The sequence below is a fragment of the Euphorbia lathyris genome, chromosome 2 (genome assembly GCF_963576675.1).
Source record: "Euphorbia lathyris chromosome 2, ddEupLath1.1, whole genome shotgun sequence".
Lineage (NCBI taxonomy): Eukaryota > Viridiplantae > Streptophyta > Magnoliopsida > Malpighiales > Euphorbiaceae > Euphorbia > Euphorbia lathyris.
The window spans coordinates 112,396,944-112,469,032 of NC_088911.1; the positions used below are offsets into that span (position 1 = coordinate 112,396,944).

Consider the following 72,089-nt stretch of genomic DNA (forward strand, 5'->3'; position numbering starts at 1 on the left):
CATATGCTACAGTAAGTTCACCGATCCCAAAATATTCAAAATTTAGCATAATCAATTAGGCCATTCCGGTTTAATAATGATGCATAGAATTATTGAGAATTCATAAGGACATCCATGGAAGAACATGAAGATTCTTTAGGTAGTTTACTCGTTAGAGGTAGTTTACTCTTCAAAGATTTTTCATGTGATGCTTAGTCTCAAGGTAAATTAATTATTAGACCGTCACTAGCTAAAATTTGAATTGAATCTCTTATGTTTTTAGAATATGTTCAAGGTGATATTTGTGGGTCTATTTATCCACGTGGACCATTTGAATATTTTATGGGATTAATTGACACATCTACAAGATGGTCACATATGTATTTATTATCAATTTATAACGTGATGTTTGAGAGATTGCTTGCTCAAATATTCGTTAAGAACACAACTTCTAGATTATAATCAAGTCATTTTTTCTTGATAATGCTCATGAATTTATATGTCATGATTTTAATGATTATTGCATGTGAATTGGAAAAATAATTGTAAGGCATGATGCAAGCATTTATTCTCCGCACCGCTCCATTTACATCCCTACGTAACGGCAAGAACACATTAAAATACCATTCTCATTTGAGAAGTGGGTTTCAAGGGAATAAATGCTTGCTCCCCTATATATATCATTTTTCTATAATAGAAGCTCAATGTAAGCCATATAATCCTTCATGCTCATTTTATTGATAAAACTTCATCAGTTTTATACATTTCATGCATTGTAAAGGGTCTTATATTTAGGCCAACCAATTTGTAAACTCTCATCATTAATACTTATATGTGATAATATAAGGAACTTTCCAACTTTGGCTAAGTTTTTATCTCCCTAAAAGAGATTGAAGAGTTACTATATCTTGAAGAACAATATCTCCTACATGGATTTATCGAGCATGAACTAATTTATTATAATATTGTGCTATTTTTTGCTTGAAGGCAGTCATAGTTATCAACTCTTGCAGACTAGTTTCCTCCTAACGATCATTGGCATCTTTTAAAGCATCTATGTTTGCATTTTCCATGTATAATACCACTCGAAGAGACTTCAGGATGAATTTTGAAGGAGGCATGGACTCAACAACATCAGCTACAAAAAAAAAATGGTGTTTTCCCGTAGTTGAATGTGGTCTTATTTGATAGGATCATAATACGGAGTTAAAACGTTCAACCTATGCACAGTCAACATCTTGCAAACACTTTTGAATCCCCCTAATGGTTTTATCAGGCAATTTGTTTGTAGATGGGCCACCAACATGAACGTTATTGAATTCCCCACTCAACATATAATTTTCTAAAATGAACACAATCAAATTGCCACCCATTATCAGTTAAAAGAGTAAGGGGAACACATATCGAGTAATGATATAGTTCTGTAAAAAGGAAATGGCTTTGGCTACCGTTATGTTGCAATTGCTTCATCTTCTACCCATTTTATAAAATGATCAATGACCTCGATAACAAACCTTCTTTGACCTTAAGCTCAAAAGGTTGGGCTAAGGCTCGCAAACTCCCACAAAGAAAATGTCCATGGAGAGATAATCCCCCTCTAAATTTGTTGGGGGCACATTATATAAGTTAGCATGAAACTGGTATTCCCCCAAATTATTATTAATGGTTGTTGAGATGTCTAAGGCCTCATTTTGTGGAGTTGTGAGTGATGTTATATAGAGAAGGTCTCACCCTTTTCTCCATTTGCCTTTTTATTCGAGAAAGAACTAGACTAATAATAGATTCCTTGACGAATGACATTTATCATGCATTGATATCTTGATCATCTAGAATCATCTACTTGAGGTTCGCGATTCCTCGATTTGTGATGCGTGTCTTCACGCTGCATTGACCCATATCTTGGCATTAGCCTTAGCTAAGAAGGCGTTCAACTTCCCTATTAAAATGGTTGTTGATATGAATTAAATTGTAGTTTACCGTTTTAGGCTTTGTTGTTGCGTTTTTGCTATTTTGTCTGTTTTTGAGTTTGTTAGATGAGAGAGAAGGTAGAGACACGTATCCTGTAGTCACGCACTTGTGCAACGGATATATTGCCTGTATTCCTTATTGTTGCGGTTATGAATGAATATACAGAACTCTTTTCTCCCTCTATCAGATTCTTCTTCTCTTGAATCTTAGTGATATCATTTGGTATCAGAGCAACATTCCTTCCCTGTGGTACACCCGCCATATCCAAACCTTTTTCCATGACTGAGACTCGAGCATAGGAGTTTAAGAAGATGGAAGAAAGTCTCAAAAACATGGTGAAATCCATGCTTGCCGAGAATAACAAGATGTTGGAGGAAAACAGTAAAAGGCAGCAACAGATCTTCACTGAGCATGTAGCAAGGCAGCAAACCACCATGTTTGAAGAACTCAAAGGGCTGATTGCTAATTTGAAAGTCACTGATGATCAACATCATCCTAACAAAACATTGAATCTGTCTGGATCTAACTCCGATGGGATTCCTTACCATTTGGCCACAAGATTCACCAAAGTTGAGTTTCCAAAGTTCGATGGTTCAGACCTGGAGGGGTGGCTCTTTCGCTGTGAGCGTTTCTTCCAGATTGATCTTACTCCGCCGGAATCACAAGTCAAACTTGCTTCTCTACACCTCACCAACCGTGCCTTAGAATGGCATCAGTCCTTCCTAAAAAACAGAGGACGAACAAGGGAACCTCCTTGGGCTGAATATGTGGTTGCAATCAAGGGGCGATTTGGAGAAAGAGCCTACGAAGATCCCATGGCTGATCTTAAGTGTCTGGTTCAAACCGGGACACTGATGGAATACATAAAGGCATTTGATGTGTGCTCTCACAGAGTTTCACTAACTGAAGATTATATGCTGAGTTGTTTTTTGAGTGGTTTGAAGGATGAACTCAGCCTTCAGTTGCAGATGCTTAGACCTAAATCGCTTCAACAGGCTTATGCCTTGGCTCGACTACAGGAGGAATATTTGAATGCTTCTAGACCAACCAGATCTATCACCAACACCAACAAATCCATAATCACCTATCCTGCTACTAGCTCAACCACTACCAATTTCAAACCCCCACCCTTATTACCCACACCAACTGCACCAAAACTCCTCACCAACTATGCTACCAACCACATTCAGAAAACCACCACACAAATGCCATCTGCAAAAACAAATAACCCACCCAAAGCCAGACGATTGACAGAGGCTGAACTTGCAGATAAGAGGTCCAAGAACCTATGTTTTTGGTGTGATGAGAAGTACACTCCCGGGCACCAGTGCAAAAAGAAATTCATGCACATGATCATGGTGCAAGAATGCCCCGAAGAAGAGGAGGAAGGAGGCTTAGAAACAATGGAAGGGGACCCAGAGATTCCTACAATATCACTATGTGCTATGGGAGGACTTCAGGAACATTCTCCACAGACAATGAGGCTTGTTGGAAGCCACAAAAAGCAATTGCTCCATATCCTTGTGGATTCAGGTAGCACCCACAGTTTTATTGATTTGAATGTAGCCAGGAGAATGGGATGCACCTTAAGAACAATTAAGCCAGTCATTATAGTGGTTGCTAATGGTGAAAGTATGATGTGCACATATGAATGTGAGAATTTCAGTTGGGTCATGCAGGAACAGGAGTTCATTTCGAATTTCATGGTTATGTCACTAGGAGGGTGTGAAATGGTCCTTGGGGTGCAATGGCTAGCTACCTTAGGCAATATCACATGGAATTTTAACTCATTGAGCATGTCATTCCATATAGGACATACAACATATCTTCTACAGGGCCTCACACATACAACAGTTAAAGTTGTATCTGAGCAGAATATGATGAAGATGTTTAACCGTGGGCATCCAACCTTTTTAGCCCAAATAAACCAAATTACTACCACCCCTGAACCACCCAAAGAATGCCCTATTGAACTAGAACCCCTTCTTGAGGAGTTCAGTTCTCTCTTCCACAAAATTACATCTCTGCCTCCACATAGGTCACATGATCATCAAATTCCCTTAGCAGCGGGATCTTCTCCTATGAATATAAGGCCTTACAAACACTCTCCCTTACAGAAGGATGTCATAGAGAAGATGGTTCAAGAGCTTTTGGACAATGGAACTATCCGGCACAGTGTGAGCCCCTACTCATCTCCAGTTGTGTTGGTGAAGAAAAAAGATAACACATGGAGAATGTGTATAGATTATAGGGAGCTCAATAGCAAAACCATTAAGGATAGGTTCCCTATTCCGGTAATTGAGGAATTGCTTGATGAATTGCACTCAGCAACTATTTTCACCAAAATAGATCTTACTTCAGGGTATTGGCAGATAAGAATGCATCCAACAGACATTCACAAGACTGCATTTAGAACCCATGAGGGCCACTATGAGTTTGTGGTAATGCCCTTTGGACTGACAAATGCTCCATCTACCTTTCAAAGCTTAATGAACAACATCTTCAAACCATATCTACGCAAGTTTGTATTAGTTTTCTTTGATGACATTTTGGTGTATAGCCAGGATATGGAATCTCACATTCAACATCTTAGATTGGTTTTTCAGAAGTTGCAGGAACACCAGCTATTGGCCAAGCGGAGCAAATGCACCTTTGGAAGCAATTCTGTGGACTATTTGGGCCATATTATCCAAGGGGGGCAGTAGGTATAGATCCTATGAAGATTGAAGCAGTGTCAAGATGGCCTATTCCAATAAACACCAGGCAACTTCGAGGGTTCTTGGGCCTGGCTGGCTATTACAGGCGGTTTATTAGGAGGTATGGGGTGATTAGTAAACCTCTTACTAACCTATTGAAGAAGGATGGGTTCCACTGGAATGAACGGGCGACTCTAGCATTTGAAGAGTTGAAATTGGCTTTAACCACTGCACCGGTTTTAGCACTACCTTCACCTCACAAACAGTTTATTATCGAAACAGATGCATGTGATGTAGGTATTGGGGCAGTGTTGATGCAGGAATCTCATCCTATAGCTTACATTAGCAGGGCATTGGCAGTCAAGCATCAAGGGCTTTCAGTGTACGAAAAAGAGTTGTTGGCAGTTGTATATGCTGTTAAAAGATGGGACCATTACATTGCTCACAGGAAGTTTTTGATCAAGACTGATCACAAGAGTTTGAAGTTTCTCCTGGAGCAGAGGATTACAACAAAAGTACATAGCTAAGTTATTTGGCTATGACTTTGAGATCAGTTATAAGAAGGGGAAAGAAAACATTGTTGCAGATGCCCTATCTAGGCTGCCTGCCGCTGAATTTATAGCTTTGACTGTGTCTACCCCAATTGGAAGTCTCTTGCCTGAGATTGAGTCCTCTTGGACTATGGATCCGCATTTACAGGTTGTCATTAAGGAGTTACAAGAAGGGACCACAAGGGATGGACCTTATACATGGCAGAATAATTTGTTGCGAAGGAAAGGGAGACTGGTAGTAGGAAATAATGCTGAGTTAAGGACTAAATTACTCCAACTCATGCATGACTCTGCTGTTGGAGGCCATTCTGGAGCCCAGGCAACTTACAAAAGATTGCAACTTTTGTTCTATTGGAAAGGGATGGAAAGGGATGTAAGAAATTATGTACGAAGTTGTGCCGTTTGTCAAGTGTGCAAGTATGAAACGGTGGGAACTCCAGGTTTGTTGCAACCCTTACCTATTCCTGAGGGAATTTGGATGGGAATCAGCATGGATTTTATTGAAGGTCTGCCTAAATCTAATGGAAAAGAAGTAATTTTGGTGGTGGTAGATAGGCTCAGTAAGTATGCCCATTTCTTAAGCTTGAGTCATCCCTATACTGCTACAACTGTGGCTCATCTCTTCCTAAATCATGTATACAAATTGCATGGAATGCCTGCTACTATCGTTAGTGATCGAGATCCGGTCTTCCTTAGCTCTTTTTGGACTGAATTATTCAAATTACAAGGGGTTTCTTTACTCAAGTCTTCATCCTATCACCCCCAAACCGATGGGCAGACGGAGGTAGTTAACAGATGCCTTGAAACCTACCTTAGGTGTATGACAAATGGGAATCCAAAGAAATGGGAGAGCTGGCTTCCACTGGCTGAGTGGTGGTACAACACCAATTTTCATACCTCTACTCAACTGACACCATTCGAGATAGTTTATGGAACCCCACCTCCTTTACATATCCCTTACTTTCCTGGAGATTCTAAGATTGCTTCTGTAGAGCAACTGATGCAAGACAGAGAGATGGCTCTCCAGGTTATGAAGTACCAATTACAGAGAGCCCAACACAGAATGAAGCAACATGCTGATGGACATAGAACTGACAAAACTTTTGACATTGGAGATATGGTTTTTGTCAAATTGCAACCATATAGGCAGCAGAGTGTGGTGCAGCGTTCAAGCCAGAAGTTGTCACCATTATACTATGGACCTTACATGGTGGAAGATAAGATTGGGTCAGTAGCCTATAGACTCAGGCTTCCCCCAGGATCCACTATTCATCCTGTCTTCCATGTGTCCCAATTAAAGAAGAAGATCAGTGAACAACAGGTCATTTCTGCACAATTACCAGTGATGAATGATCAACCCCCAATCCCAATGGCAATTCTTGATCGCAAGATAGTCAAACGTGGTAATCAAGCTGCAACCAAAATCTTAGTTCAATGGTCAGGGCAGACTCCAGAAGAGGCCACATGGGAGTTCTCATTCGACATCCAAAAACGCTTCCCTGCATTTAATTTAGAACCTTGAGGACAAGGTTGTTTTTAAGGGGAGGGAACTGATATGAGTTAAATTGTAGTTTACCGTTTTAGGCTTTGTTGTTGCGTTTTTGCTATTTTGTCTGTTTTTGAGTTTGTTAGATGAGAGAGAAGGTAGAGACATGCATCCTGTAGTCACGCACTTGTGCAACGGATATATTGCCTGTATTCCTTATTGCTGCGGTTATGAATGAATATACAGAACTCTTTTCTCCCTCTATCAGATTCTTCTTCTCTTGAATCTTAGTGATATCAGTTGCATTCTTATATCAAGTGTTCATGTTTCTTATGAAATTTTCAAAATTTCTCCTTAACGTGCTCGACCACTTCTCGTGATTGTCTTGTATTTCTCTGTTCAGAATTTGCTCTTTGCCCACCACTTTGAATTGTCAAAGCTCGAACCTCTGTATAATAGGAGTATTTAGATAAATATAATGCTTTCACTTTAAACATGTCTAGTTTTCGTTCTTCTCTTCCAAAAGGACGCTAATTATTTCTCTACTTCCAATTTGAGTTATGGATATCATGTCTCCGTCCGTAGAATTTCCCTTTAACATCGATTTATTTCCTTTATCATACGTCTTAGAAGCATCTCTATTATGCTTCAATATAATTAGTAAGACGTTTACTATCATCATAACAAACAAAGCTTTGACCCATAACCATCAACTCCTCGAAAGTTCGAGGTGGTAGCATTTCTGACTCAAAGGCTCATAATCGTCCCTTTTGCTTAGGCATCAATAGCCACCTCTATATTAAGAGATTTGACAAAGGAATCCATTTGGTTAAAATGTGTGAGATAATCACGAAGTGGTTTTTTACTCCACTGATGAAGATCAATGCTATTCTCCAAGCTTTTACTGCTCCCACAAATGGAGATGCAAATAGATCTTTCAAATGTCGAAACGAAGCTATTGACCACACAACTAATTCTCTATACCATTCTTGTACCACTCCAAGTGGTAGGAAATATTTTTCACATCATAACATCCTTTTGAGTTTACAGGTTCATCATACTTATAAATGTTGCTCAATTTTTGTTTGGATCTTCCACACCTATATAATGGGGCAGATGAGGAGTTTTCCAATATGGTGCAAATGGAGTGTCAATGATTCATTGTGAAAGATGAGTATAGGAAGGTATCTGATAGCCTACCATCCGATCGATGACTCCCTTACCCATAAAACATTGGAAGAAGACCTCCCAAGATTCCCCAATGGAAGCTTTTTCGGCATTGTCTTGAGGACTAGCATGATTCGAGACTTTTTTTTGTCTTTTCTCTTTCGAACACCTTATTTATTATGTTGGGTGGCACTAATGGCATCCTGGACATGAATTTTAGGCTTATCTTTTGGTCATGCTTTCACATGATCGAGAGAATGTATTATGTCTTTGGTTAAATATGTCTATAATTGCTAGTTCTCTTACTATTATTGTATTTGAGTTTCTTGCAATTTATGTGGTGTGGCAAGGAGTATGACATTAGGATCTACTGTGGAGTTTTGAGTTGTATCAATTTTTTTCCATTACATTGTCCTCAAGATTCTGAATTTCGATATCATGCTCGATGTTGTGTGAGATTCTTTCTTTCCCTCTCCACTTTTTGTGTGTACAGAATGTTGTGATAAAAAAGAGTGTTTTTGCTAATAAAATTATCTAGGAGTCAGGAATTTATTTGGAGCTCTAACAATATAAGCCTTTTTTTTACTAGTCCTTGAGAAAAATTCCATCCATGTTGATGGAAAAGTGTTTTGAGCTGGAAAATCATAATGAAAAGGTCTCGAAGTATGATCCACGCTTATCGCACTAAATATTTTGTTTGATATGAGTTCAGTATAAACTTTGCCACTTATACTGAGGTGAGCCCATAGGTACATCCCAATGTCAAAGCTAGTATCCAATCGGTATGAAAAAATGAAAGTATATCATACTGATGAAAGAAAAAGTAACGATTACTTATTTATAAACGTATCGCCATATGAAAATATTATTCCAATCGTAATGTTGGCATTGGGATTTCTATTCTGACCTCTCTTCCATTAATAGACATTTGAAAGTAAAAGTAGCTTTCATTTAGGTTTACTCCCAAACACATGGTTTTTTCGAAACATTTGATGGCTTAATACACTTTTAGCCCTCTGTATTTTGAAAAAATTATATTAACCCTTTAAACATGATTGACTCTTTAAAAGGTATCTATTAGCACCCTGAACTTTCTTAAAGTGATCTGATTGTCCTCTAAACTTTCTTAAAGTTACAATTTTCAATTTTTCCAAAATTTCTCCTTACTCCATCATATCGATTCAGAAGGTTAATATGACATTTTAATAAAGTTCAAATGGTAAATTGAATATTTTAAAAGTACTAAGGTGCAATTGATTTTATTTTATTTTTTTATAAATATAAGGGGTAAGAATGTATTGAAGTAACATTTGATGTTTAATTTATTCTGACATGAAATCCTTATTGAATAGAGTTAATATCTGGAGTTGTAAATGTGGAGATTGACATGCCGGTCCTTTAAGAAGTCAATATCTAAAAAATCAGGGACCTAATTGTTGGAAAATTCACAAGTAAAATCTGTAAAATATGGGTAAGGTCACTATCCAAGGAGGACTTTATGGCTATTGCTACATAATCATAAACGATAACTTACAGACGCCAAAAAGACAAGCCATGTGACCAAATGTGTGATGTACCTCACGACTCTGCATACTCCATGTTTAAATATTTATGTATAAAATTTTCTTATCATCAATAAAAAATACTAATTATATCTACGAATAAAAATATTTCGGGATTAAGACTTTGTTTTGTTGTATATCTAAGAATAAGAATAGTGGCTTAGTCTAGTAATTAAGAACTTATCTATGATTAGAAAGGTTATAGATTCGAATTAGATGAAATGGGTGCAGATTTTTCTTTGCTATTTTATTTTATAGTTTTAAGTTTTTTTTTAAATTACCATTTTGAAAATATTATCTCTCTAAATTGTCAGTAATTAAAAAATTATAGTTGTTTAGAATATAATTTCCACCAAAATTACCTCTTATTGTAGTGTTCAGTAAAGTCAAAATTAAGTGGCATTGAATGTAATTTACCACTTTTATTTATGTTGAATAATAAATTCATTCATGAAGAAAATTGTCACTATTAGATATGTAGAGCATTCTCTTCACAAAAAAAAAAAAAAAAAAAAAAAAAAAAAAAAAAAGATATGTAGAGCAAAAACAAGACTAGAAAAAAGTGAGGGATGGACTAAAAAATATAAAGAACAATTGGCAAAGGCAACCTCACCGAAAGGAAAATGCAGCAAATCAGTGACCATAAAGGCTACTTGTCTAGTATTTTGCAAGCAAATGACTTAAAAATTGAAAACATGCTTTAAAAAAGTCAATTACTTTTAGTCAAGGCAGAAAGCATTATTATGAGACCTCTATCATTCCGATTCTGGTGGACCGGACTCTTAATCTTTTATTTAACGTATTAAATCATGATGTAATTCAGTTAAAAACATTATTCGTTTTATTTGTGTTTAAAATTATAACTTTTTTGTAGTTTGAAAAAATTCAATATTTTATAGCCATTCATATAAAAAAAATATTACTTTTAAATTATTAAAAATTCAAATTTTAAAAGCAGATAAAATGAATAACATTGTGTGTTAATAGACTTTTATGTTCAAAGTTTTTTTTTTATTTGAACAAAGTTAAAAAGATTAATGATTGATACGTTGAAATAAAAACCAAGTTAGAAAATGATTAAAGACATCAAGATGGTTTTTATTTTAGTCAACAATGCAACTTTTTTTAGTAAATTTCATTGACAAATTTAGCTCATTATAATATCATACAATCAAGGTAGATAATATGTATTTGGCTTCCTAAACTAAAATAAAGTTTTAAAGTCAATTAAGACCTTAAACTATTAAAATCATTAATCAGGTCCCTGAACTAATAAAAAAAATCATCAATTTAAACAAATATAATCAATTGAGGCTTTGTCGAAAACCATTCGGTTGAACAATTCAGGTCCTCTTCTGCAAATCCATTTTGAACCAACACAGATTACTACAATCTATATAAAATAGTCAAAGTTTCTGATTTTAGGATAAGATTATGACTCAATTGATGATTTTTGTTTAATTCAGGGACATGATTGATGATTTTGATAGTTTATAGTCTTAATTGACTTTGAAGCTTTAGTTTGGAGATCCAAATGGATGTAATGCCTACAATCAATGATGAGTGAATAAATTAGGGTTAAGTTATTAAAATACCCTCAAGGTTTGTTTAGAAAGAGCTAGTTTAAACGGCATGTATAAAACACTATTATTTTTAATCCTAACATTTATCTAATGGTGAAATTAAAGGTTTCATTAACAAAAATTGGCACATAAAATAATTGTTGTTAACCTTTGTACACCTAGACGTCACGATATGCTTCCACTCTAATTATGAATCAGGAATTGAATAAATCTGTTGTTGATGGGAGGAAAGACTCAAGATTGTTTGGTGATAAACATCATGTACGAACTCGGATTTCTAGTGCAAGCCAAAGTCTGAGGGTTAATGATACAATTATATGATGTGTTAATTTCTGTTAATGAAGTTTTAATTGCATCATTTGATAAACGTTGGATTGAAATCAAAGTACTTTCTCCCAAAAACCTTTTGTTACTTTATCCCTAAATATTAATAATCCAGCCGAGACTTTTCCTTTCTTCCTAGTAGCAGTTTGTAGAATAGATGAGTGAATGAGCATAAGATATATTATAGCAAATGGGTAACAAGGATAGTGAGAGAGAGAGAGAGAGATTGTGTTGCTTTAGAAGGAGAGAAGTTAACAACTTTCTGAAAAGCATAAAAGTGATGAGTTAACAGACAAGCAGTCTGAGTAAACTTAGGCATAGAAAAAGGGCCAAAAGTGAACTCAATTACTTTGATTAAATCATTCATTCTTTGACATCCAATATCCAATCACAAACACTAACTGATTCAATCTCTTTTCACCTTTGTAAAAAGAACAAAAAAATTGATACCTTCCCCTTCCCAATGAACAATTTAGACCCCACCTCCCTCTACATATATTTCTCCACCAAAAATTCTCTTTTACTTTGGATACAATTTGGAAAATTCATACAAGAATCCACCTCATTAACCCATGCCTTCTTTTCAGATTCACATCTTCATCTTCCCTCTCACATATCTGCACATACCAACACATTCCAACCACATTTCAGCATTACAAAACATACCCTTTATACATAACTAACCCCTAGATATCCCGTTAGCCTCTGAACTTGCTTAAAATGTCTACTTAACCCCTGAAGTTCACACTCAAGAATGTTAATAAGTCACTTTAAGCAAGTTTAAAGAGCTTATGGTTCATTGTAAGCAAGTTCACACAAGAGTAATGAAACATCTACGGAGGCTAATCGGATAATCTGAATAAGTATATATGATATGATGTATTAAGAGAAGAACATTTAAAAGGCAAAAGAAAGATGAGGTCCAATCTGATTAGCATACCATCATGTTTCTTCATCAAACCTCTTGCAAAGAGCAAGCAAATAATCAAGAATCCAACTCCAGCTGCACCTCCTAATATAATAGCCACTGTCTTACCTGTATTCTGCCCTGTCCCTACATCACACCAAATTTAATTCCATATTAATTGCACATTACTTACACAAACAATAGAAAAATGATTACCCTTTTTTTATATTCAATTTGGCCAATCAATCTCAATTGACAAAAGAAAGTGGCCCACAGATTTAATTCAATTTCCCAATAAAACTTGCCAGTCATCAAACAAATCAACAAAAGGTTAACTATGGAAAAGGAAAAACAACTCCTTCAAGATTTACCTGAAGAAGAAGATGAATGAGAAGATGATGAGGAAGATGATGATGATCTTCTAGGGACCCCATTTGGATAATAATTGTAACTAATAAAGCACTTATGCAGATAGATTTGGCCAGAAATAGAGTTACCACATTCAACCTGAGCTCTTTGCACAGCACTTTTAACACATTCACCACAATCTGAATCCCCAACATCACCTTCACACTGCCCCAAAACATACACAGCTTGATAGCTAGTGGTGAAGAATCCATGCCCACTAACGACACCGTTTTGCAACACAGAGAAAGAAGTATCCCTTCTCTCCTCAAACCCACTTCCTGCTATATTGGTAGCTCCACAAGTCTTGAACAACATTTCCATACCTGAAACTTGAGTAAACCCAGCAACCTCATACAAAATGTAACACCCATAAAGCTGGATTCTTGCAGCAATAGTACTCCCACAAAGTTTATCAGTCAGGACTGGCAGTCCACTCACACATTTATAACACTCACCAACACTTAGGTCTCCTCTACATTGATAGAGGCCTGTAATTGTGGTTTGGCCAGTACCAGTTGTGGTTTTAAAGAACTTAGCTTTAGTAGACTGTTGAACAAGAGAACCAAAGAGAGCTGAGAGAGCTTGTGGGTAAACACCAGTTGGATCTTGAAAACTCTGTTTTGCACAACCCTTGTAGACCAAACTGCTGTAATCAGTGCCGGATTGGCCGAGATTGGGGCAGAGGAGAAGACAGAGACAGAGGAGGAGAGGGAAGGGGGAAAACCCCATTTAGGTGAAAATGTAGATAGATAGATAGAGAGATAGATCAAATCATTGCAGATTTGGAAGATTGTTGAAGGATTTGAGATGTGGGTTTTGGTTAAAATTGAAAAAGTAAGAAGCTTGAAACGTTGATTTGCGCAAAAGAAAATGGTTTTTGTTTTGGGTTTGTTTCTGTGGAACTGGAAGTGGATGGCCTACCTCAACATCTGTAGATGTGCACCGAGTGTTAGAGATGAGATGAAAAAGGAGGCATCTTTTTGCTCTTTTTCTCTAACAAGACTACAAAATCCAATTGGCAAAGTGATAATGGAGCAGTAAAAGAATATTTTACTTTTTTTTGGTTAGGATGAATTGTTTAATATTTGAAGAGAATGAGAACAAAAATGGGTGAAATAAAATAATTGTGGAAAGGGAAATGGAGATTAGGGGTATGAATGTAAACGAATCTCATCTGGGTATTTGTGGGAACTAAATGTATCAACTTTGACCAAAGTACACCATACTTAAGCTAACTTTGAACTTTCAATTCAAATTATTTGATTTTAATTTTCATGGAATTAGACACAACAAGATTAGAAGCCATTCTTAAGGAGAAATTTATGCCATGGAGGAAACCCACGTGATTAAATCTACAAATCACATTATATACATGTTCATATCACACCATTTTTTATATGAATACGTGTATACTTTCGTCCTCAAATGTAACTGTCGGAATCACAAATGCATCTATTGTAACTGATATTGATCCCCTCATTAAATGAATGTTATATTACCATCTATTTACATTGTATTTAAAATGTTTTTAATACCTATATTAATTAAGTCGTTTTGATTTGAAACATGAAAAACATTTTTCTATTTATTAAATAACCATTTTGATATAAATTATAAAAATAATAAGTGATGTAATTTATAATAACCAAGTGGTAGATTAAATGTAGATAGGGACAACAAAAATCTTTTTTTTAGTTTATCCAATTTCTCGGTTGGAGAATCGTCAGATATTTTTTAAATAGATCCCCTCCCAATTAAAGCTTTATGTGTAAGTTAGAACTCGAAGTTGATAAACTTTTAATATAAATGTTTCAATTCTTAATTTGAAAAAACTCATAAAACTGATTTTTTTTTTCAAAAGAGCGGTTTTAGTCTAATTCGTTTTCTCAAACCGTTTTTCACCAAATATCATTATTATATGTTTTAACTAGTCAAACTTCTAAAAGTGATTATAACATATCTATTATTAGTTGTTACTAATAATTAATAAAACTTAACTTATTTTTCTTCTTAAACTATTTCACAATCCTAATCAAATACTTCGAATCATTAAATGTTGCAATTAATTAATTCCAGTTTCATTAAGCATTCTTTAATTAATTAAAAATTTATTGTTGGTCTTTCTACATAAATATTATAATTAACTATTAAATTATAATTAAATCATATATCAAACTTAATTCTCAATATATTACTATTTATTATATATCGTTAATAAAGTATGTTTTTATATTCTAATTTAAAAATTCTAGATCCCAATTCATAAATCCTAAACACTGAAAAATATATCCTAGACCCATAATTATAGACTCATAAACCCCAAAGATAACAGGTATTGATTTGCATGAGAATGAAGAAGGGCCTTCACTCTCAATTTAACAGCAACTGTAATTGGGCTTGCTTTTATTCTGTTCCGATTTGGGCCTAACTCAACTTCATCCACTAGGTACAACTAAAGAAAGACCCGTAGAAAGAATAAGGGTTAACTACTCGCAAAACTTCTATTTCGCCACCATATACTCCATGAGTCGCATAGTTGAACCGTCCATGTAAACACAAATATTTTATTTCTTATCCTCAACCAGTTGTTCTAAACAAATTCATATTTGAGATTTAATAATAAAATTAGAGATTAATATTTATAGATATGGTGAAATATTTGAATTTTTTTGTCAAACTCCAACAAAAGACGATATATTTTTTAAATTTTTTTAATGTCTATCATACGTTTGTAATCTGTTATTAATGAGTGATAAAATGATGCACATGTAAAATTGTTCTTGGTTGCCACGTTATACAATTTTAGACGGTTTGATGAATTATTTCTTAAAATTGACCCAACTTGTCAATATTATGAGTAAAATTGTTCTTGGTTTCCACGTTATAGGTAAAATATACAATTTTAGACGTTAATGGTAAAATTGCTCCTGACTGTAAATATTATGAGTATGTTTACATCGGGATAAGGTGCAAAAATACGCCTAACATTTTTAGCAAAGAACGATTTTACCCATAATGTCTAAAGTGATGCAATTTTACCTCTAACATTAGCCGCCAAGACCAAGTTTACTCATAAAATTGGCAAATTGGATCAATTTCAGCCATCTTATAAAACACAAATACTTTTTTCTTATTATGCACCAATTGGCAATGAGATATAAGTTGGTTCTAAAAATACATATGTTTAGGGTTAATTACACCCATGGCCATTGAACTTTGCCAATTTTCATGATATGACCACTAAACTTGAAAATGTAACATAAAAGCTATTCAACTTTATATTTTGTTACACATATGGCCACTAAACTTCAATCAATGCCTCAAAATGACTGTTGATTGCCATAAAATAAAAAATTCTAATAATTATTGATATTCTAAGTAATATTAATTTTTGAAAATTTTCGTTTTCAAGCCATTTAGGTGTTTTTAGAAAATAAAAAATGTGGTTTCTGGTAAATATCATTCTGAAAAACTTTAAAGTATGGAACAATGGTCAATGGTCATTTTGATTACTTAGTTAAAACTTAGTGGTCACGGGTGTAACAAATTGTAAAGTTCAGTAGTTTTTGTGTTATATTTTAAAGTTCAGTGGCAATAAATGTAATTAACTCTATTTTTTTGTGATTTAACAATAGAATTTGATATTAATATTTTTAATTAGGCGAAATATTTGAATTTTTTTTGTCCAACTTGTACAAAATACAACATATTTTTTTTAATTTTTTTTACGTCTAATATATGTTTATGGTCTGTTACTAATTAGTGATAGAATAAAGCAAATGTGAAGTGTAGATGACAAGATTCATGACAAAAAAGACATTTTAACGAATTATATTTCTCCAATTGACTCAACTTTTCAATTTTAAAAATAAAATTAGTATTAACTGCCAACATTAAGGATACAATTACATCAACTTTATCCTTTTTACGCCTTATTGTTTGATTTTAATTAGGTTTTTCTAATATTTTCCAATGACTTCCATTAACAAGAGAAATATTAGCGGTGCTGATAAATTAAATTTTAGGAAAATTTACCAAACTAGCTTAATGAGGAGGCTCATTGACATTTTTTAATCCATTTAGATATATACTATTAAACTAGACTCGTCCATTGTATATTTTCTAAAACTACTATTAATAGATATATAAAACAAACAACATAACATATAATCTCCATTTACAAATCACTTTCAAACTTCATCTCCAAATCATTTTCAAGACTCACTTCAAACTCTTGCTGATTTCCAACATCATGTAAGTAATTGTTGATTTAAAATACATAATAATCAATTGCAATGTTAGGTTAGTTATAGCAGTTAATACTTCACCCAGAGTTTGAGTGTTTGCAAATTGCCTTTTGCTAACCAAATTGCTAAAAGGCGAACAATATTTTATCATTTGCATTTAGTATAAAGTGCGATAAAAAGTGCGAACGAACTATCTGTATATCGATGGCAAGCTACAAAATGTAAACTAAGTCTTGTAAAATGTATTCTAATAAAAAAAAGTGATACAGAACATAAAATGAATTCGCATCTCCTCCAATGCGAATTGACATACTAAATGTGAAACTAATTTTCACTCAATTTCACTCAGTTTAGAACTACATTTTCTACATCTATGTTAATGATATGGTTCTTATTGGATTTTGACAATGAATTTTGCTCATTTCAGTAGAAGTATGTCTACATAGATTGTTATTTGTTTGATCTCGTGGAATGGCCAATAAAAAAAAGTTGCAAGTACCATGGCATACGTGGGTTGTGAATCAAATTTGCTCCGGGTTTAAAAAAAATCAAGTTGGAGAGGTTAAAAGAGAGAATTTACACTTCTGTAGGTGTTTATTCAACATCATTTGACATGCAAATGTCCATGCATGTAAAAGACGATCCGAACAAAGTATCTATTGTAGACCACAATGATGTGCGATTCTTCCTAAAATATTGCTCGATGAATCTAACCTATGTGATGCCAATTTATGTTGAATTGATACCACAAATAATAAATGCACAAATTCCATAAGGTTACAAGGAAGAGAATGTTGAGATGAGTAACCCACCACAATGCAATGCACATCCAAATCATATGTCGGATCAATCAACTAGTGATCCAATTATTAATCAAATGACACATGAAGATATATTAGGTACTTATAACGTCGAGCATGATGATACATGAGATATATGGGGTGCTTATAACACCGAGCATGATGATTCTAGAGATACATTTGTACCTGAGACACAACCAATCGATAAAGTTATTCCTAAAAGAAGTGCATGAGCTAACCATGTCCCGTCAAGTATCTATGAGACAGATGACGAAGATAGCAAATGAAGGAGGATTGATCCATTTCGGTGGCTTCTAGAGGTCCATGATGCACCTGTGATTCTTATTATATCTAAAGCATCAATATGGGTGATTGGTTTAAAGGTGCATGATATATTCTTAAACAAACGAGAGTTGCAAGATGTACTTGGGAGACACGCAATTCAAGAGAAACATGAATGGAAAGTCTACAAATCCAACAAGTCTTTGCTTGATGTTAAATGTAGGCATGGTGATATGTGTAAGTGGCGGGTTAAAGCTATCGTGATACAGAATTCCGAGATGTTCAGGATTCGAAAAATGGATAGGATGGACTAACACACTTGTCTTAGAGATGAAATTCTAGCACATCACATGCAAGAGAGGAAACGTGTTGCAGGCACACTTATAGCAAATAAGTTTGATCGTGATGATACAGTTTATCGGCCTAAGGACATTATTTTTTATTTTGGAAAAGAACACACAATTAACCTCTCTTACATGAAAACTTGGAGAGAAATAAGTTGAGCATTAGAAGCTCAATGTGGTACACTGGAAGAGTCATAATGTCGGACTATTGTGAGACATTGAAGAGTAATAATCCAGGTACAGTTATTCATATTGAAACTGATGATCATCATCAATTTAAGTACTTCTACATGTTTACAGGTCCTTCACTTAGAGCTTTTAAAGAACATATTCGACATGTTATATATGTTGATGGAGCATTCTTAAAAGGTAAACATTCGGTACCTTACGGTTTGCAAAGATGAATAATCAAATTTATCCTATTGCTTTTGGGATTGGACCAAACGAATCAAATGAAGCATGGAACTGGTTTATGACCAGACTAAGAATTTATTGGTGATGTTGACCATTTTGTAGTAATATCAGACAGACACAAGAGCATTGATAATTCCATGAATTTGGTGTTTCGAAATGCGATATATGGATGTTGTTGTCAACGTTGGAAAATGAATGTAAAGACTGAATTTCGGTCTATTAAGAAGATATCAAAGCAATATTGGCAAGCTGCTAAAACTTATCGCATCTCCGATTTTGAAGAGGCATTCTCGAAACTCAGTGAAATACATGCCCCATCCACTGCATATTTAGAGAAAGCTGGAATCCAAAAATGGTCATGTGCACACTTTTCTACTCGTCGGCACAAAATCATGAGTACAAATATAGCCAAATCATTCAACGCAATCAAGGTTGATGGTAGATGTTTACATATCATAATGTTGGTGGAGTATATAAGAGCAACCCTTTAAAAATGGTTTTATGAAAGACGCAACACAACAAGTTGTAAATATAACCATGTCTATACTATTTCTTCAATTTAACCTCGTGTTTTAACATAATGTATTTCTTTTTTAGGAGAACGTGCATCCGACTTGATAGAATGGGCTGAAGTAAAGAGGATAAGGCACGTGCACAAAGTCATTATTTGTTCATTTTGGGGAATCGACAATCACAGATTTGATATTCGCGATTGGAATAAGGGGGGAATTGTCAATTTAGAAGCAAAAACATGCACATGTAGGAAATGGCAACTATCCGGGTTTCCATGTAGACAGGTATGTAGAGTTGCTTCTAAGTTTTGGTTAACTAATATATATCAGTGGGTAGATAGTTATTACAAAAACGATATACTAAAATTGGCTTACAGTAAGTCTATATATCCACTTGGCCATCAATATGAATAGAAGACCTATGATAACCCTGTGAAAGTACTCCCTCTTGTAACTAGAAGATTATACGTTGATTGATCGAAAAGTCAAAATAGAAGACCATCTCAAGGTGAAGATATAGTTTCCAAAAGATGCAGTAAGTACGGTCTTTCTGGACATAATCATTTGAATTGTCATTGCCATGTACTGAATACATCATGACCTCCAAGTGAAATCCCAAGTTCTGCAAACTATAGGGAATCAGGTCATTGATTAAATGTATAAGTAATATGAATTAAATGTAATATGGATTAAAACTATAATTTCATTCAATTTCACTCAGTTTCATTGAATTTTAATTCAATTTCATTCATTTTCATAGTTTGAATGCGAATATAATAGGTTCCATTGCGTCACATTTACAAAAAATGTGATACGTAATATAAAATGTGATTCGTAATACATCAAATGTGAATTAATTGATAAAATACGATACAGAACATAAAATGTGAATCACATTTCTCTCTAATGCCAATTATCTCTGACAAAATGCGAAGAATGTGCGGAATTTCATGCAATTTCTCTCCATTTCACTTAGTTTCACTCAATTTCACTCAAATTCAATCAATTTCACAACATATAGCACTCTAATTTGTCACGATGTAAGAAAATCAATAATTCCAATTTCACTCAATTTCACAATGTAATAAATGGATTTAATGTATAAAACACAATGTAAAATCATAATATTATATATATCATAATAAATAAAAATGTACATATAATGTCAATAATCCAAAAGGGTCCCATGAATTAACTTTATAGTTATACGATTCCTAAAGTAAATACCATCGGCTCCAATAAAGTCTAACTCATGGCCTTCGAACAAATACTGTGCAAAAATACATCTAAAGCCGTATATTAGCGGCAATGAAGTCAAACTCATGAACTTCAGACAAACAAGGTGCAAAGTACATGTAAAGCCGGATATTTCCCTTTTATTTAGATTTTTTATCCTCTTTTTCATCTCCTCAAAACCACCAAATCACAAGCCAGATATTAGCATGTACTCCCAATCACCAAATCTCAATTCAACTCCTCTAATAGAAAACCGCATCTCTCTAGGGAGAGATACAACATGCTCAATCTCTCTAGTTAACAACGTATGAACAATGGCATTGAATAAGACGATATTATCTGATGCGCATAAAATGCATGCATGCTTAGCAAGTGCACCTATTGTATCAAGCAATACATTGTACTTCAATACAAAAAAATCGATCCCAAAAAGATTCTGTAAAAATCATTAGGTATTTAACATATTTTTAAAGTCTATACGAATTGGTTTAAAAGGATTTGGTTGTGTTTTAGACTAAAACATTGTTGTTTTGGGAAGATTAATGAAAATACTAGAGATTCAAGTTCACTTCCTAAATTTGAGCTAAGTGATATTACTTAAGTTAAACATAGTAAAAGTAATTGCAACTAAAGATGGTAATTTCTTCGAATGAAACTCGATGCCAAGATTTTGATTCATCTGATGCTATTTCTTCACTCGTATATATCTAATCGAGCCAATGATTAGATAAATATGACAAGAAAGCTAAACTTCAATGAGAAATCCTAGCAATAGAGCGCTAGAAACCACACTGATTGGCTATTGATTTTAAGAATGTAAATATTTGTTAATCACTTATTACTATGGTGAGTAAGAAGTAATTAACTGAAATATAAATTTAAGCGTTACATTCTTAGTTATTTAACACAAATTCTTTTGGATGTTTAACTTAACTAAAACTCTAACTCAGCTCAAGATTCATTAGAAAGATTCCTCGCATCCCTAGTTGGGAAAATTAGTTCATAGTCATTGGAGAATACTCAACTGAAATAAAATGACTGAAATTCATAGAAAGTGGAAGATGGAAATGGAAAATGAAAACCCTTTACTTCAAAATGAGAATTTCAACTTACAAACTTAAACCAAAGTAATGGAAATAAACTTAAAAGCTGGAAAATAATGTTGAGAACAAGAAACTGTAAAAATTAACTCAAACAAAGACAAGTAGAAATTGCACAAAGCTAGGGTATAATGGATGTCTTTCTCCTACAAACTACTTCTATTTATAGGCAAGAAATTGCATAAATCTAGACATAGAATGCTAGAATTAATTATTAGTAGCCTCCAAAATGATTAATTTGTGCATTAAATGGTCATGGCTGCCCAATTGTGGAGAAGCATAGGCATTTCTTGAAGTGAGGAGCCGCCTATTTTCAACACAGAATTGCACAGGTATCATCGAGACCTGTGTTGGAATTTCCTTTTTTGTGCGATTTTTAGAGGCCTCGCCGAGACCTTCTTCTAAAGTTTAATTTTTCTTTTTTTCTTCGTTTCTTCTCTTTTTTTCTTGTGATGTGATATCTCTTTTTTGTGACTTTTTTTTTTTTAATGTTTGTCTGCACTTTGTCATGTAGCTCAATATGCAACAATTTTGTCAATTTGTGAGGGTGTGAAAAAGTGTAAGTAATTGACTAAAACTTATAAAAGTATGTGAAAGTATGTGATCATGAGTGAAATTGTAAATTAAAAGGAAATTTAATGAAATTTAAATTAAAATAGTAAGAAAATAGATAAAACTAAACGGAAAATACATCTAAGAAACGCGGTGAAAATAGACAAAAACATTATCCAAATCCATAAAGATTATCCAAAATATCTACTTTTAAAATCCTTTGTTTGTGGAAGTATCAATTTACTCTGCAAGTCAATTATCATTTCAATGTCACCCCTTACAGTTATTGTGCCTTTTAAACTCAATATCCAAGGATACTTGAATTTTAAATCACTATCCGCTTTTTCCTTGACAACTAGACTCTGTACAAATGAAAACAGTTTTTGCGTTTCAGACAATAAAATTAAATTTCAGACAAAACAAAAACTATCCATATCTACCTTATGACGTCGCATTTATCTAATTACGAAAACACACTATTCGCATTTACCTCAAAATGCAAATAAAAAACTAAATGTGAATCGAATTTGATGTTTTGGGTTTCGTATTTGGCTATACAAATAGACTCTGTACAAATGAAAACAGTTTGCGTTTCAGACAATACAATTGCATTTTAGACAATAAAATTAAATTTCAGACAAAACAAAAACTATCCACATCTACCTTATGACGTCGCATTTATCTAATTACGAAAACGCTTGACATATCATCATATTAATTGCATTTGGATATATGTGAAACTTATTTGCTGATAAGTTAGTAAGCCATGTGAAAGATAAAGTTTTATCATTTAATGTATCCTCTGTAACTTCAGAAACCATTTCCCATATTTGTGGAGTTAGATTCTTAACGATAAATTTTTTAAAGTTTTCTAACCAAAAGATGAACAAGCATGGGTGTTCTTTTGGGTAATCGGTTGACTACTTACCTCTTTATTAGAGATGGAAATTCCGTCAACAATTTTTTTTTAGAAGAATTGGAATTTAGGTGTTCTTAAGAGCGATATGTGAAAGAAGAAGAATAAAGAATAAATATAAGAAAAATGAGAGAAGAACTAAACACTTACCATAGAAGGTTTGAACATGGTCTCGTCAAAAGATTTGAGAAAATGCAGAAGGTGATGGGATTAGACAGAGGGACTCTCAAAATCTTAAAGTAGAAGAGGATAAAAGGTTTTCTCGATCTATTCACAAACAAAAAATGACGGATCATAACCCACAAATAAATACAGAGCACATATGAAGGCATAAGAGGCAAAGACCTCTATCGATACTAGGATTTTCTCAAAAATTGGAAGAGTCTCTACCAACCATAAAAGGTTGGCTATAGCTCATACGAGGCTTCTAATAACATTCGAAAATATTTGGTACGATTTGAGAAGAGAATATTGGTTGGATCTCATTTATTAGATCAGATGTCCGTGGTAAACTTCTAGAATCCCTTTCATCCTGATTAGGATATTGCAATCTTGTTTTAATTAGGACGATTAACTCTTGTAAAGAAGGATTTTATGCTCTTTAGGATTCTTTCCTGGATAGAAACATAAAGATTAATCTTATTATAAGTATGACTCTTATTCTCCTATGTAAAGATTCTAGAGCCTTTGAAGTACATTCTACATTATATTATGCAATAGTACTATTCATAATTATTCTTTCTTGAGTAATTACTAACGTGAGTATCGGGTAGTCTCCGACTGAATAGTGGGTCTCTTTGTTTTGCAAGCTAATTCGGATCTTCACTAAATAAACATCTGGTTCAATCAGGTAAAATTTTCATAAAGTTATCATAAGAGAAAAACAACGAAGTGTTTGAAAAATAACTTTACTAATAATAAGAAGACAAAATTAAAACTCTCTTAAAATACATCCAAACTTGAAATGTATAATAATCCTAAGACACGACCCAAATTATAACAATATAGTAGTTTTTAAACTCTAACTCTGGGGAAATCTCTACACTTATTAAATAATTACTCACCTAAATTAATACAAGTTGAATCTTTTCTCAAATATTTATTTTAGTGTAAAGAAACAAAAATGCATTTACACGATGTTGGACCAAATTAGTGGAATAAGATAGGAGAATTAAAATATTGAAAAGCAAGCCTAAGATATGGTTACCAAAATCCTCAGATTCAATTGTTATATAAGGATGCAATCTTTCTTTTATTGGACTTATAAATAAAAAATTATTTATAACCATGATTGGCTTAAGTCGATTTCTATATCTATAATAAGGGAAAGGTGGAAAAAAAATTATGTAGTTTTGCACTTTTTTTTTTTAATTAAAAGAGTAGTATAATGCTTTTTTTTTTTTTGTTGTAAGGACAAAAATATCTTAAACCCCCACATATTTTTAAATTTTATTGATGACGTCATTAATTGATTTTTCAATTTGATATATTGAATTACCAACTAATTTTAACCATGCACATTAAGCTTATAAAATTAATCGTAAACATCAAACTAATTAAAATGTATTACTCATTTAATTTGCATTTAAATAAATCCTTCTATAAAAAAAATTATATATAATATTAATTGAATGAGGTAAAAATTCGATTAATCTCTAGAATCTATACTATATATAATTACGGAAGCAGAGAGAAATGAGAAGAAGTGTTTTAGAGGTCTTTTTGATGAGTTGTCAACGTAGTAAAAAATCAGATTAAAATATTTAATTAATTAAAAATAACAAATTTATATTTATAATATATTAAATAATTACTAGCCTATTAATTAAAATAATAAAAGAAAGCAAGAGTTACGGGAAGATAAAAAAACACAAAGCAAAGGAAATCCAAAAGTCACAAATAAACTTCTATATAAAGCATGATAGATAGTATTCCACCATTATATTCATTGGTCACGGTAGATAGTATTATATTTCTGAAGGTAAATATTCGATTTTTATAAAGCATGATAGATAGTATTCCACCATTATATTCATTGGTCACAATAGATAGTATTATATTTCTGAAGGTAAATATTCGATTTTTTTCATATGTTGTAGTTATTTTGTTCTCAATTATGTTGTTGTTTTATTTTTATTAAACAATAGTTGTTATAGTTTTATCTTTCAGATTCATTTCTGTTGTTACCCAGGTTCTATATCTTTCGCTATCTTATCCATGTTTTTTTTATTTGTCTTTTTTTTTCCAAGCTGATAGCTTCAATTGAAGAAATCCGACAGAAATAGAAGATGCATGAACAACTAAAACCGGAAAACACAAAAGTGTCAAAAATTATAAGAAATTCTTATGTTTCTCAAGGTAATTATTCGATTTTTTTCATATGTTGTAGTTATTTTTGTTCTCAGTTGTGTTGTTGTTTTCTTTTTATTAAACAATAGTTTTTATAGTTTCATTTTTCAGAGATGAAATTTCATTTCTGTCGTTATCCAGGTTCCATACCTCTCGCTACCTTATCCATGTTTTCTTTTTTATTTGTCTTTTTTTTTCAAAATGACTAAAATAAAGATTTTGTAAATTTGTATTCTTTTTTAGTATATGTTGCTAGGTGTTATCGTTTCGATTGCTAACTCTTAACTAAAATTTAGATTTTCGGCTTTATATGAACTCAATTTTTGACTTTCTCAATTGTGCTGTTGTTTTATTTTTATTATCTTATCCATGTTTTCTTTTTTATTTGTCTTTTTTTTTCCAAACTGATAGCTTCAATTGAAGAAATCCGACAGAAATAGAAGATGCATGAACAACTAAAACCGGAAAACACAAAAGTGTCAAAAATTACAAGAAATTCTTATGTTTCTCAAGGTAATTATTCGATTTTTTTTCATATGTTGTAGTTATTTTTGTTCTCAGTTGTGTTGTTGTTTTCTTTTTATTAAACAATAGTTGTTACAGTTTCATTTTTCAGAGCTGAAATTTCATTTCTGTCGTTACCCAGGTTCCATACCTCTCGCTACCTTATCCATGTTTTCTTTTTTATTTGTCTTTTTTTTTTCAAAATGACTAAAATAAAGATTTTGTAAATTTGTATTCTTTTTTAGTATATGTTGCTAGGTGTTATCGTTTCGATTGCTAACTCTTAACTAAAATTTAGATTTTCGGCTTTATATGAACTCAATTTTTGGCTTTCTCAATTGTGCTGTTGTTTTATTTTTATTATCTTATCCATGTTTTCTTTTTTATTTGTCTTTTTTTTCCAAACTGATAGCTTCAATTGAAGAAATCCGACAGAAATAGAAGATGCATGAACAACTAAAACCGAAAAACACAAAAGTGTCAAAAATTACAAGAAATTCTTATGTTTCTCAAAGTAATTATTCGATTTTTTCATATATTGTAGTTATTTTTGTTCTCAGTTGTGTTGTTGTTTTCTTTTTATTAAACAATAGTTGTTATAGTTTCATTTTTCAGAGATGAAATTTCATTTCTGTCGTTATCCAGGTTCCATACCTCTCGCTACCTTATCCATGTTTTCTTTTTTATTTGTCTTTTTTTTCAAAATGAATAAAATAAAGATTTTGTAAAATTATATTCTTTTTTAGTATATGTTGCTAGGTGTTATCGTTTCGATTGCTAACTCTTAACTAAAATTTAGATTTTCGGCTTTATATGAACTCAATTTTTTGCTTTCTCAATTGTGCTGTTGTTTTATTTTTATTAAACAATTGTTGTTATAGTTTCATCTTTTAGAGATGAAATTCTATTTTTATCGTTATCCAGATTCCATACCTCTCGCTACCTTATCCATGTTTTCTTTTTTATTTATTTATTTTTCAAAATGACTAAAATAAAGATTTTGTATATTTGCATTCTTTTTTAGTATATGTTCCTAGGTGTTATCGTTTTGATTGTTAACTCTAACTAAAATTTAGATTTTCGGCTTTTTATGAACTCAATTTTTAGTTTTAATTGAAGTTAGATTAATTTTTCTAATTCGGAACATGTTGAAAATCCACTCATTTTTTTAGTTTGAGTTTAGCTAATTGATATGGATTGTATTTTTTATTTTTATGCATTTTGGTACAAATAGATATAAAGTTTCACACGATAGTTGTTCATTGAAGTTTGACACATATTAAATAAAATATTAAAGAGATATTGGAATATTATACTTACAATGAAATTTATTTCAATATAAATTATGTTATATTATTATTATTATCAAGAAGTTATTTTTCCCAATTTTCTAGAGAATGAGATTATAAGCGTCTAATACGCATGATAAGATGTTTATTCTTGAAGAATGTGGATTATGCTAGATACAAATTCAAAATCAAGGTAAATAAAAATAAATTTTGATGCTCAAAATCCTAAAAATGTACATTAATTATGGATATTGAGATAATTGCTTTTGCAACATTGGCTTATATAATTTTTAACTATTAAATTATGGTTCGTACAAAATTGTTAGTATTTCAAGAGTTTTTAACATATGAAAATGAAATATGATCATAGGACAAATTATTGAAAAATATTAATTAAGAAAATATTATTATTTGAATCTCTTCAAATTCTCAAATGTTGAGCATAATGATTCTAATTAATATAATTAATTTCACATATTAATTATAAAACATTTTTTTGTACTGAGTGGTTACAATTGCGATTTAATTCTATTTAACTAAAATTAATTTATGGACTTAATACTTCATTAAGAAAAAATAAAATGTTTAATTAATGGGCAAAAAATATTTTCACTCTCCTCTTTATACGCTTATGTCTCGACATTCTCTCTTATGTTAAAAAAAAACCCGAGAGGAAGATGGTTCTCTCCTAATTATCTGTTTCGTCCCTTCATTTTTTTTCAATTCTTTTGTTTTTTTTCTTACTTACAAAATTCAAGAATATATAATTATTAGAAAATATTAATGAAGTCAAATAAGTGATATCTGCGAGTATGTCTGATATTCTATATAGTGAAAGAATAAAGAACAAATTGATCGAATGTCTTGATGAGATATTACGAGATGAAAATAGGAGAAATCAATATCTTAAACTGATTCAATTAGATATATTGGGTTATTGTAGCAGAATGAATAATTGAATTCGAATACTTGGTGATCATGAAATTCCATCAACCAAAATAATTATCATCAAGATGAATTTGTGACTTATTCTTATGAATTTTATTTTTTTATATGTAACATATTGAATTGATAAAGTTTCTTCATATGCAACATTAGAAAAGTATTGATTGTAATAGTTTGTAGAATAATATATTGATGTTGCTTCCATTTTAACATAGATTGTAATTCTTTTGTATCGTAGATATAATATTTAATTTTAATTGTAGTTTAATTCAATTTTTGTTTAACCTATATTGTAATTCTTTTGTATCGTAAATATAATATTTAATTTTAATTATAGTTTAATTCAATTTTTGGTTTTTTATTATATTCTAATATATTTCTTAATTAATCTGCTATTTTATTATTATTGTTTCACAGAATATTTGGAATATGAAAATGTATTAAAATTCCTAAAAAGTACAAATCATTGAATTTTGTAAAAATAAATAAATCATTCATCTTTAATTAAAATTCTATAAAAAAAAGTAGTCAATTATTTTTAAAATTAATTTAATTTGAATTATCATTAAAAAAATATATATTAATTTCAAATATACATAATATAAATTTTTTTCATAGCATGATATAAAATTATTTAAAAGTAAATATGTCAATTTATTTATTTATCTAAATTATATAAAAGTTTCATACCCCGTGCATCGCACGGGTTTTCGACTAGTTCTCATTAAAAATTAAAGGCTTCTAACTATTACATTTTATATTCTATTGTCTAGGTTGTTCATCAAGTAAACTTAATGACCAAGAAAAAAGGAATAACAAGTGTCCTATTGTGAGCCATTGATCTTAAGGGTTTATGATCAATGGTGGAGATGTATTTGTGGAGTGATCAAGTGTGTCAAGGAGCATGATGTGTTGGTGAAGCTCTTCTAGAATGTGCTATGTGTCCAAAAGGACGAAACTGCCCCTAACCAATGCAAAAAGACGCATGTGCCCCTGGATATTTTACCCTTGCGTGTAAACAGACTTAAAGTCTTTCCTCTTCTTCTGTACTTGCTCATTTACTCACTTCTTGCTTCAAGAAAGAGAACTCAAACGTTTCTTCTCCCTCTTCTCTTCAAGTTCGAGAACTTGCTTTCTTCTTCCTACTGTAACTGTTAATCTTGTGTTCAAATCTTCAATACTCCCCCTCAAACTAGACTTGGTACTGGTTCTTCAAGCCTAGTTTGCTCAAGAGAAATCGTAACTGTGGTGCGTGTTGCGCCTTTGTGAACAAATCGGCGAGCTGTAAGACCGAAGGGATAGGCATGAGTCGGATGAGGCCGGCTTGAACTCTTTCGCGGACAACATGACAATCGATGTCTATATGTTTCGTTCTCTCGTGGAAAATGGGATTCTGGGCAATATGCATGGCCGATATGTTATCGCAGAAGAGAAGAGAGGCGGACTCTGGTGGTGAGTGAAGATCTCGAAGGAGATATGTGAGCCAATGAAGCTCGCAAGAGGTGGAAGCCATGGCGCGGTACTCCGCCTCCGACGAAGAGCGTGATACCGTGTTTTGCTTCTTTGATCTCCATGAGATCAAGGCGGATCCGAGGAAAACCGCATATCCGGTCACCGATCTTCTCGTTTTTGTGCAAGTTCCCCATCGGAATCCGTAAAGGCTTGTAGTTGAAGATCGTTGAGTACCGGAAAGAAAATCCCTAGGCCTACCGTCCCCTTAAGGTAACGTAGCACCCTCTGAGCTCTATTTTGGTCTTCTGTTGTTGGTTGTACAAGATGTTGTGATAGCTGGTTTACTATGAAAGAAAGATCTGGTCTTGTATGCGTAAGATAGAGCAATTTGCCAATAAGTTGTATGTATGATGTGTTGTTTGGTAATAATGTCTCACTTTGACTTGGCTTGTGATTTGGCAATGCTGGGGACGAGGCTGGTTTACAGTCGCCGTACCCTATTTCTTGCAACAGTTCTAACATGTATTTTCTCTGTGACATGTGGAGGCCATGCTTGCTGCGAGAAAATTCAAAGCCAAGAAAATAGTGGATGGTGCCCATGTCCTTGATACTGAAGGTGTCGTTTAGGTGCCCCTTGACCTGGGAAATGGCATGCATGTCACTTCCTGCCAATATAACATCATCAACATATACCAAAATGGCTATCGTGTGGCCTGCCTCCCTTTTGGTAAATAAGGAGGGATCTGCAATAGACTGTGTAAACCCAATCTGTTTGATGGTTGCTGTAAGTTTGGCGTTCCACTGCCGTCCAGCTTGCCTAAGCCCATATAGGGCTTTATTGAGCTTGCAAACTTGTCTGCTATGTTGCGGTTCAATCCCTGGAGGCAGGGCCATGTAGACGTCTTCGCTCAGATCTCCATGTAAGTAAGCGTTGTCAATATCTAGTTGGTGTATGTACCAATCTTTGTTTATAGCTAGGGTCAGAAGCATTCTAATTGTTGTAAACTTTGCAACAGGTGCAAAGGTGGCTGTGAAGTCAGCTCCCTCCTGCTGAGTATACCCCTTCGCCATGAGCCTAGCCTTGTATCTCGAGATGCTTCCGTCTGCCTTATGCTTGATCTTATAAACCCATCTGCACCCTATGGGCCACTTTTCCTCAGGTAAGGTGACTAGGCCCCATGTTTGGTTAGATTCCAGAGCCATGAGCTCATTGTCCATAGCTTTGCCCCAGTTGGGATCTAACTTGACTTCTTGGTATATCGCAGGCTCCTTGTGGCAGGCAAGGTTAAGAGAGAAAATTCTCTTAGCTGGGGAAAGTTTCCCATATGAAAGGTGCTTTGAAAGGTCATGCGAAGAATTTGTGAGACAAGGCAGTGACGAACCTTGAGCCAAGGCTAAATGATAATCCCTGAGATAAGTTGGTGCTCGTCTGGTTCTCTGTGGCCTTTCCCTGGTTGCCTGATCATTTGTGAAATGTGCTTCTATGAACTCATGATGTTCTGTCTGTGTTGCATCTACATGTTGCATGATGTCTTGTATTTCTGTTTGTGTTTCGGTGCCTGAGGTCTCATCTCATCATCTGTCATGGTTGCAATATGTAGGGAGTCTAGCTCTTCTTCACTACAGAAATTCTCTGTTCCTTGATTGGCTTCCGAAAAAGGAAAGCATTGCTCAAAAAACTTGACATGCCTGGAAAAGAAAAACATGTTAGTGTTTAAATTTAGGAGTTTAAACCCCTTTGTGCCGAGTCGGTATCCCATGAATACGCATTTGATTGCCCTTTCAGTAAATTTGCTCTTGTGTCTATCCAGTGATGATGCATAAGCCAAACACCCGAACACCTTGAGATCCTCTGTGTTGCTTTTCTCCCCATACACCCTTTGGTAAGGTGTCTGCCCTAGGATTGGTGCCGAAGGCAACCTGTTTATGAGATAGACTGCATGACTGACGGCCTCTGGCCAGAATTCCTTGGGCAATGAACTTTGAAACATGAGGGCCCTCGTAGTGTTCATAATGTCTAGATGCTTTCTTTCCACTCTCCCGTTCTGTTGTGGTGTTTCTGGGCATGATGTATGATGTATGATTCCATTTTCGTTGTAGAAATCCTTCATGATGAACTCAGGGCCATTGTCCGTTCTAATCACCTTCACATCTTTGATAAACTGTCGCTTAATGTATGTGCAGAACTGTCGTAATATTGTGCTTGCTTCCCCTTTTATTTGCATTAATGTTACCCATGTATACCTGCTATGGTCATCGAGTATGGTTAAAAAGTAACGCTTGCTAGAGTGTGATTCTATTGTCGGACCCCATATGTCTACGTGTATTAAATCAAAGCATTGTTTTGCTATGGTATGGCTGTTTGAGAATGGGATTTTTTTCTGTTTAGCTTTTTGACAAATGTCACATGGCATTCCTTTAGATGAATCAAAGTCATTACAAGGTAAGTTGAGGCCCTTCATCCTCTCGTAGGAGTGATGGCCAAAACGATGATGCCATACATTTGCTTTAATTGAAAAAACAGAACTACTAGGCAATGGATAATCTAAATAATAAAGGCTTTCACGCTCTCTAGCCAAGCCAATCCTCTTCCCACTTATTGTGTCCTGTATCACACACACGGACCCAGTTATCACGATGCATAATTCACCAGTATCAAGTAGTTTGCTAGTTGATATGAGGTTGTAATCAAAAGCAGGTATGCATAGGACATTGTGCAAAATGAGTTGTGGGCTTAGAACCACAGTACCGACATGTTCTGCCTTAACCCTTTCACCGTTAGGCAGATTTACCCAACATTTGTCTATTTTTGTGCATGAGGAATATAATTTTGTGTCGCAAATCCGTAGCCCCAGTGTCTATTATCCAACATGATGGGGCAAGATTAAGGTTTAGGCGTTTACCAGAACTGTCTCCCTTGACAAATGTGTTGACACTGGTGCCTGAGGCTGGGGCCTTTCTCGAATGGCTCAGTGGCAATAGGGCGACTAGCGTTTGATACTGGTCTTTGGTTAGAGTGAATGGTTCTGCGTTTGCCTGCCTATTGTCCTCTTCACCCGAGTCCTCATTGTCTCTGCCCTGATTAACCGCTGAGTTGGCATTGGGTTGATTGGTTCTGAAGGGATTTCCTTTGCTTCTATTTCCATAGTTCGGTGGGTAACCATGTTTCTTGAAACAGATATCTTCAGTATGCCCTGTATTTCCACAAAAAGTGCACAAGGATGTATTTTTGCCATTTTTCTTGTTTGCATACCTTGGGTTGTTGTGATTGCCACTCTTTCTTCCTTGCGTAAAGCCTGCGAACGGATTGCTTTCATTTCCCTCTGCTTGTTTGACAGGTACAAAGCCAATCTGCCGTTCGTGTTGAGTGGATAAGGCGTAGACCTTGTTGAGAGATGGCAACGGCTCCATGAGGAGTATTTGGGAGCATATCGTGGAATAAGATTCATTCAACCCCTGCAAGAATGTAATCACTTGATCCGCGTCCTGTTGATCTCTCAAGGTTTTGAAAGCACCGCAACCACACGCCATCCGACAGGTACAGTGTGGCATGGGTCGTAGATTCAATAACTCGTCATAAAGTATTTTGAGATTGGTGTAATACTCAGTGACACTTCCATTACCTTGTTTCAGGTTGTGGATTTCTCGTCGAAGCTCCAGAATTCTTAAGGAGTCTGCCTGAGCAAAACGCTCCTTTAGATCAGCCCATATCTGCTCTGCCTTCTCCAGCCACATAACGCTTCGAGCAATGGATGGCGAGATGGCATGGTTTATCCACAAGATAACCATGTTGTTGCATCTCTCCCATTAGTTGTACATTGGATCATCCAAAGCTGGTGCCATGATAGTTCCATCAACAAACGCAAACTTGTTTTTGGACATGAGGGATAATGCCGGAGTTTCATTCGGCAGAAGATGGTAGGGGCTGCCGGTATTGATTATGGGGACAGCCATTGATGTTTACTCAAAAGAGAAACTTCAGATTCTCTCTGATACCATATTAATTGAATGAGGTAAAAATTCCATTAATCTCTAGAATTCTCATTAAAAATTAAAGGCTTCTAACTATTACATTTTATATTCTATTGTCTAGGTTGTTCATCAAGTAAACTTAATGACCAAGAAAAAAGGAATAACAAGTGTCCTATTGTGAGCCATTGATCTTAAGGGTTTATGATCAATGGTGGAGATGCATTTGTGGAGTGATCAAGTGTGTCAAGGAGCATGGTGTGTTGGTGAAGCTCTTCTAGAATGTGCTATGTGTCCGAAAGGATGAAAATGCCCCTAGCCAATGCGAAAAGACGCATGTGCCCCTGGATATTTTACCCTTGCGTGTAAACAGACTTAAAGTCTTTCCTCTTCTTCTGTACTTGCTCATTTACTCACTTCTTTCTTTGAGAAAGAGAACTCAAACGTTTCTTCTCCCTCTTCTCTTCAAGTTCGAGAACTTGCTTTCTTCTTCCTACTGTAATTGTTAATCTTGTGTTCAAATCTTCAATATATAAATCTTAAACACAAGTGAAATGATTCTTGCAGTTTTATTCGAAATTGAAATTGATATTTACGTCATTGGTCTCGTTAACAGAAGATTCAATGTGTAAATTATAACTAACTGATAATTCAATATACCAAATTGAAGAACCAATCACTTAATCAATCCAAAAGATGTTACATGCACCTTGATGAGTATGTAGAATTTGTTTATTCACCGTTAGATCTTGACTTATTAGAATCCTAAGGTGGAGATTCAAAGCATCGTGAGGCTTAAATTTAATAAGCCTATATCTAACTGTGAATGAGCAAATTCACTTACTCATTAAGGTGCATGTGAAAATTCATGGTTAAGTATCAACATATTTTTTTTCGTAAGAACTATCATATTATTATTTTTTTTAATCAACTATCATATTATTTATGTTCTTGGTAAACCAAGAAAAAAATTTCAATGCTATTATGTGATATTATAACTTGTTGTCGAGATATATTAGCAGAACTGTTAGTAAAAGGTTTAATGTGTGTAAAAAATAAAATTTATAAATTTAACCTGAAAAATAAATAATAAGAGACTCAATTCTTAAAATTCTAAAAATTTAGCTTTTGTATTTAATATATATGTTGTTATTAACAAAATATAAAATATAGAATGTAACATTTGGCCCAATACCATATAGATATTATCCGTTTTGACTCAAATCCAACATCTTGAACCTCACGGCTTTAAACGCGTCTTCATGTATTGGATTATCATCTTACTAATAAGCCACAGTCATTCTCTCTCTCCGTTTCTGATGTGGGATTCAGTTTATTCTTGTCTCCAATGCTATCCCTTAGAGTCGCTCCTTGCTCAGGCTTTCTACCCCGGTACCACTCATTCCAGACTGGATCGTTACATAGAATTAATTGATTAAATTCTTCTTGGAACTAGAACTTAAACAATAATTTAAATAGGAAATGTTATTAAAGTTGTGTGTTAGGATTTAGTTGGGTAAATTATACACGTGGTGCCTCGCTCATTATATTGAAAATGCTTAAAAGGTACTGGCTTAGTATATGGGTTATTGTTGTTGGGAGATTGTGGTACTCTCCTCACATTTTTCGGTGGTGCTCTCACAACATTAGAAGTCTTATTCCCACTTGAACTCGCCACTTTTTTCCCCTTATCTAAAGCCTTACTGGTGGCAGTGGTGGTTGCGGATTCAGACCTCTTTAATTTCTCCTTAGAGGCCCTCCTAGAGCTTATTGGTGCATACCTTAAAAATCTATCTTCATTTGCTCCATGTTTGCTCTCGTTTTCTCATCCAATTCGTTGCTCATTTATAGTCTTTAGTTGCTTATTCACTTCAAGTCTCAACTTATTTATCTTCTTGTCATAAGCTTCATGGTGTCTTGTAGGATTCTTGGTTGAACCATGTCAAAAGAAGTCTCAGATTAGAAAACGATTGGCTCTGATACCAATTGATACGGATAGTGACAATCCGATAGTTTTAATTGTAAACTAATAAAGAATCATACTCTTTTCAAACTAAACTTTAAAGAAATAACCCCAAAGGCTTGAACCCAAGCCTCCAATGGAGATAAAAAAAATGATTTAGATTGAAAACGATACATCCATTACAAAAGTGAATTACTATACCTAGCCATAAATTCCTACCTCTAGCCTTGGGAATTGACCGAACTACCCTTTGCCCAAAAATTGAAAAAAACCAAAACCTCTCAAATACCCTATACACTCTTCGATCAAATCCGGACTCGTTTGTGAACCAAATCATGGATCGTGAAAGAGGCCATAAAGGAAAAGAGAAAATGGTAAGATTTACGGTTTTATTTCGTTGATTTTCGCTTCGTTTTGAGATCTGTGGGTTATTTCAAAAAATCGACGGAATCGCAGTCGGACGTATGAACATCACGCCCGACCAGTGGTGCGGGCGTGATAGCCACATGCCCGCACCACTGGTCGGGCGTGATGCTCGAACTCCCGCACCACAGGTCGGGCGTGATTCGCTTACGCCCGCACCACTAGTCGGACGTGATGTTCATACGCCCGACCAGTGGTGCAGGCATGATTTGCATACGCCCAAGGTTTTTTTTTTAAAAAAAAATTTACATTATTTACAATTAAATTAATTTAGTGTAATTTATAATTTGTATGTTACCATTTTTTATTAACTAGATATAATTTTTTGTAGACGGAGCGGCCTACTAGGGGTGGGAAATCCATCCCGTCATCTACTCGTCGTCTAGATATGGACGACGAGGATGATACACCACGCCATACGAGATTGCGTGGTATTGATATATCCGGTCGTAGGCAGAGAGGGGCTGCGACGAACCAGTTGAGGAGGGGGCCGATTGTGGATCAGCCCGATATTGATGGATCAGAGGGAGCGACGAATTTTGGTGATAGAGAGCCTGATAGCGATTCTGTGGAGGACTAACTGGATGTGGTAGCCCAGGTACTGCGACAGTCTGCAGCTGCACGTGATCGCGAGGTTGAGGATAGCAATGAGCATCCGATCCCGGGCAGACAGCCGACCCAGCGCGTAGGAGGTCGTTTTGCGACTACATGTATTTTTTAGTATAATTTTATAATTTTAGTATAACTTTAGTATAATTTTAGTATTTTAGTATAATTTTATAACTTTAGTATAGTTTAGTGTAATTTTAGTATAATTTTATAATTTTAGTATAGTTTAGTATAATTTTAGTATAACTTTAGTATAATTTTATAATTTTAGTATAACTTTAGTATAATTTTAGTATAGTTTAGTATAATTTTATAATTTTAGTATTTTAGTATAATTTTATAACTTTAGTATAACTTTAGTATAATTTTAATTTTAGTATTTTAGTATAATTTTATAATTTTAGTATAACTTTAGTATAATTTAGTATAATTTTATAATTTTAGTATAACTTTAGTATAATTTAGTATAATTTTAGTATAATTTTATAATTTTAGTATAATTTTACAACTTTAGTATAATTTTAGTATAACTTTAGTATAATTTTACAACTTTAGTATAATTTTATAATTTTAGTATAATTTTAGTATAACTTTAGTATAATTTTACAACTTTAGTATAATTTTATAACTTTCAGGGACAAGCAAACGTCCCAAAGCTAGTGAGGACGAGAGCTGGCTAGTTAGTGGACCGGTGGATGGTGGCCCCGTTGATGGTTCCGTGATTCCTAGTTTTCTAGGACATGTTGCCTCACAGATGCTGGAAGGAGAGATTCGGTCGTTTCTGACATGCTACAACAGATCAACAGCATGTCGAGATTTGTGTCAGTGGTTTTCTGGTGTGTCACCCGAGGTAAGAATAATATAGTTTGTCAACATTTATTGTAATTTGTATTTTTAACTATAAACATCAAAAACATTCAGTAATTGTATAAATTATATATGTGTCATTTTATAGCTGAAGGAGATGATCGAGAAGACTGGTTTGTCTCACCTTCCACATATCATGTTTAAGAACCTCGACACTCCGTTGTTGACTGCGTTCGTGGAGCGGTGGCAGCCCGATACGAACTCCTTCCACATGCCGTTTGGGGAGATGACTATCCAGCTGCATGATGTATGACGGATTCTTCGGATCCCGATCGACATTTATGGAGTGGTGGAGGTGTATTTGTTCAGGCTGTACACAGGCTTGTCATCCAGGGTAGGGGATGACGCTACTCGGGCCACAGCGTGGATGTGGCTTATGCTTGGATCCACTTTGTTTGTTGACAATAGTGGAGATAGGATTAGACCGGCCCATCTTGCTGAGGTTTACGGCGGTGTCAGCGGGGCAGTTGGACTTTTATGGGGGTCTGCTACACTTTCCACGTTGTACCGGCAGCTGGGGATAGCGAGCAGAGGAAACTGTTCTGGTATATGCAGATGTTTGACCCTACTGCAGGCGTGGATATACGAGTATTTTTCGGTGTTTCGGCCGCATAGAGGAGCTCACTTGATCCCAGCTGACCATGCCCGTGCACTAAGATGGGAGGTCGGGGTACCAGGCAAGACGACCGCCCGATTAGATACCATACGCGGGCAGTTGGACCGTATGACGGCAGCAGAGGTATTTTATAAAATTTTAAAATTAATTTAAGTATTATTTATAGTATATTATTATTTTTTATTGAGTATTATTTTTTTTCAGGTGACGTGGTTGCCTTATGGTCCTGTCCCCGATGATGATCGGCTTCGAGTGTCCTACGCCAGTTGGATACGGTGTAGAGACATCGTCGAGCCGTATATGCCCGATCGAGCGCTGCGACAGGTCGGATATACTCAGCCTATCCCAGTTGAGCGTATTAGACCTGATAAAGCAGTACGACCGTGGAGATCTTTATCGTATAAGCTCACGCATTCCTCTGTCATAGTTAAGGATACCTAGCGGAGATTTCCATCGGCTCAGGGCATTGATCGGAGGAGATGCCGACCAGTTGGATACGATCCCACTGCCTGTGATCCTGCTTATATGGACTGGTATATGCGATATTCGCATCCTCATCTCCTTCATGCACCACAGGCTGGACCGGTACAGCATGCTCGCGCCAACAGCGAATTTGTAAGTTTATTATTATTTAATATTTTTATTTAGTATTAGTTTATATGTGTTTATTTTTTAATATTTATTTATTAATTTTTTTTACAGTGGGTTAGCTGGTTGTGGCGTGTCATTCAACTAGCGGCTACCCACCGATCTGACGAGGATGCTCCACGCATTAAGAGGGAGATGGATAAGTTTATGGAGGTGTGGCGTCGGGCGAGCTAAATTATTTTTGTAGAACTTCATACATTTTAACACTTTTGATATTATATTTACTCTTTTATGTTTATTAATTTTTATGTTTATTAATTTTTATTTTAATGTTTATGTTTTTAAATTTTATTTGTTAAAAGGTAATACGAGTTAAAATGCCGTAATTTTATTTTTAAACGGATAATTCGAGTTAACCACAATTATCAACAATTTTTTTTGTGATTTATTCATGCGGGTGTGTGGTAATCACGCCTCACCGTAGGTGCGGACGTGATAGCCTCACGCCTCACCCTGTGGTGAGGCGTGATTACCTCACGTCCGCGTGCCGGGAGAGGTTTTTTCCCCCAATTTCCCACCTCAAAGCCTCAAAGGGTACTTTCGTCCTTTCACGGGGCTAGAGGTGGGAAATTGGGGCTGGATTTAACAACACCCTTACAAAAAGAAAGGTTTATGTACCCTTAAACCCTAGGTTGTAAAAGACTTAAAAGCTCCTAAGACACAACAAACATAACCTAGGGCATTATGGGTAAAAAGTTACAAAATAAATTAATGGCAAACTAGTAAATAGAATAATGGTAGAAAATGTAAATAAGTAGTGGCAGGATGGTAATTAAGACAAAAGTTCGAATGAGAAGAACTTGTTGGTTAAATTAGTCGCACGGCGTGTGGTATGTCTGACATGTCGTGTGAGTTGTAAATCTGATAATTCACACGACGTGTGAATTAAGTAAAAAGAAGCAGAACCTCCTTTCTGACCGTACGACGTGTGGCTAAGTGACACAGCGCATGGTGCCTTTTCTTTCTCCTTTACTGCTGTCTGTCGAACCACACGATGTATTACTGTAATTGAATTAATTCGTTAAAAGAAGGTCTGAAATTTTAATAAAATTAGTATTTTGTTTTTGTCATCAATTTTATAATTTACAGTGAAACGGTGAATTGAAAATAAGTTCATATTTGTAATGTTAGGAAGCATAAGGATCACCTAAAAAAAGAAAAAACTTACCTTATCTCATATTACTATACTACCATAAAGAAACTAATATTCAGAATCCCATATTTATTTATATATGACAACAGAATCCCCATATGAGATTCTAAAGAGTATTATCATTTAATACAAAAACCCAACCCAACAACTACCAATCAAACTATTGTTCAAACCTAAACAAAAAGTCGTATATAACTATATAATATATATGCATGTTAAAGCATATACTAACATATTGTTACCTGTCAAAATTATTAAAATCTCAACTAATCTTAGAAAGTTAATTTTAATCTACCTAGCAAAAACTTTATCCATCAAAATTTTTAAAAAAAAAACTCTTAACTCATCATTTATATTAATTGAAATTTAATTGTAACGAGTATTGTCTGATTATAAATATTGTGTTGTTTGCTTTCGAAGGAGTTATAGGAGTCGGAGTTGTTGTTCGTGATTCGCGAGGGCAATTTGTTACGGGAAGAACTGCTATAGTAGAAGGTGTGCTGGAGGTTCGGGATGGGGAAACACTTGCTCTTCTCCAAGCTTTGTTATGGACTGACATTGGGATTTCAGAGAGTTACTTTTAATGTTGATGCCAAAAATTATTTGTGACAATGTTTCCTCCTTCTCGGAGTTAACTACTCGGAGTTTGATAACTTAATTACAAGATGCAAAGCTATTCTCCAAAGTAATAATGAGTTTTTTGTCCGTTTTCTTAGACGACAATCAAATGGTTTGACATGTCACATGTGTTAGCTATGTCATCTCAATTATATACTAGTCTCATGTTTTGTGATGTTATTCCTAGTTTTATTACATTTTCTTTATTAAAAATTTATCCTAGTGAGGCTTAATAATGAAATTTCTGTTAAAGAAAAAATAATAAGTCAAATATTATTAAATAATAAATCAGGTGACAAATATTTAGACCTAACAATTTCATGTTCGAGTCGTGTTCTTAACGTGTTCTTTTCGGGTTCGTGTTAAAAAGAGTAAATTCAAACTTAACCCAAAAACTTTTGTGTCACAATCGTGTTAACCTGTTCGGATTAGTGTCGATTTTGTGTCGTGTTTTCGAGTTACATATAATTTTATTATGCATATATACTAATAATAACTTTTAAAAATACAAGAATGTTATGGGGTCATGTAATGTGTTTATAACAATTTAGGAGGTTGAAATCATATTTGTAAGTAATAATTATAATTTTATTATCTTTATTAGTAACATATAAAAAAACAAGATAACGTAATAATAATTTTAAATATTCGTGTCGGTTTCATGTTACCTTATCGATCCTAACCCAACACAAAAATTTGCTAGTCAATTAAAAAATGATACATTACCTACTAAACTAAACTCAAACACTAAAATTTTATCGATTTCGTATCGTATAACCTCGTCATGTATACTTTTGCCACCTCTAACTATCATCATTTGGGAGGCTGAAATAATAAAATTGAAAATCAATATTGTAGGTTGGTTAATGGCTAATAGTACTGATTTAAGGCTATGTATCCCAATCCTATTACGTTACAGAGACAGAGACACACGCCTTCTCTTTCTTTTGTTCCAAACGCCTGGGTTGATTTTCACATAACATTCCATTTCCGCCTTTCCTTTCCCTCTCCACCGACTAGCTTTCCCTCCCTATAAAACCCCTCAAAACACCTCAATTCACCCTCTTCCAATCTCACAAAGCTACCACTTGATCCTCTTTCTCCTTATTTATATGGATTGCTACCTCCTCCTTCTTCCAACAACTTAATTTTGATCCCCATATACCTACATTAATATGCATACATTGAAAGATAAAGTCTCCAATCAGCTCTCTCGTTTCTTTGCCGATTCAAAAAATCATAATTCTCCTTCTTCTCCTCCTCCTCCTCCTGTTTCACCACCCGATCCTTCTCAGGTTATTTTGATCCTTCCCCTTTGTTTTCTTTATGTTTTCCTTTTCTGTTGGTTTTCCGAGAGTGCTAGCTAGATCCGATTGGTATTGTACAATGTCGTTAAGTGGTTCAATTTATATATTGATCCGAGAATGTATGTTAGCTGATATATTGAATTATCTAATGTGTAGAAGGGTCTTCTGATTTCAGATTGATATCATGTTGGGGGGATTTGTTTGGGTAATTGATTATAGTTTTGAGTTTGGTAGCTATGGGAACATAAGAAAAGTAGACAGAAATTTTTATTTATTTGCTTTAAAAAAATAGGATTCTGGTGTTTCCTGTTGAATTTCATTGTTATTAAGTTTTGATGTGGGAAATTTGAATATGCAGGGAAAACAGTTCTCTAGTGAGGGGAAGTCATTTTCTTCATACTTTTCTTTCCCTTACCGTTCGTATAACTTTGGTGGTTCTGGATCAAAAAGACACCAACATGGTTTCCATCCAATTGAACAACAACCTGTTAAATGGGGTGAAAAGGAGGATGGTTACTCGGTTAAGTATCATGAATGCAACATAATGAATGAGGATGAGGATTATTTTAAAATTAGTGAAGATGCTAAAGAAGGTATTACAGTTTGTACTAAAAATCAAACAGGTAAAATCCATGAAAGCAATGATGGCTCTGCAAGGAGCAGCGATGACAATGATGTATTCGAGGAAGCACGTGAACAGCAGACTCCACGGAGTCCTTCATGTAATCTCATGGTTGAATCATCTTTTATTTCCTCGGAGATGTATGAATTTTTGCATTCATCCCTTCCTAATATAGTGAAGGGTTGCAAGTGGGTTTTGGCATACAGGTAAATCCTGCTGATAAATCTATAGCCTGTTGGCACAGCTCTACTTGTATTAATTGTGTTTAGATCTTGATTCACTTCCAATTATTTCAAATGAAGGGCAGTACCCTGAAGCATGGAATTTCACTCCGGACACTAATTCGGAAGAGTGCTGATTTTCCTGGTCCCTGCATTCTGGTATGCCAATATCTATGATCTAATGATTTCCAATTACAGTTCCCCATAAGATAATCATCATTTTAATTATGCCTTAATTAGATAAGATGAGTTCTTATGGTATAAATTTCTAGGTTGTTGGTGATAGACAAGGTGCTGTATTTGGTGGTCTGCTAGAATGTCCATTGACACCTACACCCAAGAGAAAATATCAGGTAACACTTGTTTAGTTAATATTATGTGCATTTACAATACTTCTTCTAATTCTGTTTCCTTTTATACAATTCAAATGTTTTATGAACACGGTTATCTTTTTTCCAATTTCAATGATAGGGGACAGTTCAATCTTTTGTGTTTACAACTATATATGGTGAACCAAGGCTATTTAGACCAACTGGTAAGCTCTCACATCAATTTAATTTCTTCTTCGAAAATGAAATGAGTGAGGTCAAATGCATAACACTTTTGAGAGATGCAACTACTGTTTCCAGTTCATAGTAGTCAATTTTCACATATGTGAAGCTTTTGCATTCATAAGTGTTTGATCATCTCTCTTTCTTTCAAAGAGAACGGTTTCTTGCTTTATGGTCAATTTGATTCTTTATTTCAGTAGAGGCACTTCAAAGTTGTCATCCTTTATGGCAACGTGCATAAACAAATCGCTATGGATATTGTGATCCCTCAATGAAAAAGAAGTATTTTGTATGCTATGTTCTTGATAGCATAGAAGCTGATAAGGTTGTGGAATTTTAGCAGTTACATAACCTGTCAGCAGTAATAAGCTGCGAATATATTTCCCGTAATATGCATATAAACTGACTAATGACTAATGCAAATAGGTGCAAACCGATATTATTACATGTGTTTAAACGACCTACTAGCACTTGGTGGTGGAAGCAACTTTGCTTTGTGCTTGGATGGAGACCTGTAAGTTGAATTTTTTACTAATCCACTTTGAATTTCTTCAATTGGTTCATAGAGAAAAATAGAAAATCATCTAGATGTTACTTCATTTAATCCTTTTTATTTATGTTGTTTTTCTCTTATTTTTCCTTGAGGTAGGTTAAATGGAACTAGTGGACCTTCTGAAACCTATGGGAACATGTGTCTGGCACACAAACCTGAGTTTGATATAAAAAACGTTGAGGTAATTACCTTCTACAATTTAGAATCATGCCTGAAGGTTGTCGAATCTCAAGCATTATTCCAATTCCTACTTTTGCTCATTTGCTTAAATTATCTACTTTTGCTCATTTGCTTAAATTATCTTGCACTACTGCTACCTTTAGTTTCCATTTTATCCTTATAGTACCTTTTGCAACTCCTAAATACTGTAATATTGTCCATGCATCATACAGTTGATCATCGTATGAAGTAGTTCTTATTCTCTTTTATTTGCAGATGATCTGATTCAGGTCTATTATGATGATATTTTGCATTATACAATTAATACCATACATGATACATCATTAGGTTAATATTTGGTCAATCGATGAATCTGAAAGGTACATTTGTAGTCTAAGAAAAAATTAGATCGAGTTTATATTGCCTTGTCAGTTAGATGGTTGTAATTCTGTTATGTATAGTAAAAAGTAATGAAAAAAGGGCTCTTCTTTTGCTTATGAGAGTGAAAGAATTCAGTCATTAAGAATTTGCAGCGTGGCAAAGTAAGTATTTCTCTAAAATATATGCAGCAGCCGAGTCCTACTATGATCGATTTGTAGTTTCAGAATGCAATGCTTTACTCAGCTGAGTTTACCTTGCAATTGCTGCATGCTTTTGCCAGTTCGTATGAATGCCTATTTGCTATTTGATATTTTGATCCATATTTTTATCCATTTATTGGTTGTAAGCAACGTTAGATGCTTTATCCTGATGCTTTATCCAGATTACTAACTCTCCTTTATGTTGATGGTAATTTGTTACACGTGCAGCTTTGGGGATTTACACATTCATCAAAGTACCTAACTTGACTCAAGAAACGGAAGTTTGTCATCTCTGATTCGTGATGTTTGTTTATTTATTCTTTCAACAATGGAATGGAATGGAATTGATTGTCTTTTGGTGAAATACTAGAATGTCAATTCCTGAACAAGTCATTGCTCGCTGCAAAAGGAGAAGTGACCTCATCTCTTTGGAATCGGCATTCTCTAAAAAACACAGCTTGTGCTTAGGTAACAGAGTAGAGGGTTAAAAGAGTAGCTAGGAAGCCCACAGTTGTCGGTATCTCATTTTTGTAGTATTTGGAGACTCAAACCTTTTGATGATATTTTAGTGTATTAATACAATTAGTGCAACAGTTAACATCAATATATTGTGCTTTCCTTTTGATGCAATGTGATATTTGATATTTTATAGTGTATTAATACATCGGCTTAATACATCATTTGTCTCCTGAACTTGTCCAAAAAGGTTGATTAGGCCTGACCTTTCAAAATGTCCAAATAGTCGCTTAAACTTGCATAAAATGTAATCAATTGATCACTCGGTTACAAAAAAAAAGTAAGTTAAATGCGGAAAATATATTGCACGCGTTTAAAAAAAAAGTAAAACAATCAAGATCGGGAGTATGCGGTTGTACTATTAGAGAATACAAGTTTTATATTTGAACAAATAATAACTTTATTTTTAATCTATTCTTGAATTATGTAATAAACATTTTAAAACATGTGGAATACATCTTCCGCATTTACCTTACTATTTTTTGCAATCATGTGATCAATTGATTACATTTTACGCAAATTCAGAAGACTAATTGAATATTTTATATTCAGAGGACTAATTGAACATTTTATATAAATTCAAGAGACTATTGAAACACTTTAATAGTTCAAAAGGTCAATTGACCTTTTTGGACAAGTTCAGAAAACAAATGACGTATTAAATCTAATACATTCGTGTAACTGATGACATTCATCGTGTTGTGCTTTCAAACAGTTAATATTCATTTTAAATTGTGCATGCTAACGGAAAAGCAGCAGCGGGCTCCCTTCAATGTTTTCTTCCTACTTTAAAAAATACCGACATTAAAACAAAGATAAGCAAAGGCTTTCCTATATTTATCTAGATGGTCGAATCAGAACTGGTACCTATAGTATTGTTTAAATTAACTGACTAACATTAGAAGTTCAACCCATACAAATGAGCATAAACAATCACTCGTTTAGATTAACTGAGAACTAACATTAGAAGTTCAACCCATACAATTGAGTATAATCAAAATAAAAGTAGCTATTTTTATGGCAATAAGAAAATTTTACAACATTTCAATTCAAAGGATATAAAGTAGCAACAGAAATAAAAGTTCCAATGGGTGCTTCGATTTCATCTCTTCGATTTCATGTGATCCTGCACCTAGATGTATGGCTCAAGTAACTAGAAAAACAAGGAAGGTGCCAATACCCCATAATTTATAGCAACTCAAGTTCTACATCAGCGCGCCACTGCCGATTACAATACATCCCAATAGAAGCTGCAAAAGCAACCGCATGAAGCCCACTTCCAAAATCAGGTAACTCACTGAGAAATCATGACTCTTCTTGAGCTTCATCCCCAGGCAATCCAAATATTCGAAGATTTCGGTCCAGTGATCCTACTGCTAAGTATTTAGCATCAGGCCCGAACTTTACACATGTTACTTTTCCTGTCAATTTTAGCATAATATAATACTCTGTTAATCACTATAGTTCCAGATGGATGCAACAAATAAAAATAAATAATAGACAACTTGGTAAACTCCAGTCTAGATAAATAGAAAAGAACCTGTGCCAGACAAATCTGGAAGAGTCTTGATACAATTCCAGTCTTGTTTAACGCTGCCAACTTGGTAAACTCTATAAAAAGCACAAGCAACGCAATGAAACTTTAGGTCAGAAAATTAGAAGGCAGATAAAAAGACCGGATCTTGAGGTATCCGGTAACATAAAGTCACAAAATAAATAAGACTACAGACAGCCCAAAACTTTCTCTGGGATGAGCAATACCAGGAATTATATTGCCCTCAAAAAATTATAGTTCAATATATTTTCAAACAAACATAAAATCTAGTGTTTGCGGATGATTTATTAGCCACCCACCTTATATCTGAGCCAGCAACACCAAGGTAACATCCACTTTGATCGAACTCCACTGCAACACCAGAACTAATTAGCATTGAACATCTTTTCATGATCCGTTAGCATCATAGGAGAAAAGATAATCATGGGAACTAAACTAAATGGCTTCAGCCACTCCACCATTAGTTAAAGACACCGTATAGCTGTGCAAAAATATCAGTTGACCTGAACCATATATTCTAGGAAACAATATTCTACTGGACCAAGAGAGGTAAAAGAGACATTTTCTACTCCAACTAAGATAACGTTACTGGACCAGATATTCTAGGAAACAATCACCACTTACACAAGGATTTTATATTGCATGTTAAGTAAAATTAATTATTATTGTAGGCATTGGAAAGATAGAAGGTTATGTAAGGGTCTTAGGGACAATACATGACCAAGCATCACATTATTACCATAATCACATACCAGAGTTTGTTGGTGTCTCAGAATCATATAAATTGATTGTCTGAAAATTCTTCAATTTACGGAGATCCCATAGTTTAACACTATCATGCGCAGCAGTCTGTTCCAGATTAACCACATCAACCAGCTTGTAAGATTCATATCATTCATATAGGAACGGATTTGCAAAAGTTTCATTACCGTTAGGAAGTAACCATTTTCTGAGAAAGATATGGCAGTTACTGCCCCAACATGCCCATCAAATCTTGCAACATTTGCCTGTAAATCAATTATATGACAGCAGAATGTGAACCTTAAGAAAGGGCAATTCTTACAAAATAAAATAAGACAGATCAGCAGGAATCTGAATGTCTCTGTCCCAGCTGTCCACTATCCAGAACAATAAACATACAAAGGTTTATAGCCTCTCGAATTATCAAAGGGTTGATATCGGTGCAAGTACCTGACTTTTAACATCCCAAATTTTTACAACGGCGTCTGAGGTCCCTGTTCCAAGGATGAGACCATCAGGATGAAAAGCTGCAGATGTGTAGCCCCCCTCAGGTTTGGAAGAGTCCGACTTAGAAGAATCAGCAACCTGCAAAAGTGAACATCATACCAGCAATCTGGATTGAATGAGTGAAAGTTATTCATTTCCTTACATAACGATGGGCTCTGGTACTTCAGGTTAAAATCCAAATTACAAATAAGAAATTACAACCGAAAACTTTGTACTGGTCATAAGAATCCACCATATGTACAACCATATGACAACCATGTGGAAGAAATTAACTATATTTGGTAATTGTATGCAGGGAAAACAACTCATAGTACAAATACAGGACACTGAAAGAAACTGAAAAATTTAAGCAATTAAGATGGGATGTGAAAGTGGGGGAGAGGCAGAGAGAGGTTAGGACCTGTGTCAAGCATAAGCCAGATGAGAGATCATAGAAGCACCATGTATTGTCCATTGAAGCTGTTACAAAGTAGTTGTTTGTGGCATGTACAGTGACAGCTTGCACCTGGCAGGATATTAAACAAACCCATCTTATGTTTGGTAAAACGGCACAAAACAAAAAGCGTTACAATCAGCTCAAACAAAGAATCAAGAGTGAAAAGAACTTGCAACAACTGATGCCTTCGTAATTTCAATTTGATAGCAAAAGATTTGAAATGGGTCTACCAAATATTCATTCTAAAGAAATACAACATGATGAGAAGCATATGGAATTTGGAATATTCACAGTTTATTAGAGGTGCAACGCTCAAGGACATGCCTGATAGATGCGAGGCAGAAAAAGAAAAGAAAAGAACAACCAAGCTTCATAATATAAGACAGCTAAGCTTATACAGTAATGTTACAGTAATACTGCAATAATCATGATACAAAATAGGCATTAACTTAATATTGACGTTTTCAAAGTCCAAACTACAAACAAGACTTTCAAATCACTTAAGATGGTAATTTGAACTACTAAATAACAATAACTCCTAATACAGCCATAATTTATTTGTTATGAAACTTAAAATAACTTTAAACCTCCCCACTATCATATTCAACTTTAGTACTTTTACTTTCCTTTTCATTTTTATATACTCGTACTGAAACTCAATATCATGTAGAAATCAAAGTGGGGTATTAGCCCTCAAATACAGAGGATTTTGCCTTCTCCAAATGCTAGGAGTGGAGTAATGACATCTTTTCTCTCCTAATTAATCCAATATGATAGGCATCCTCTTCAATTTCACTTGCACTTTTTATAAGTCAATAATAATAAGAATAACACAAAATATAAAGACCACACTACAATCCAAGCTTTGTGTGTCTTGCACTTAACTTGAGGCACATGCCTTGGAGCCTAGGCATGCATCTCATGAACAGTGCCTGCATTGTGCAAGTCAACATGCTGATACTAGAGGCGGATGGGCCTTAAGCTAGATGCTGGAAATCTTTAACATCAGGAGCTTCCTAATTTGCATCAATCAGTGCTCATGTGGAGATAATCACAACCACTTTAGCCTTTTCAGTATATGCTTCTAAGGAAGCATTGCTAGAGATTGATTACCTATTTAGTACAAATAACACATATAACCTATGCATTCAAATTGAACATAGAAGTGAAACCCTTGAAATTAACAAATAATTCGATTTATCAAATATCATCCACAACTTCAAAAAAAAAAATTCTACATCCAAAGGTCGTTATTTTAAAACATGGCCGTGGAACAAAAATTACCTCAGCAGTATGATCCTTCAAAATATGCTTGCAATCATAATTACCATCTTCAGCTCCTTGCCATACACGAACAGTCTGCAAAATTGCAAAAATAATTATAAACAAATATAAATATAAATAAAATATAAATGCTAGTTACTTAGAGTAGGATATTTTTGGACACCATGATTCATGATATGTCAAACATAAAATAAAAAGTAATCGGCTCAAAATATATATCAATACTATATAAGTCAAAACATCACAGTAGTCAATGTGAAGCTTATAGCAATACTTTATAGATCAAAACATCATTGCTAGATGTTGACAGTAGGGGTGTTCAAAATTGGTTGGGTTACCCAATCCACCAATCCAACCCAACCCAATTTTTTCTGGAATTTCAGACCTCTGGAATTTTTGAACTTTCAGATTTCTAGAATTTCAAAGAAATCTGGAACTTCAAAAATGATTAAATTCTGGAAATTTTGGAACTTGAATTTTAAAAATTTTGAAATTCTGGAATTAAAGAAATTTTAAAATTCCAGAATCTGGAAATTTTAGAATTCCAGAATCCGAAAATTCTGGAATTTCAAAATTTTTGAAATTCTGGAATTCCAGAATCCGAAATTCTAGAATTTTGAAAATTCTAGAAATTCGGAAATTCTGAAATTCCAGAATTTCGAAAATTCTGACATTTTAAAAATTCTGAAATTTTAGAAATTCCGGAAATTCTGGACTTTTGAAAATTCTGGAATTTCAAAAATTTCAGAATTTCAGAAATTCTGGAATTCCAGAAATTTTAATCTTTACATCTTTTATATTTTATTATTATTTGAGATTTGTTGTTCGATAAAATAAAAAGAACAAAATAATATTTTAAACCACGTAATATCAATTTAACTTTTTTACTATTTAACCTACACTATTTGAGATTAAAAAAAATAGAAGAAAAATAGTAAAGAAACAAAATAAGTTTGAACCCACTATAACCCACCCAACCCATATAACCCAACCCATCTAACCCACCTAAAAAAGAATTATTGCAACCCACATAACCCCACCCAACCCATGAAATAGTATCCTTACATGGGTTGGGTAAAAATCAAATTGTAACCCACCCAACCCAAGTTTGAACACCCCTAGTTGATAGATTTATGTTACATAGCAGAATAAATCACAAAACATCATAGGAGGGTTAGGTTAGAATACAACACAAGATATCTCCTAAAATCAGAAAATTCTTCTATACACAAAATAGAAAAAGGTACATAAAGAATATTGGTGAAATTGACTGACACATCGGGGTTCAGTATATGAACGGAGGAAAACTACAGTGAAACCATAACTACTAAACTGCAAATAAATTGAGTTGAATTTGGGTTACCTTGTCAGCTGAACCAGTTAAAAACAATCCACCATCAGCTACAAATTTCACACTAGTAACCTACCAAAACAGGGATCAATTAGCCAAGAGACCTCCCACAAATGAAAGGGCTGTCGAGAAAATAAAAACCTTCTTTGAATGACCACTGAGTGTAGATAATATCTGTCCTGATGGGCGATCAAAGAGTACTGCAGTAGAATCAACCCCTCCAGTAGCAATGATGTCCTGGAGACCACAGAAAAAGATTCATTCATCTCGATAGCTAAAACAAAATATGCCATTACGCTAATGCTCATATTTCACAGTGAAGTAAGAACAGTATAAAGGATGCACCCAAGTAAATAAGCCCCAAACTCTGATATTCTCAAAAAAGAAACCTTCCACATGCAATAGCCTCAACACACGCATGATTTGAAGTTAGGAGACGGTATCATCTAAAGTCAGCCACTTATGATTTTTAAAATGAAATATATTATGTCATTGGCTTCAGGTTTTTCCATGCATTCATTTAGGAGAAGTATTGGCTAAGCATACTCAAGGTAGACTTGCAAAACTCCATTAATTGGATTACAAGGACAACCTGCCAATAGCTAGATATAACAGGGTGCCACAGATGAGAGCAATTGCTAGAACAAACCAAAGATGAATCAGTACCTACGAAGAGACAACTCACACACAATTGACCACAAGATCCAATATACAAATAACACATGGGGCATATATACATCGAACAAATTAATTTTACTGAGCTTCATACCTTTGAATAATGAATATCGAGGGATACAATGCCTGGCTTGTTGGTTTTGTGAAGAGGGTGACTGGAAAGTTGGGTGTACCTCTCCAGAGAATCAGCTGTAGCCAACGTTGGAGGAATCTAACCACATGGAGAAGAGAATATAACAAATCAAATCCAAAAGAAAAAAAAAAACAGATTCAACATTAATACGCTGGATCTCTTTAATACATCAAACAAGACATTAATACGCTGGATCTCTTTAATACATCAAACAAAGATATTACGGGCATCAAACCCCACTGATTCTCAAAAGTATGCTGCGTAACACGATCTACAAAGTTAAGCAGTTGAATATTAACATAGAAATGTTACCTGCCGCTTTCTCCGCTGTTGTGAAAGAGCTGCGTTGCAGTCTGTTAATTCAGTAATAATGGCGGTAGAAATTCCAGTACGTACTCTCTTTCCAGGAGGACCCAAATCATCATCCTCAGCAGCTTCAGAAATATCAAACTCTAATTGAGCCATTAATGATCATAAAAGCAGCCATGTAAACAGAAGAATACAAGGATCTACCTCTCTTTCCATTGGTAAGAGCAGTAGCATTTACTGTAGCGGCCGTTGTGGGTAAAGTAGGTAATTGCCTCTCCGCCTGTGCAAGCAATGATCTTGCTTCATCCCTTTCCTTTTTAAGTCTTGCAATCACACGGCAAGCAGCATCATGCTGTTCAAATGAACAATAAAGTAAAGAAATAATACTTTCAACAGATCCGAACTATCAAAACTTTGATAGCACAACCAGCAGTTTGAATCTGAACATTGAAAATTGATTAAATAACTACTAAAACATGATTGAAGCTAAAATTAAAATTCCATGTTTGTTAATGCCTCAAGGGGCTTAAACACATGAAAAAACTAATGGTGTGGACTCCAAAGTTGAAATTGTTAGAAGAAAGCAAATTATGTTTGTAAGGCAAAAAAAAGGGTCCAGGAATGATCTAAAAGGCAATTCCAATTTGAGAATAATTAGACCTCTCAACCACAAAGTAAACTTCCTTTTAGATAGAATTGCAAAAAGAAACACCTCATCTTCTAGATAGATAGACCAATTCAAACAATAAAATTTCTTAGTTGTAGATTTCTAGATATAATTTATTTACCAATTTATCTTAAAGAGTGTATGAGAGGATCAGATCAAGCTTGCTTTCGCTCAGCAACTTTATATATTTCTTGATTCTTATCATCTCTTTATTACATGGCATATTGCATCAGTTACTAATCAAGCCTAAGCCTGCAACTAATTTTCAGGCCAGTAGAACACGACGACCAAGCTAGACTTGTTAAAATGCCCAGATATAAAAGTTACATTAAAACTCAAGAAAGCCCAAACCAAAACCTTTTCCAAATACCCTTTTAACCTGCAAGCATCTAACCTCTCAACCAAAAAAAACAAAAACAAATATATATATATATATATATATATTTCAAAAGAACAAAGATGAACACTTGGTCTGCTGCATTGTATTTAAAAAATTTCATTGGATCACAGAGGTCTTATACAAAGTCACACTTAAATGTCAGGGAAAAGAAAAAGAGTTTGCACTAAAATATCTCAGGATTGAACTACCTCCAGTATTAATTACCATCCATCTCTAATACTATAAACTCACACTTCAAAAGTGAGGAAGAAAAAAGAGCTAGCGGTAAAAAATCTCTGGATCAAACTGTCTCCGGTATTCATTACCATCCATCTCTAATACTGCAGAAAAATATGCCTCAAGAATATTTGGTTTTGCAAACAAAAGAACGTGCATCACTTCCAAGAAATGCTTCTACAAAATTTATGAATTGAGTTTACCGGACCATGGAAGGCCATTGTCATATTGCATGACATAATGGAAAACTGCATTCACGAGGATTCATGCTCATTGTGATGAAGAATTATGCCATATTAAATAGGACTTAGTAAAAAATAGAGAAGAATAGCAGGTTAGGAAAAAAGGGCCAGGAGAATACAATACCCCCAGGTATTAAAATGAATGGTGGCAAAAAAAATACTATTAATTGTACATTAATTAAATGATGATGCAGAGCACTGTCAGCATTGGATCATGAAATATTAGCAAGCACACGACCTTGGTAAATTACCTGGTATAATGCATGACTTAGCTCTTGTCTAGCTGTATGTAGTTGTTGCTCCAATGCAAAATTGGATAACATTAGACCATCCCATTCCTGTAAGTAAATAAACCTAATGACTTTAAAAGCAAACTTAGAAAAGAAAAAAAAGAAAAAAGAAAAAAAAAGTAGAAAGCATGCACATTTCCATAAGATACAAGATCTTGTAATACTATACATAGGGTAAATTGAACTGCTAGAAAGGAATAAAAGAGCAGCTAGACACATACTTATCTAAAAAAAAAAAAAAAGGGCGGCCCGATCACACTACGCGTCCCCGCTGAGCGAGGGTCCGGGGAGGGGTCCCACCACAAGGGTGTGCTGGGGGCAAGCCTTCCCCTGCCAATTTATTTGGCAAGAGGCCGCTCCTAAGACTCGAACCCGTGACCTCTTGGTCACACGACAACAACGTTTACCGTTGCGCCAAGAGTGAAAAGGCAAATACTACATACTATTGCATTACTATTCTAGATTAACTCAATACGAACACATCATAATTTCACAATCGCTTGAAAAAACAAAAGGACGTTTTTTATAAACGCCCATGATCATGCATTTACTAATTATAGTTATAGACATCATGTTGAAGATTAATGTCAAATCAATAGATAAAAGCATCCTCACCGCATAAAATAAAATTGGGGTGTTAACACAGTGATACAGAGCAAACTAGTGCCCTTAAAATAACAATCTGGATTATCTCAATAAATAATTGAGAACTAAAAGTAGAACTTTACAGAACACAATAAAAAATCAAAACAAGCTGATTTCCATCTGAAGGTATAAGAACCTCATGCCATAAGATGAACCAAAAAATAAAAAGGTGCAAAATCAAGTTAGCAGGTGTACATACATTCTGGAACATTCCAAGCATCCCAGGGATGCTTGCAGTCTGTATAGTTCTTGGCTTCACAATCTAAGGAAAGAAAAAAAAAGATCAACCAATAATGAAAATATGAAAAGTTTTTTACAACAATCTCTAATAGAAAAAGAAACAGGCATACCTTGCCTGTTTTGACTGGTACAATGTCATCCATTGTATGTGGTTCCCCAGTGATTGGGCATTTCCCATAATCCTAATAAGATGGCAAACAAAAACAAAGTGTTTATCAAGCACAAAACTAAATTATATGGAAAACAGCTAAACTGGAATACTTCGCAAAGAAAAAGGAAAATACAATTGTGTAAAAAGGAGAGAGAAATTGCTCAAAAGATATAGAACTACACTCTAAGCAATCACCTTTAAATACATAGAAGCCACTGTTTTATCAGGTACACAATTCATTAATTCTAATCCTGGTTTTCTAAGACCAACATTGCAAAGATGCCTCAGTAAATACGGACTAAGTAGTACAGAAGTGTTTTGCTACCTTACATCCTCGAATAAAGTAATTCAATATTCCAACTTTTGACTTCCCATACACTTGTTTCTTTGAGTTATCAAACGTGGTCCTCATCAAAACCCTAAACCAGACATGTTCACTTAACGATATGGTTCCTTAAACATTTCCCTTCTAGTAAAAAAAAAGAAACGCATTCATGCTGCCAGCGATAGAAATTTCAGAAGAAACAACCCTAAATAGTAGAAAATGCGAAAAAGATCAAGAAAAAAAACATACGGATATGTGCCTCTCGATTAGACGCTTCTCGTATAGAAGCCCAGACTTCTTAGAGACCACAGGATCTTCCGGCACCTCGCCGGATACTGAAAATAATGTAGCAGAATCAATTAAAAAAAAACAGAGATCCATAAACCCATGAGAAAGAATTGAAGTAGTTGTGAATGCAAAAGAGGAAAAAAGTAAGAAAAAGAAAGAAGTTATTTACTTGAGCAATGCATGATGAAGATAGGTAGGATTCCGGCTGCGGCGAGAAGCTCCCCAAGAAGCTAGTGAGGGAAGAAATTGGAAAAATCAGCAGCAGCAGCGAGTGACTAGTGAGAGGGAAAATGAAAGAGTGCGGGCGTAGGGATAATACCGATTCGAGCACAAAGTAGTGAGGTGGAATTAGGGATTGTGAATAGTCCGACCCAGCTCAACTATCGGGGCCAGGATTGGGCTTACTGCTGGCCCGGTTCCTCATATGCACCCGGTTGCTTGCTAACCTATTACACGATGAAATTCCGGGTCAACAAAACCGACTCGAACCAAATTATTGTATATATAAGATATCGGGCAAAGTCCAAATTTAACCCTCGTGTTTTAAGGAAAGTACATATTTAGTTTTAACGTATGAAATAGTGCATTAACTAATGTTTTCAAGCAAGATCAATTTTAGTCGTTATTGAAAATTAGAAAAAATCGGTTTGACTGGTATTTAACTATCACTTCAGATCTCAAATTATCAATTATATCTAAGATATTTAGGTTCCGTTCGGTATGGTGTGATGCAATGTAATGTAATCAATGTTGTAATGTAATGCAATGTGCTAATGATTCCATTACAAATATAAGCAAATTTTTTAAAAAAAATGGTGAAATATAATTATTATTACAATACTTATGTTTGTTTTCTCAAATGTAGTTAGAAACTTCAATTATTCTCAAATTTTTATATGTACGAGAACATCATCCATATACGATTGTTAAAAACTTGTTAATTTTTGTTTGTTTTTTCCATTTTTGTGTTTTTGCGTTTTCACTCTTTTTTTTTTTGTATTTTTCTTGTTTTTCACGTTTTTAGTTTTTCACGTCTTTTCCATTTCCCGTTTCCGCATTTTCACGTTTTCCCTATCTTTCGTCTTTTTCTCAATTTTTTGTTTTTCGTGTTTCATGTTTTTTCTCATTTTTCATATTTTTCCATTTTCTCTATGTTTCGTGTTTTTCCGTTTTCACATTTTCCCTGTTCTTCGTATTTTTCATGTTTTTCTTATTTTATATTTTACCGTTTAATAAAAATTGTGGATAATAAATATAAATAATAAAAATATATTTGAGCTAGTCATAATGGGAATTCATGCATATTTTTTATGTAATCCTCATTACATAAATTTGTAAAGAAAAATGGAGTGATGTAATTGTGACTCCATTACGATAAAAATAATAGATTAATCCAAACACGGTAATGACTCTATTGTAATGGTCATTCCATTATGATAACTGGTGATGAACTCTCGATCGGATTCCTTCCCTGTAGGGGCGCCGTTGGGATCGGTGGAGGGAAGCTCCGATGCCAAAGTCAGTATATAGTAATGGGAATAAACGGTAATGACAAAATAGGGTTTAGGAGAGCGTGAATGTGTACCTCAATAGCTTGGGATACAAGCTATTTATAGTCATGTAGTCGTAACTCCAAGTAACTAGAAAGTCTCCATTAATGCCTCATTAATAGCGATTACTGATCTTATTCAAGTATGACCGTTAGCTCATTAATGGTTCATTAGTGTCTTTATCGGGAGTCGGCTCAGCCGCTCATTGGGCGGATCGAGGCAGGATGGCGGGTCTCCCATAGGTTTGACTATGGATAGCGTGTAGGGGAATCCCTGTGATCCGCCACTTTGGTAGCTTGCTTGATACGCCATAACTTTCCCGATCATCCGAATACGCGGTCGTTTTGGTTAATATCCCTTTCGATCCCGTAAATAATATCTCGATGTTATCATAAGCCCCCCTAAAGTATCTTTAAAGTCCTTTGGGGCTTTTGCACTTCCTGGCGTGCCGTCATGATGCATCGCATTAATTACCGCTCTGTTCCAGACCATCCACCGCGCGACAGGTGTCTTGGACACATCGCTCGAGGTAAGTGGCGGCACCTTTTCAGACTCTTTCTTTCTCATTTGCTAATTTTCCTCCAACCTTTGCTTGCATTTTTCCAGAGCTTTTCCTGTGCCAAGAATCCTTGAAGCTTCCGATTTTCCATGTAAGTTGACCTTTTTGCTCTGTTTTTTGTTGTCATCTGGGTTTTTATGAGTTCTTCTTCTGGTTCTACCACTGAACTCTTCGATTTGACTACCCAATCTGAGCCTTCGTTTAGTTGGACTTCTTCCGAGAACTCAAGTTCCTCTGAGAGTACCCCTAGTTGCGATTTGTCGGAGTTGCGAATTGATGTGAGGGAGCGTAGGAATCATTGCCCCAGTTTAATTGAAATTCAGAACCCTTCCGCCGCGGTAGCTTTTATTGCGCCGGCGATAGACCTTAGAACTCTTTCTGGAATGGAGGCTTCTCCTTCAACTCCGATTAGAAAAAAGAAACCTCGTGTTGATATTACTTCATCTCGTATGAGCCCCGCGGATCTTGCCGACTTGGTGGATCGTTATCCTTGGATCAAAAATTATGAGACCGCATTGGCGGCTGCTCATCAACGACCCGCCTGTCCCCCTAGGGGATATCTTTCTGTATATAAAAGCCACGTTGAGAGGGGATTCCGCCTTCCTCTTCCCCGGATGATGGGGGATATTTTGGAATTTTTTTGGATCACTGTTAGCCAGCTACATCTGAATGGTTGGTTGGACATAGCTTTAGATTACTTTCTTGCATCAAATCTGGGGGTAACCTGTACTCCCCGGGTCTTCCGATCTCTTCACAAGCCTTCAAAACGTCAAACCGAATCTTTCATCACTTTTGCCAAATTCAAAAGTTATTCGCCTTTTAGTGATAAAATGTCAAAAGTCCATCTCTGGGACGACAAGTTTTTTCTTTGTCAAAGTGGAAAAGAGTGGATCTATTGGATTCCCGTTGAACTGGAACTTTAAGCCTCAACATATGGCTGGAGATTTGCGTATACTGACTGATGCGGATGAAAAAGTGGCGAATATCATGAAGAGCATCAAAACAGATTTCTGGACATACACCGATGCTCTGGAATTCATGATGAATGACGTTCCCCTAGTCCGTAGAGTGGGGACTGAGATTACTTACGTAAAGTTTACTCAACTTGATGAAGGTACCTTTGTTCTGTCCTTGAACTTTGATTATTTTGTTGTTCCCTTGTCAGGGATTTGTCTGAAGCCAGTCGCGCCCTTGTAGAGAGGCGTAAGAAATAGAAGGAGCCGGAGGCCCAGAAGAATGTGCAGGAGGCGAATCCCAGCAAGAGGGACGAAAAACGCCCTTTGGAGGGTGTCGTGATCCCCCCGAGTAAGAAAACAAGATCATCTGCTGCTAGTGGGGAGAAATTGCTGGCGAATGCCTTGAGAGCCGGGAAGCCTAGGACGGACTGGTTGAGTTCCAACCAAGAGCAGGTACGACCGCCTTACTTTTCCTTGTTCTTCGGCTTATAGATTCTGATCTTTTGCTTTCTACGTGTAGGTGATCAAACCTGATTTGGGGAAGTATTGGTTCTCCAAGTATGGTATCAAGGGGTCTTTGAGGAGCGAGGCGGTCGTGAATGACTTAGATGAAGCCATTGGCCAGCTTGGAGAGGTTCAGGAGAATCAGACCGAGAAAAGTCATCTACAATGACCAAAGAAAATCTTCTTCCACCCAAGCTCAGTGGCTGGACTGGATCGAAGAGATCCAAGTGTAGTAACTCTAATGGACGCTTAGTTGAGATAATGTTTTTACTATGAAAAGATTGTTTGGTTTGTTTTCCAGCTTGGCAAGCGTGGCATAATTGATCTTTTTCAAACTTAAGTTCTGGCAGTCCCTCAACCAATTGCTTTCTTGCTAATTTGGCCAGGAGGTCCATGCTTACATGACCAAGTCTCATGTGCCATAGCCATGAATTTTCTTCCTTTGACACTAAGCATACAGTTTTTGAAAACTTCTTTTCTAAGTTCAGCATAAAGACATTATCAATACGAGGGGCAGTTAAAATTAACTCATTTTTTTTACCCTCGAATATTTTACATCCAGTGTCATCAAATATAACTTTTCTCCCATTGTCACATAGCTGAGCTACGCTGAGTAAGTTATATTTGAGTCCGCTGACTAGGGAGACTGACTCAATAGTAGGATTACCACCAATGGTTCCTGACCCTACTATCTTACCCTTTTTGTTGTCTCCAAAACTTACACTTCCTCCTCGTTTACGCACAAATATGATGAACTGAGTTTCATCACCAATCATATACCTCGAGCATGCGCTGTCAATGTACCACATCTTTGACTTCTCAGCACACCTCAGGCTTACCTGCAATATAGCTAGTTGCTTTTAGGTACCCAATTATTTTTGGGTCCTTGTTTGTTAGGTTCAACAGGTAAAGCATCATATTTCATTTTATGACGACATACTTGGACAGTATGTCCATTCTTTCCACAGAAGTCACAGCTGACCTTCCGTTTAGGATGTCTCACTGACTGGTCAGCACCCCAGTGCTGAGCGTGCCAGCAAACCTTTATGGTGTGTCCTTTCTTCCCACAGAAGTCACACTGGACATTCCGCTGAGGATTCCATCTCTGCTGACTAGTACTTCGGTACTCAGTGTTCAGAGGAAAATTTCTTTTATTCGGAACCTTAAGTTGGTTCTGAATAGATGTGACATCCTTTCTCAGTTTCTTAGAATCTGATTGGACCTCAGAGACAAACTTTTGCATAATTTCTACATTACTATGCAAAGTTGAGTTGTCTTGGAGAAGATATCGAAGGTCACTCAGTTTGACCTCCTCAACCTCGTCACATCGCCTGCTGAGTGCTCTAACCTTTTTATTACACTTTTTGACAAGTGTGTAGAGGTCACTCAGGGCATTAACCATTTCATTTCAGAGCAAGGGTAGTGATATTACCTCAGTTGAGTGTTCCTCATCGTCAGATGCAATGGAGGGGTCAATATGCTCAGAAATACAAGGCTCAGCAAGCTCATCTGCCATGAAGCAGATCTTTACTGACTCAATGGCATCAGCTTCTGATGATGATGACTCATCACTATCACTCCAGGTTGCCACCATTGCCTTCTTGCCGTTCTTCCTTTCTTTCCTCAGCGTGGGACAACTTGACTTGATATGGCCAGTTTGATGACATTCAAAGCATGTAATGGGCTTTGAGCTGTCCTTCTTGTACTTGTTGTCGCTGGACTCAGCTTTGTACTTAACAAACTTCTTGTAAGGCTTCTTAGAATATTTTTCATTCTTTCTGAACAGTCTTTTCATCTTTCTAGTGAACATAGCCATTTCTTCATCGTCTGTTAAGCTCCCATCAGTGGAGTCAGCTTTCATGACAAGAGACTTTTGCTTCTTATCTTCAGACTTTTCCTTCACCTCGAAGTTCTTCATTGATATCTCGTGGGTCAGCAGTGAGCCAATGAGTTCATCATACTTATAGGTGGTTAAGTCTTGAGCTTCCTTAACAACAGTTTTCTTTGCTTGCCAGCTTTTAGGAAGACTCCTAAGAATCTTCTTGACTTGCTCTTCCTCAGTGAAGATCTTTCCAAGTCTCTTAAGCTCGTTGATTATGTTTGTGAACCTTGCGTTCATGTCAGAGATTCCTTCATCATCATTCATTTCAAACAGCTCGTACAACCTCATGTGCTGGTTGACCTTGGATTCCTTCACCTTGTTGGTTCCTTCATAGGTGACCTCCAGCTTCTTCCAGATCTCCTGCGCTGACTCATAACCTGAAATCTTGTTGTATTCTGCAGCATCTAACGCACAGTGAAGCATGTTTATAGCCGAAGCATGATTTTGTAGCTTTTTGAGATCATCTTCTGTCCATTTAGTCTCAGCTTTAACAACCGTTTAGCCGTCAATAGTTTCAACAGGAACAAATGGGCCTTAGACTATAGATAGCCATGCACTCATATTTGTTGCCTGAATGAAATTTTTCATTATATTCTTCCAAAAAGTATAGTTAGACCCGAAGAATAGAGGAGGCCGAGTAATGGACAGCCCCTCAAGTAAAATCTGAGTTGTCTGATTTCCTGGGAGGAATTGAGTGCTGTTCTCAGCCATAGTGGGGATCAGCTCAAGGTAGTTAAACCTTGCACAGTGAGCTTTTAAGCTCTGATACCACTTGTTGGTCCCTTATAACGTGACAAGTTAGTTCCAAGGGGGGGATAGGAACTATTTAAAATTTTGTCCGTTAAGGCTGACTTCTTTTCTTATGAAAAGGTTGACACAGCGTGACTAAGCAGTTTGAAGACACAAGCTTAGTCAACTTGTGACTAAGTCTGTTTCTTTCCTTGAGTCAGGAAATAACACTTGGAGTCTATTCCTGAACTTAGCTTCTTAGTATACTTAACTCAGTGTGAGCTCGTTACTTAGTCAGTTTTATAGCAAGCAATATGTAAAGGAGTTTAAGGGTTAGAAAGATATTACTCAGCAGACTTATCCTGGTTCGGCCTCTCCGCCTACGTCCAGTCCCCGGAACTCATTCCGAGCTTTTCGAATTCTCTACTGAGCTCTTTAAAGGTAGAGCACGAAACCTTTTACAATAGAAGCTGAGTATACAAGAGTACCTTCCTATATACCTCTACTCACTCCTATATCTACCGCTGAGTACTATAACCGAGTACTCAGCCTCTCCTTTCTATTCTTCTAGAAATGATAAAGTGTTTGTCCTAAACAATAATTGCTAAGACACTTTAGATGATTGAAAATCACTCTAGACTTTTACACAATAATATGGAAATTGGTGTAAGGTTTTTGCTTTGCTTTTCTCACAGAACTTCTTGTAGAAATTTTGGTCAGCGTTTTGACTAGTTGAAGATCTGCATCAAATGAAGCAAATGAGAGGCCTTTATATAGTGACACTTTAGGCACCTGGTCATTTCAAATTTCGAAATAACCGTTGGAGGGAAACGGCTTCCTGTCGTTGTCACTCAGTACGTGCTCAGTGTTGTTGCCCAATGAGATTCTTGCATCTTCTGTCCGCGACAGTGCTCGGTAGCTTTTCGTCTGGCAAACAGAATGTTTCGACATTTTTGGCAAAGTCTTCCAGATAGTTTCTTGCGCCTTCTGAATCTTTACCCAAAGTAGAAATACTTTGTCTAGAAGTTGATCCTTGTCTGCCGCTGTCCTGACTGCTTGTCGCTTGACTCAACAGCTTTCTCTTGAAGCTTTTGCTAGAAGGCTTCTCGATCCTTCTTCATGCTGAGTCGTCGTTTTGCTTGAAATGACTTCGATTCATCTTCTTGGGCCGTGAGGTCTTGATTATGTTGACTTGGGCTTGACTTCCACTCATGGGCTTTTAGACTTTAAATCTTAATGTCTTATGGATAAATAAACTCAACATTGAACAAACACATTAGTATAAATAAATCAAAGCATTTAAATTTAATGTGTTAGAATATTTTTTATCAATTACTTAAATAATTTTGTCAAATCAAAATCATGTGGAAAGGTGTTTCAACAACGTCTTCCTGTCGCTTTCACTCAGTACGTGCTCAGCGTCCTCGGCCAATCAAAACCTTGTATCTCCTGTCTTCGGCAGTGCTCAGCAGCTTTTTGTCAGACAGAACAGAATGTTTCCACATTTATGGTAAAGTCTTATAGACAGCTTTTTGCGTCTTCTGAACTTTACCCGAAGTAGAAATACTTTGTCTCTAAGTTTATTCAGGCCAGCTGCTGACCTGACTATCTTGTCGCTCAACTCAGCAGCTTCGTCTTGAAGCTTTTGTTCGAAGGCTTCTCGATCCTTCTCATTGCTGGGCTTGCGTTTTACTCAGTACGACCTACGTTTGATCTGCTTGGGCCGTGAGGCATTGTCACGCTGACTTGGGCTTGACTTTCTCTTGTGGGCCTTTGGGCCTTACAACTTGATGTCTTATAGATTCAAGTAACTCAACATTGAACAAACACATTAATACAAATAAATCAAAGCATTTAAATTTAATGTGTTAGAATATTTTTATCATGGAGATTTAATTCTTGTTAAATAATTTTGTCAAATCAAAATCATGTGGAAAGGTGTTTCAACACCAATGACTTGAGATCAGGGTTTACAGTCCTTTTTCTATATGGCATTTTAATTTGTCAATGTCATTGCTCTACAGGTTTTTTGGGTTTCTAATGTTTTTTACTGATTTCTGTTTGATATCTATTATTCTTTTTAGTGTTAGTTTACATATTGACAAACGTTTTTCTTTAAAAATTGGGTCTTCCTTTTTGTTTTTGGATAAGGTACTAAAATAGGCCTATGGTTTTTGGGGAAGTTTTTTAGTTGTATGTGTAATGGTTTATGATTAATTTCGTCGTAGTATAAATTAGAGTTTTATTTGCATTAGTTTCAATTTCTTGATCTATATTCATTTGAATTACAATTCTCTGCACATTATGAACCGAAATTCAGCATCCTCTCCGTGAACTCATTTTATACTGTTCATGGTCACAGGTTATGGAATTATACATTTAATTTACCAATGGTTGGATTTATTTATGATGTCATTTTCAGTTTAAACATTTCTCTTTCATTTGGATTTAGGGGTAACATCTATATGGCTTCTTCTATGTTTTTTTTTGGTAATCCTAGCTTCTCAACCTTTTGCTGCTTCTAACCGCATGTTCCTCTGATTTCTGATCTACATCTGTGTAATTTTCTTCTGTCTTTTTTGGGTAATGCTAGCTTCTCAACCTTTTTTATCCCCTTTTCTTCCTGTACTCTGGCCTTTGATTTTTTTTCCTTTCCTTTTGTCATCTTTCTGTCATTGGCTTCTATTTTCTTTCAAGATGTATTTTTACTTTATGTTGTTCTTAGATAATAGCCCTTCACTCATTCTATATGTATCTCCATTTTTGTAATTTTCCTAATTTTGGTGGTCATTATGCACACTTATGCTTTTCCTTTTGGATGTTTTGAAAATATGTCACTCTTCTTATTACTTAACTGTGTTTTTTTATTAGTTATGCATTTTATTAGAGATTTTTTCCCCTGATTGTATATGAAAATGCCTATATTTTCATGTGGTTGTGTGTAATATTTCTAGCATCTTTGTGACATGGTTGACGATTTGAGCTTTTAATTATCTCTGATTCAGTCCGTAGCGATGATTTTATGCTTTTCTTATTGCCTTTTGTTTTGTATTTTATTTGAGTTGGATCTGATGTAGGTGGTTTACTTGCAATTCTGTAGGGGCATGTTACTTGGAAACACATTTTTCCTTTCTATATTTCATCGTCAATGAATCTCTATCTTATACATCCTACTCCGAACATGTGTAGATTGTTTTTTATTTTTTGGTGTTCTCTTTCATCGCTAATCTTCTTTTCTTTATCTACTTTCCCATCACGTTATTTAGCTTAATTTATCCCTAATTTCTTCTTAATTGTCCAACTTTTTAGGTTTCTTTGGATTCGGCCTGAAATGAGTTCCTTTCCATCTGCAGATGGCTTTCGCTTCAAATATTTCTCCTCAAATCCGATACTAGACCAAGGCTTTGTCAGACCATCGAAAAAGCAAATATCGTGGACTATATTATTGGATTGGTTTCATTGGGAATTCAAATCGGTGAACTGGACTGGTTTCTTATCAGTTTCGATAACAATGTCCATCTGTGCACCGAGAGAAACCGAATATCCATAAGAGCCAAGCCTCACAGTGGACTATTCTCCATAACTTTAAGGTAAACTGTTTCATTCCTTTAAGATAATTGAGTGTGATCTGTTGCATTACTTCTTCAGCATGGTTGGTCCCTGTACTTGGGTCTTCCTTGCATGCCTCGTGTGTTCTTTTTGGCACAAAAACTTCTCTTTTTATTTTGTCTAAATTTTCATTTTCTAAAAAAAAATTCAAATCTCAATTAATGTATTGTGTAATCTTTCAGATTCTATGCCTGCAGTTTTATTTTGTCTAGATTTTCATTTTCTGAAAGATCTTTTCAAATCTCAATTAATGTATGGTATAATCTTTCAGATTTTATGTCTGCCTTGTTACAATTGATGCCACCCTCCTACATTTATTATTGTTTATTGGAACTAAGTCCCTAAGCTTACTTTTTTCTTTGTTTTAGCTAATTAATTTTTACATTTTGGGCTCCCAGTCTTTTCATATCAGCTGTATTTAATACCTGCATTTTGGAAGCAATTTATTTTTATATGCTCTGACTTATTTCCTTTAAGGCATATATTATCCAACCTCCTTATGCTACTATTTTCTGTCAGGATATTAACCTCTAAGTGCATAGGTAAATGAGAAAGCAATGAATTAGTGCTTAAGCCCATTTATGACCTGCATTTAATGCTTGATGTGCTCACCATATATCAACATCTTAATTCATTTATTATTCATTCCTTATTCCTTACTACTTGCTATAAAAGGCCACTACCCCCCCCCCCCCCCCTTCTCATTTTTGGCACATTTATGTTAGCATTCCTTTTTCTCTCAAGCCTATAAAACTTCTTCAGGTTTTTATACAGTTAGTTTCCTGCTGACTCTATCCTTTTGGCAGTCCTTTTGGAATAGCTTTATACTTTCTTCCCTCCTTAGACAGCTTTCTTTACTTATTTTTCTCTTTATTAAAGTTTGCTAAATTTTCCACTTTGCTGCAGATGTTCACATTGGTTGTTCCTTTCACCAACATCCTACCTGACTTCCTATCACGGCTCAGCTTGCCGCCTCCCACCTTTCAAGATTTTTTTGATCTTCAGAGAAATGAATATGGCTGCCATCTTTCTATACCATGCTTGGATGAACAAGGGGTTCATGTTGTTCATGTTTTTATAGGAACAAGTACTAGAAGCCATAAAGAAGCTAGGCATTTTGCCTCCCTAGACCTGTTGTATCACCTCAGAACAATTTACAAATTTACTGTTATTGATGTCAACTATAAGATCCCTTCTGAACAATCTACTTAAGCCTCCTTACTCAACCAAAGGCTAACCTTGGCTGCCCATTACCTAAAAGTCATGATATAGATTTTGAATCCCTTTTCCCCTGCAATGATGATCTAATATCCCTCCCTTTTATGGATGGTAGTTCTAAAATGAACATGCCTTTGTATGGAGCTTTAGAGGCCAGGGTGAAAGAATTAGAAGGACAACTGGAGGACCTCAATTCAAGGCTTGCATAGGCTGAAGGTGATATGTGTGCAGCCAAGGAAGAAAGAGATAGCTTGAAACAAGCAAAGACTGACTTCTCAAAAGCCTTGGTATATGTATTTAGAGCCTAGGTATATCGCATGCTCTTTTCCTTTGTGTAATATATGTATTTTCATTCTTTCTTTGCTTCCACAATATTTTCCGTTTCATCATTTGCTGCAGGGCTTCTGCTCCTGAACAAATTCCAGCCAAAAGAACTGAACCAAAAAAAAAAGACTGAAGAAAATGGCTGCTAGAAAAGGTGTATTTCCCCTGGAGGATATTTAACTGGCTGTTTTCTGTGGTTAACACAACCTTGAAAGGCAGTTCGTGCAACTTCTGTATTACTTAGCTATATAAATAGGCCTACTTTTGTGGAACACAACACCTACATATGTTGATAGTTCCTGCTATGTATTCCAGATGTTGTATTGAAGTAGTTTTTTTTTATGGCAAGTGTAGTTGTAGGTGTGCCAGTTCTCGTGTAAGATGTTGCCTACTCTTCCTGTCATCTTTTGTTCAGATGTATCTTCTCCTATTATATATGAAAAAAGGTCCTTTGAAACTCTATTGTAGATTGGTTATACATGAATGTACGAATCTTACTTGGTATGCATACACATGCTAAATGAAACATTTAGTAGTCTGTTGGGTCAAAGCACACAATAAAAATAAACATAGAGTATTAAATTTATATAAAATTGATGGACCATCAATCCATATTCACACAACTAGAAGATATTTTGCAAGATATAAATTGTGCAAAATGTGAAAATGCTAATAGATTACTAAACACAGAAGATTGATATTTCTAGACTTACTATACTTCGAACTACAAAGATGTAGTTTGTTCAACACTATGTTATGATAATATACTGAGAATAAACTTTAACTATTTTTTAATTAGAATCTTATAAGCATGAGCTTGAAATGATGCACCTATAAAATAGTAAACTCACCACATCGAATTTGTTATACACTGCACCTTCGTGTGAATTTGTAAAAAAAATAAAAAAAATCATGCGTCAGATTTAAGATTAAAATTCTTCTTCAATTTTGGTTGAAAAATAAAGTATTTACCAACACTAAGTTTAAGGCGCAACACTAATTTTAACTAAAGCTTGAAACTAAATTTCACAATAAATTAGGATTTCAAATTATCAAATTCATCGATCAGCTCCCTAAACGAATAAAAAATCATCAATTAAGGCTTCATTCTATTCTAAAATTACAAACAGTGATTATTTAATATAAGCAATAAAGATTTTTGTGTTTGTTCAAAATGAGTTAAAACTGTTCAATCGAATGATTGTCGATGAGGTCTCAATTGATGATTTTTAGGTCCCGTTTGTTTTACTTACTATTCGATCTTGATATTTGTTGTTTCCTGTTATGGTTTGCTGTTTTCTACTTGAAAAAGTTGCCTCTCCAAAAAGCAGGCATTTTGTGCCTTTATAAAAAAAAAAACTACTTTTAGTTGCAAAAAGCAAACATGAGATATCCAACCAAACACCTAAAACTCTCATTTTCAAAGTCAAAGAACAAACAAGAACTAAAAAAAGAAGCAACAAACATCCCCTTAATAAGCATGAAGACTCAATTAATGGTTTTTTCTTAGTTCATGAACTTGATGCATGATTGTGAAAGTCTAAAGTCTTAATTGACTTTTAAACCTTAAACTAGGGAGCCAAATGGGTCTTATGACTAATTTTAGTCATACATATTTTCAATATATAAGAGTGTAAAGGTTTTACTTTTCTTTGAAATGTTTTATCTAAAAAATACTTATATTTTCATCAGATGTTTATATTTTTGGTTCATAAGTATCCCTATTAATGAGAAATACCTTACATCCTACTTATATTTTGATCACGTTGCACAACCCACTAAATCTTTTAGGAAACTTGCCACTATCAGACAAATAAAATACATTTTAATGAAATATAAAAAAATAAATTGCTTGGATAGAATGGCAAATAGGCAAAATAAACAATGCTTGCAAAATATATTCTTGCTAATTGTGCCATAAGTTAACACATTTCACAAACATTAGATATCATTGCAGGAATTAATACAACGCAACTGTTACAACCAATATCAATTACATTGCCTTGCTAATTGTGTCATTCTTCATTGCATTTGTAGAATTTTTATCTCCTAAGTATATGGTTATGAGCATGCTCACCTCGAAAATAGGGTCAAAACTTCACGCCTTCTTTATTTTTTGGGCTGAGAAACCTTCTTGGCTTCTAATAAATAGGGACATACTCTTTAGTGGATACATACATACTAAACCATCCATTACTCTTCACTTTGTGGTGAGTTTACATTTCATGCATAATATTTTTTTTTCAGTTTGACATACAATATTTTTTCTTTTCTTTAACACATTTTGTTCTTTTTGTTCTTTCAGACTTCTTTTGCAGGTAGATTTTAATATCTCTATTACTTGGTGTTGTTCAATATGCCAGTTTTTCCTTCATATATTTTTCCCTCAAAAGATCAGTTTTATGAATGTTTGATTTCAACCATTCCAGCAAGTCGGCTTAAGGAGAATGTATTAGACCATGCTTCTAGAAGATTTTTGTAAAAAATTAAAATGTGTCCGGGTTTTGTTCAGATTTTGTTGGGTATTGAGTAAATGATTTTTTTTACAGTTAAAAGAAATTCAATGACCTTTTGTGGAATCCTACAAATACTACATTTCAAAAAAATAACTTTTCATTCCCCTCAAATGTCCACAACATGTGTTCTTGGACCTTGGAATTGAAAAATAGTTTGAAAAAAATAACATATTTAAACATAAAAAAAAAACAATTATTTATGATTTAAATATATAGAATAAATTTTAATAATGCTCTTGTATGTTGGTTTTTATTAAAACATAGTTTCTGATTTTATTTTTTAACAGTGCAACATTATTATTTCATAATTTTGGTCTAGATATGTTAATGCCTAAGCTTTAAATCAGTCCAAGTTCAGATCAAATCTTATTTGAATTTCTAATGATTATTTTTACTTATATATTTACTTCAATAAGGCAAAATCATAAAAGTTAACATAATTTCTTAGCTCAATAGAGTAATATACTATAAATTAATTAATCCATCATTAAGGTGTTTACTTTTGGAGAAAGATGGAACTTTTTAAATTGAATGGTTGGTTCTCTATATGTGTAGTGCATTTTTTTTATTATAAACTTAAAACCCAAGTAACTTATGCTTCATGATTATTTTTGGTGTCAACTGAATTGAATAAATGATTATCAATTTTTTCTACCATTTATAAAAACTGTCTTTCCAATCCAACTTATTGTTTTTTTTTGTTATCTTAACAGAATAACTTCGGCTCAGTTGCTTTCAACAAGGTAATTCACTTTTTTTCCAGTCCATCTTTCTATTCCTTCTTAGCTTAACTACTTGCTCTACAGATGGTTGTTATACAACTACCATTATATTGCTTGCTTTCTGAGTGTCTGTCACAAAGGGAAATACCTCCTTACAATGAAACATTGAGCCATTCTGAGCAGACGAGTTTATTTTCCTGCTGTTTTTCGTTGCCCGCTTGCACATATCATGGAGAAAATTTCCCTGCAGTTGACATATATGGATATAGTGCAGAGGGTTACGAAGAGGCTAAAAATGTAGCCGCCTTTAGAATGTTTGAGTATCTTAAACCTTATTACGACCTTGAAGTGTCTGATTTCAGCTCCGAGGATATAACTGAGATCACTTCAAAAATGCAACTACTGTCAATGGCTCGGGATGCCGGAATAGAATCCTTATCAGCTTTAATATGCACATATAATCGTCTATACCAAATGTACACTTCCATTACAAACACTCTTCAAGCTATGAGTAATGTGTTTACCACCTTTGATCTTGCAGACCTTATAAATATGTCTTAGAGTTGTTGCTCTTCAATCCTATTTTCTTTGTTTCCTTTAATATGCTTTGTTGTTTTTTAAATATGTCCCTGCCATTGTTATATTATTTTCTAAATGAATTTCAGCTTGATGTCAGAATTCTTTGCTTCTATTAATTTGTATTTGTCTTCCCTTTCTTTTTTAAATTGTGCACATCCATTTAGTTGGCACATAGTGTTGACACTGGAAAAGGCTTACACATACTTGAGTTTGTAATTCACTAATTTTTGTGCCACAGATGCCTACCTTCGTACTTTCTTTCGAGGCGGTACTCCGTTACACGCTAAGTCAACTTAATCTTCCTCCTCCAAGCATTGAACTAGACTCATCTGAACCAGGGAATTATGTCTGTCGTGTCTCTTACATATACAGAGATGCTTGCAACCATGAATATCCCTTTGATTACTGTGGCCACAGTGCAGAAAGTATCTTAGAAGCAAAAAAAAAAAGCATGCCTTAGTGTCCTAAGATCACTTCAATGTTTGTACCATTTCCAGATTGCTGATCTCAACTACGAAAAGGCCACATCTCTTCAAACCTTATATCTTGATCAACTGCAAGCTTATAAGAGTGCCATAGTAGACCTCCATGAAAAGTTGCTTTCTGATTATCAGTCTTTTAAAAAAAATGAACACCGCGGTTGGGCTCTTAGCACGTCTACAAGCTATTGTGCCTAAAATCAATAACCTCCTCAACCATGCATACCTACTTCTATTATAGACTCCCCGAATTTATGTATCAAGATCTATCGAGCCTATAAATTAATGCTCAGTTTTTATGGGTTGTTTTAGCCCACGCTATATTTTTTCGTTTCTGTTTGCTCAGGCTTTTTTTAACACATATTGCCAGCTGCTCAATTAATGACTTCCTCTTCCAATTTGGACATCATCGATGGTCATTTTGTTGATATTCCTATCCAAGTTGATTTTGGTAATGCTGAAAAAATATATCAGATTCCTTAATACAGGTTTCACTTCAGATTTATTACCCAAATTACTAAACCCGTTGCATTATTAGAAAATGTTGAAGACATCGTCTTATCCCAACTCATGCTTTGCAATGGAAATCCAACAAAAAAAGACGCTCCTCAAAGAGCCCAAAGCAATGTTTGCCACCTCAATGCCCTGTCTCAATACCAAATCCCTCTTATTTAGTCCCTGAAAAACATAATGATCCGCAACTTATAGGCAATTGCATCAAAACTCCAATTAACCTTGACTGCACAGTCTACAATTACTATATGACCAAAGACAATATTAGAAGTTAGTATTCATATCCCTTTTTTCCTCACTACCCTTTTCCTTTCACAAGATAGTTGCTTTTCATGTTCAATCATATACCCTTTTCATGCAAATAGATGTTGAAATCTCAAACATGGGTTGCCCCAGCTGCGAGTGCCCCTTTTGTGGAGAAATGTTTTGGCGGGAAGAAGCTATTAAATCAACTGCATGCCGGCAGAATCCTGAATATAACCGCTGCTGCAAGAAAGGCATCATATAACTGTCACCTTCTCGCAGTCCACCACCCCTTCTTGATG

The 72,089-nt window shown here is 34.9% G+C and overlaps 3 protein-coding genes across 3 annotated transcripts; 1 reads left to right on the forward strand and 2 right to left on the reverse strand.

Annotated features, from left to right (window-relative positions):
* Positions 1-11,643: 11,643 nt before the first annotated feature.
* LOC136219486 (plasmodesmata-located protein 2) lies at positions 11,644-13,878 on the reverse strand. Its single transcript, XM_066006900.1, has 3 exons — positions 12,595-13,878; positions 12,257-12,370; positions 11,644-11,933 (listed from the first exon to the last, which is right to left on the reverse strand). Exons 1-3 carry the CDS (start codon positions 13,358-13,360, stop codon positions 11,926-11,928), a joined length of 888 nt encoding a protein of 295 aa, XP_065862972.1. The 5' UTR covers positions 13,361-13,878; the 3' UTR covers positions 11,644-11,925.
* A 27,476-nt stretch (positions 13,879-41,354) lies between these two features.
* LOC136219487 (uncharacterized) lies at positions 41,355-45,056 on the forward strand. The gene is made up of 8 exons (XM_066006901.1): positions 41,355-41,734; positions 42,105-42,574; positions 42,676-42,748; positions 42,862-42,942; positions 43,061-43,124; positions 43,567-43,654; positions 43,790-43,874; positions 44,662-45,056. Exons 1-8 carry the CDS (start codon positions 41,615-41,617, stop codon positions 44,698-44,700), a joined length of 1,020 nt encoding a protein of 339 aa, XP_065862973.1. The 5' UTR covers positions 41,355-41,614; the 3' UTR covers positions 44,701-45,056.
* Positions 45,057-45,869: 813 nt separating this feature from the next.
* Positions 45,870-55,732, reverse strand: LOC136219488 (pre-mRNA-processing factor 19 homolog 1-like). The gene is made up of 18 exons (XM_066006902.1): positions 55,574-55,732; positions 55,366-55,451; positions 54,751-54,822; positions 54,600-54,662; positions 53,717-53,803; positions 52,145-52,292; positions 51,944-52,065; positions 51,593-51,709; positions 50,965-51,060; positions 50,836-50,895; positions 49,473-49,547; positions 48,153-48,257; positions 47,696-47,830; positions 47,434-47,511; positions 47,257-47,353; positions 46,804-46,855; positions 46,490-46,560; positions 45,870-46,370 (listed from the first exon to the last, which is right to left on the reverse strand). Exons 1-18 carry the CDS (start codon positions 55,584-55,586, stop codon positions 46,255-46,257), a joined length of 1,593 nt encoding a protein of 530 aa, XP_065862974.1. The 5' UTR covers positions 55,587-55,732; the 3' UTR covers positions 45,870-46,254.
* Between the last annotated feature and the right edge of the window lie 16,357 nt (positions 55,733-72,089).

What these genes read in the sequence shown, in the direction of transcription:
- LOC136219488 (XM_066006902.1), bottom strand. An exon ending in TAAGTCATGCATTATACCAG is followed by an intron (nt 52,293 to 53,716) that starts GTAATTTACCAA and finishes TCATTTGAACAG; the next exon opens with CATGATGCTGCTTGCCGTGT. An exon ending in TCAGTGGTCATTCAAAGAAG is followed by an intron (nt 50,896 to 50,964) that starts GTTTTTATTTTC and finishes CTGTTTTGGTAG; the next exon opens with GTTACTAGTGTGAAATTTGT.
- LOC136219486 (XM_066006900.1), bottom strand. Translation starts at nt 13,360, where the DNA reads ATGGGGTTTTCCCCCTTCCCTCTCCTCCTCTGTCTCTGTCTTCTCCTC. An exon ending in TCATTCATCTTCTTCTTCAG is followed by an intron (nt 12,371 to 12,594) that starts GTAAATCTTGAA and finishes GGTGTGATGTAG; the next exon opens with GGACAGGGCAGAATACAGGT.
- LOC136219487 (XM_066006901.1), top strand. Translation starts at nt 41,615, where the DNA reads ATGCATACATTGAAAGATAAAGTCTCCAATCAGCTCTCTCGTTTCTTT. An exon ending in CACCACCCGATCCTTCTCAG is followed by an intron (nt 41,735 to 42,104) that starts GTTATTTTGATC and finishes TTGAATATGCAG; the next exon opens with GGAAAACAGTTCTCTAGTGA. An exon ending in TTGATATAAAAAACGTTGAG is followed by an intron (nt 43,875 to 44,661) that starts GTAATTACCTTC and finishes TTACACGTGCAG; the next exon opens with CTTTGGGGATTTACACATTC.